The sequence below is a fragment of the Lactuca sativa genome, chromosome 6 (genome assembly GCF_002870075.4).
Source record: "Lactuca sativa cultivar Salinas chromosome 6, Lsat_Salinas_v11, whole genome shotgun sequence".
NCBI classification, from domain to species: domain Eukaryota; kingdom Viridiplantae; phylum Streptophyta; class Magnoliopsida; order Asterales; family Asteraceae; genus Lactuca; species Lactuca sativa.
The window spans coordinates 34,937,194-35,009,282 of NC_056628.2; the positions used below are offsets into that span (position 1 = coordinate 34,937,194).

The 72,089-nt window shown below is 40.3% G+C and overlaps 1 protein-coding gene and 3 long non-coding RNA genes across 4 annotated transcripts; all 4 read left to right on the top strand.

Moving 5' to 3' along the window:
• Positions 1-33,836: 33,836 nt before the first annotated feature.
• On the top strand, positions 33,837-34,629 carry LOC128126592 (uncharacterized). Its single transcript, XR_008224564.1, has 3 exons — positions 33,837-34,254; positions 34,440-34,508; positions 34,586-34,629. It is a non-coding gene; the product is annotated as an uncharacterized LOC128126592 (long non-coding RNA).
• Positions 34,630-34,768: 139 nt separating this feature from the next.
• On the top strand, positions 34,769-35,479 carry LOC128126593 (uncharacterized). Its single transcript, XR_008224565.1, has 4 exons — positions 34,769-34,858; positions 34,953-35,055; positions 35,201-35,317; positions 35,421-35,479. It is a non-coding gene; the product is annotated as an uncharacterized LOC128126593 (long non-coding RNA).
• Positions 35,480-36,246: 767 nt separating this feature from the next.
• Positions 36,247-37,333, top strand: LOC128126769 (protein DETOXIFICATION 45, chloroplastic-like). The gene is made up of 5 exons (XM_052764877.1): positions 36,247-36,323; positions 36,381-36,604; positions 36,722-36,793; positions 36,885-37,001; positions 37,169-37,333. Exons 2-5 carry the CDS (start codon positions 36,503-36,505, stop codon positions 37,331-37,333), a joined length of 456 nt encoding a protein of 151 aa, XP_052620837.1. The 5' UTR covers positions 36,247-36,323; positions 36,381-36,502.
• On the top strand, positions 37,333-37,801 carry LOC128126594 (uncharacterized). The gene is made up of 3 exons (XR_008224566.1): positions 37,333-37,381; positions 37,473-37,560; positions 37,682-37,801. It is a non-coding gene; the product is annotated as an uncharacterized LOC128126594 (long non-coding RNA).
• The last annotated feature ends 34,288 nt before the right edge of the window (positions 37,802-72,089 follow it).

Genomic DNA, 72,089 nt, shown 5'->3' on the forward strand with positions numbered 1-72,089 from the left:
GCTTAATTGCTTAATTATGTGGTTTGAATAATTAAGAATAAAAATAAGCGTCAAAATTTAAGTGTAAAATAAACTTAATATATTTGGTTAATGTTGTAGTAGTTGAAACGAGGTTTCCGAAAATATATAGAACGCCCAAATCTGACTTCGTATGAGGAAGTTATGATTTATCGAAGTTCCGGCTTAGCGATATACAGCCTGTTTTACTCGATTTGAGATCGAGCGGTTGTTAGCCGAAGCAATCTAAATGAGAATCGAAGATCTCATTGTTGGTATTGAAACGATAAAAAGTTAGGCGAGAACGGACGTCAAACGAAGAAGTTATGAATTTATAACGAAAGTTTCTGTCCCGGCCTATTAAAAATAATTAATAAAAATAAAGTCGAAATTAGCCGACGAAGTCTAAACGAAAGTCGTAGAGCATGGTCTCACCTTCGCGTGGATATAAAGAACGTCGAAAACGGAGTTCGTATGAAGAAGTTATGAATTTCCGAAGTTTATTAATCATTTTATATTTATTTTTAAATCAAAATCGGAAGCATTATCCGAAGCCGAGTCACCGGTGTGATCCGGAGTACGCCCCGCGTACGAGGTTACGCTACTGCGTACTCAGCTTAGTGTCGACACTTCGGATGACGCATGCAATGACGATTTCGGACGCGTACGCGCTGCGTACGCCTGTACGCCCCGCGTACTCCGAGGCTCCAGCCTCTATATAAAGGATCCGAAGACAACCTTCTTTGTTGTTCATTTTCTTCTCTTCTCTCTAGTCTTTTGCATCGTTTTTCGTGCCGAAGCTATCCCGAAGCCCCGGTATCATACTCTAGCCCCGAGGCAAGTCCCGAGATCCTGAAGATCCCGAGAAGTGCGGTTCCCGAGTCGAAGCTCTGCCCGCGAGAAGTTCGATTTTCGAGAAGATCTTCCAGATCTGCTGTGGATTACTACTTCTATAAGCCGTAGTGCTGTCCGATCATCTTCTGATCAAGTGAGTGTATACTAACTTTCTTAAACACAATAATAATACGAGTTTGGTTCGAGTGTATTAAGTATATTGTTGTTTATAAGTGAGTGTGTAGTTATTTCTTCTAATACAATAATACGAAGTATTTTATATAAAAATACGTGCTATGTGTATATATTTGGTTGTGTTATGTGTGAATGAGTATTCACTCTCTTCTATCTTATAGATCTGCTTATTTCTTTATGAGATATGTGTTATGTGTGTGTGTGCCTCATCTGTTATGTGATATATGTGTTGATTAAAGCATGCTATACAGGTTTTCTTTAAACTATGTATACAAATGTATATTTTTATCTACTAATATGTTGGGTAGAACATGGGTAGACAGTTGGTGTGTAATAAACAGATGAGAGGCCTCGTTGTTGTTTGATTGAGTCATCTAGCGGAGTTTAGATGACGACCACTGGCTATTCTAGACAGTCTTGTGGAAACATTAGCAGGTTCGCCACCTGTAGGTGTTAATGAACTTGGGTGTTCATTCGCTGTACTCCATCCCCCTCATGGTTGCCTTATTTGACTTATATTGCTGAGGTACCCCCGAAGCATGTGTTGTCGCCCCGATGAAATATTCTTAGACTAGGTCCCTTATGTTAGTTGTTTTAGGGACATTAAAGTGAGAATAACGGGAATGGGTAATTGGGTTATTGTTGGTTGGTGAAAATTAAATATGATATTTATTGTGGGTTGAAAACCCTATATGCTCACCAGGCTCCCAAGCCTGACCCACTCAGTTTTAATTGTATTACAGGTAGTGGCGGAAGGGCATGAGATGGATGAACCATCAAGTTGTTTTGTTTACAAGTCTGCATATGTTTATATTTGTTATATGACTTGTAATGTATTCGTTTATGCTTATTGGTCTGTATCGGAACATGACACCCCGAGTTTTGATTATAATGAAAATACATTTCTTTTATGAAATGCTTCGGTAAACAATGTTTTATCATGTTTTGTTTTTGGGAACAAATTCCGCAACTCTTTCAAATCAAAAGGATTTACTCTGAAAATATTTAAAAGCATAAATGAAAATCGGTCTTTTCTGGCCGAGATTTTGGGGATGTCACAATATGTATAGTTATATAAGAAATGTTTAAAAGACTTAGGAAGGCTATCCACCTTATTTCCTTTTCGCGCATTGAGATGTGGTCTGGTGGGATATCGGGTACTCGTCCGAAAGTCGTTTAAATATTAGTTATATATCATGTGTACATATATAGTCATAAAAGGTCCTTCCAGTTCAACATATGCCCTTGGGTAACAAGGGTATACATCCATGTCCATACGTACCTGTTAGATTACTAGTAAACTACCATATGGGTAGTTTAGGAAGATACTAGAACCATTACTAGAACGCGATATCATACAATGAGTCAGTTCATTCATGAGTCAATACTTTCTAGATAGAGAGAGAACACATGTTACAGCTAGTACATTTACATGATTACATTTACATAAGTACATTTACATGAGTACATTTACATGATTACATTTACATGATTACCTTTACATGATTACGTTTACATAGAAAATATATAACGAGTTATCGTTACATTTTATATGTATAGATATTGTTATAAAATCCTCATTCTTACCTTTACCTTGTGATATAATCACATAATCGACGAGATAGAATGGATTTAATATCCTAGTACCAAAGGATACGTTGCGGGATTGACCATTCCTAGAATCTCTGTTAGCTACAGAGGTAAAAGCACATCCACGGATGTCAACGATTGATACCATTACAGGTATACTTTAAGGGACTGACTATTCCTATACCCAGCTGTTAGCAACAGAGGTAAAAGTACATCTACGGATGTCTTAAAGTTAACAATGTTAGTTACCCTAGTACCAAAGGGTAATATTCAGGTTAGTTGTATTATTACCTTTATTTTGTGACTCATTCACATAACCAATGAGGTGAATTATATTTAAGTATCCTAGTACCAAAGGATACAATTTCTTATAATGATAATAATAGTAACACAGTTAGGTCTTGTAGAAGACTACAATCAGAACAGTTAGGTCTTGGTAGAAGACTATAATCAGAACAGTTAGGTCTTGGTAGAAGACTACATTCAGAACAGTTAGGTCTTGATAGAAGATTACATTGAGAACATTCAAGTCTTGGTAGAAGACTCCTTTTGTTACTAATCGGAATCATAGGGATTTCTAGGGTTTTCAAACATTTACAGTTGTTCTACAAACATTTTCATACTTATACGAGCTTTCTTTCAAAACAATGTCAAGTCTTAAAAATTATAAGTTTTACAAATTAAGACACATTAATACTTATGATCTCACCAGCTTCAAAGCTGATACTCGCTTTCAAAATTACTTGTATCCTCAGGTCATCATAGACAGGTACCGATGCAAGGAGAAAGGAAGATGGAGCTTGTTCAAGACTTATATTTCATTTTGATTTACGCTTTAGTGTTTATCAAAATTTGACAGAACAAATTTGTATAATAATTATATTATTAATGCAATGGATGATGTTGTTGCTTGTTTACTACTTTACATTGTTGTTGATATTATACATGACGTCCTCCGCCCCAGAACGTTTCCGCCGTTCCTGGTTTTGGGGTGTGACAACCACCATCGGGGTGGTTGACCTCGTACGCAGGGCGTACTCCGAGTACGCGGGGTATAATCCCCGAAGCTTTTAAACTCATTAAGTGCTTATTGGCTTAAGCACTTACGTCCATATTTCAGATCCACGGCTAAAATACACTCAAGAGTCATAAGGTTTCCAACTTTATGACTTTACATGCCCATTAAGTGCTTAACTCAACTTCTTAATCGATTAAGACATTCTACATGATGCATGGAGCAAAACCAACCATTTGAAACCCATTTTTATAACTCAAGACCGTCCCACGGGTATGAAAGGACAACTTAATGGGTCAAGAACATTCTTTGTTCATGAAATACCATATTTGGGACAAAAAGAACCTAAAACTAACCCAAAACAAGATCTACAAGAAACTACACCAATTTTAGAACTTGATACCTCAAAATGGTGCCAAAATGTGGTGCGATCTCTGATCTAGAGAGCTTCACTCCTTCAAGGTGGTCTCTTCTTCCTTCCTTCTTCTTCAAGAGCACCAAAACACACATAAGATTAGAAATGGCTCCTCAAGAATGATACTAGGTTTGCAAGAATTTATTAGAGGGTCGGAGGCAGTTGAGGTGAAGGAAATGAGGCCATTAGAGTGCTTAAATACAGGCCAAACCCTAAAGATGAGGGTTTCCTCATCTGGAAAGTATGCCTTGCATACACTGATGTACGCCCATTTGTTGAGTATTTTAGATATTGAAACTGATTTGGGATATTTGGTTATTTAGGGAAGCCTTTTTAGGGTTTTATATTTTTGGTAGATATTTCATGTTCCTTATAAATAATCATTAGGTTAGCTTTTGATGTAAGCTTTTTCCTTATTAGGGTGTTCTTTGTACGTTCAGATCCATATTACTATATACAAAACCTTTATGCGATTACTTGCATATTATGGTGATTGATTCTTGATTGTTCTTGATATTCCGCATTCGTCATCTCAGAATTATTCTCAACAAGTGGTATCAGAGCGGGTTCTTGTAGATCTCAGCGATTACTACAAGAATCGATTAGATTTGGCAAAAAGTTTCGTGAATCCCACCTTGTTCTTCAAGTTTTGTAAGTTTTCTGACAAGAAAAAGTCAAATATCTCGTATTATTGCAAAATCTTGTTTAGTGTTATCTTCTACACATTCTTTCACTTAATTTGTTCTTGATTCGTGATTTGGAAGTGAAATAGAAGACGAATTTCATGTTTTGTCATAATATTTCTGTTCATATTTACTTTATCTCTCTAGAAATCATCTGAGATTCATTTTCTCTCTCTAGAAATTTTTTCAGATCCACTTTATCTCTCTTTAAGTTTAGTTTCTTGTTAAAGATCTAATGGATCGTTTATTGTTTGACTTCATTTTAGAACTTGGATTAATGGTTACTAAACCAATATTTAGTGATAACAATGTGACTATGTGGCATATTCTTGGTCAATCGACATTGAAGGATGTTACTGAGTTGTATAATCTTTTTGTTGATAAGAAAATATCTGAATACTCATGTATTGATATGGGTGGGTTACAAAAGAATGAGAAAATCGTAGAGCAATTTCAAATAATCCATAGACACTTAGATCAAGAAAATAAACAACAGATTTTAGAGCTGAAAAGAGCTGAAAAGAAAAAGGAAGATGTTCTTGATGTTCTTGGCATTATTGGTGAAGTTCATAATGTTCTTCATGTTTCTGAAGAAAAGGTAACTCCAGATGCTTTTGTTGAGGGGGAGTTAGATGTTCATATAAACTCTTGTAATTCAGAAGTCATTAACTCGAAATCTGGTGTTTCAAACAATGAATCACAAATCAAGTCTTCTGAAATAGTGTAAATAAAGAAGTTTTGTTCTATTAGAACTTAAACAAAAGATTTTTCTTGTTCTGATGATGTTTTTGAAGAAATGGTTCCTTACAGAAAGCCAATAATTCAAGATGTTCAGATTTATAAAACTCCAAAAGTTTGTGTACCAAAGGCTTGTGATAGTCAGATTCTAAAATGTAATGAACATGTTCATATTCGAAAACCATATTTGAAGTCTCAAAATCTAAAAAGAAAGAAAGAAAGAAGAAGAAGAAGAAGAAGAGTAAAATGAAGAAGGCTTGGATGCCCACGGTACAAGTCCCTCAAGCTTGTGAAAAAGTTCAGAAAGTTGACGTCACGCATGTTCAAAGAAACTTCAATTCTCATTTTTCTTCAGATAATGATGTTAAAAGTTGGAGAAAGAGAAAAGAGTATTTGGTTGGTTTAATGAAGTTTTTGGAAAATTTTGTTTTCCAACTAAAAAGTGGATATGGTTTTTAGAAGATGATTGCTTTTCGTCAAAGAAGTGAGTGTGTAAAAAGTCTTCATCACTCTTGAATCTTAAATGGATACCAAAGGTTTCATAAAAGTTTTGCTTTTAAAAAAAACTGACGAAAATTCAGTCAAAATGGTGAAATTTTGTTGAAGAAATCAATTTTTATTGATTTTTAAATGGTTGAAAATGACAAAAAGGTGAAAAGTTGAAAAGATAGGCTGAAAAATGATATTTTCTGCAAAAATGGGTGAAATTCTGACATGTTACAGTGAACAGTGGATGCAAGTTGTCAGATGTACTTTTAACAGGGGCTAGTTTTGGAACTTTGAAGAAATAAGGGTTGATTTCGGAATTATTGCCAAAAGGTGTTCCTTTCGGAACTTTGGGCGAAATCTGTCATTTTATTAAAATACGAGGGATGTTTACCGAAGTTTAACCAATTAATCGTGATTCATTCCTGTGAATCGGAACTTCCAAGATAATCGTCAAAGTACAACTCGGAACAATATCATTCGGAATCGGAAGAAACAAATTCGGAACTACTGTTCATTCTCCGAGCCTTCGGAAGGACTCGCAATCAATTTCTGGAATTGGTCGTCCACACTGTTCATACTCCGAGCCCTCGGAATCAATCTCTCGGAATCGGAAACTCAAATCTCTCGGAATCGGAATTTGATAAACACGTATCGGAACTGAAACCCAAATCTGAAACTGTCACATTCGGAATTCATCAAAGATCGCAATGACGTTTGGTACTCGGCTGTTAAAGTCGGAATTCAGCGTAGATGAAGTTTTGGAATTTAGAAACCAAAGTCGACACTTAAAAGTGCATTCGGAACTTGGAATTGAATCTCAATCGGAATTTTGGCAATCAAAACCGAACTCGGAATTAAATGATGATTCGGAATTGATGATTTGAACGAAGAATTTTGTTTCGATATTTAGAGGCCTGCGATCGAAAATATATTTTGACTTTTTAAGTCAAACAAAGCGTGTTCTTTAGATCAAACGAAAGAGATGGATTAAAATTTCAAGTCCAGAGCCTATACTTTACGAATTTAACTATTTCTACCCCAGCTCAAATTTCTTTATAGTTTTTGGGGTTTTACCATTTTTACCCCTTCTTTCCAAAATATTTTCATTTCTTATCCTTTTCTTTAGTCTTATTCTTTTCAAACCCGTCTAAATAATTGCTTCTTATTCTATTCTTTTTGTCTAAATTTTAAAAATCGAAACATACAAATTTTTTTTTCTGTTATTTTCCGGTTTTAATTGCGGATATTCTAAAATGATTTATTTCATCAAATCTGATGGATTTTGAAAATCTATTTTGGCAAACTCGCTCCTTATGACAGAGCAGGTTATATGACTTACTCTATGAGATAGCGAAGATTGTTGGTGATTCTTCTTAACTTTCTGAATTCTCTCCATCTTATTTGTTGAGGATTCAAGGGGGAGTTCATATTTCGAAGCTGATATTTGTTTCTCTCGCTTTGAAGACCCCATGTACTGATGAGTCTCACAATTTAGGAGGAGAAATGCTAAGAAGATCGAAAATCGTGATCTTCATTAGTTTCAACATCTAGGCGGAGATTGTTGAGTATTTGAGATATTGAAACTGATTTGACATCTTTGGTTATTTAGGGAAGCCTTTTAGGGTTTTATATTTTTGGTAAATATTTATACTCCTTATAAATATTCATTAGGTTAACTCTTGATGTAAGCTTTTTCTTGATTAGGGTTTTCTTTGTACGTTCAGATTCATATCAATATACACAAAACCTTTATCAGATTACTTGCATATTAGGGTGATTGATTCTTGATTGTTCTTGATATTCCACATTCGTCATCTTAAAATTATTCTCAACACCAACGTAGTAGGGCGCACTCTAGTACGCTCTGCATGCACATGTACGCACGGTGTACTCTCCTAAGGCGAATATTATGAAAATGCCACTACAGCCTTTTTTGCATACATTTCTTGAACTTTGGGACCAAAATGCAATATGGATGAAATAAAGGGTTAAAATTAGAAGGACCTTATATCGGGAGGTTACAATTATCTCCCACTTGATCTAGACTTCATTCTCGAAACTGGCTACAACGAATAACTCAAGATAACGCTCCTACATCTTGGTCTTCGGCTCCCAGGTCTCGGAGTCTCTCCGATGTCGCTACTGTACCTTTACCAAAAGTATCTCCTTGTTGCATAGGACCTCCCTCTTCCTTTCTAGAATAGCCACCGGTCTCTCAACATAATTCAGGTGCTCATCGACCTGAATGTCGTCCAAGGAAACCATTACCTCATCATCCAATACACACTTTCACAACTGCGAAACATGGAAAATTGTTGTGAATCTGACTGAGCTCCTCAGGTAGATCTGTCACACCCCTAAACCAGAACGGCGGAAACGTTCGGGGGCGGAGGACGTCATATTCAGTATCATAACAGTTCATAGAAAGGAAAGTACACACCACCATATATATATTAAAGTTTCCAAAATGTTTACATAATCGTATTCGTTACTTGTTCAAAAGATAAATACATAAACATCCTTCAAAAGAAGTAATTAACGTCAGCACGTTAATCCCCAAAAGTTGATTTCCAAATCTGCTTAGCGGTTCCCTGAGAATACAAGTTATTTCAAAGAAAAAGTGTCAACAATTAAGTTTAAGATGGTCAAAACAGTCCGTGAACAGGACTCAACTTTTCAGTAGAAAGCTGTCATTTAAATTTAAGTTATGTTTAGTGTTCTAACTTGTATTCCCCCCCTTAAAACTTGAATAAAACATGAAAATGTAGGGGTATGAACTCACCTTATATGAATACTTGAAGAATGGAAGGTTGAAGATGAACTTTTGGTTGTTGGTTTGATGCTCCAAAACAGCCACTCTTTTGGCTATGTTGCTGTCACGAAATTTCACAGCAAAAGAGCAAGACAAAGGGTAGTTTACTCACTGTTTTGAATCAATAATTTTGAGTATCAAAACAAGTAACTTCCAGGGGTATTTGGTGGTAAAAATATCAAGCAAAAGGAAGGTGTAGATGGGTGAAATGGTGGCTGAAACACAAAAGGGACAGCAACCCTTTAGTTCATGGTTTTGATGGCTTTGGAAGGAAGTTCTTGTGCTTGAAAATGAGATGAAGGTTGAGAGTAATTACTTGGAGTATTGGCTGGTCAAATGAGGGTAAAATGAAGAGGAAATTTCGTGGTTATGAAGGAGGAAAGGGTGGAAGAGGATAAGGGGACAAAACCTAGACTAGCTTGTGATGGGATGTGAGTTTAAGTGATGTGATCTTGTCTAGCCACTTGCTTGGGTGGTTGTTTAGAGATAGAGTTAGTTAACTAACTAACTACTAGTTATTTAGTTAGTTAGGAGTTCTAGTTAAGGAGAGGGAAGGTCTTAATCTCGAAAATTAGAAGAGGGATTAATAAGCATTCTTAGTAAAATGTCCTAAATGATTAAGCACTTATTAGTTAAGTTGGCACTTATCTCCACCAATTCTCTTATCTTAATTGATTTAGACATCATAAAACTTACATGAAATCATTTTAATTCATGACTTATAACTAGTCATTCACTAGATAATAATACATATATACAAATACATACATGTATACTTAGTATAAAATAACAATGTAGTTTTTGTGTATTTGAACTTTAATGTTTATGTTTTATTCTTTTTATTCAAAAACACTTAAATACATTTTAATTATACCTTATAATAATTCATTTTATATTTTAATTTATTTAAATATAAAATTTATTGAGCAATGTATAATTTCGTGACATTTAACCGGTTAACCATATCGTTAAACACGTTTTGTCACTTTGGTTCGTATATTTGTCAAATTTAGATCCTTCACATCTATTAAGCAAACGATTTACATAGAACCTAACTTACTTATCAACTAGAGACATGTTGATACAAAAATTAAGTTTGTTGCATTTAAATGATGTTATATGCTAATTTCACAAACCGCTGATGGTTCGATGTCATACATCATAACGAAATTTATCAATAGTTACTTGTTTTATATTTCACAATAACTTATTTAAATAAAAGAGGTTAAATTCCTTCAACCATTCTTAATAAAATATTCATATTGCTTAATAATCAAAAGATAGCATCGTACGATCGTTCCTATTTTTACCAATTGTTACATTCTCCCCCCGTTAAAAGAATTTCGCCCCGAAATTCAACTTGTAGACGAGATATCACTAAACAATTGGGGGTGTTTCTTTTTTTTTTTTTATTTATTTTTTTTATGTGATTCGTGCGTTCCCTAGTGAATTCAGGTCCTCGCTTGGCGTTCCAACGGGCCTTCACTATGGGTATGCGGCTTTGTTTCGTCCTTTTGACCTCCTGATCCATGATTTCCACCGGTTCTTCGATGAAGTTTAGACTCCCGATGATTTCAATTTCATCCAGTGGAATAACAAGAGTCTCATCAGACAAGATCTTCTTCCGATCCTGGGATGCCTTCAATCTTTCACGGGTTTGAACAATCTTCTCTGTAGTTTCTCGTATGATCTGGGGGCTAGTGAAAGTGTTGTTAGGAACTTGCATGTTAGTTATTTGTGTGTCACTTACCTCATCCCATCAAAGAGGTGATCTACACTTGCTTCTGCAGAGAGCTTCGAATGACGTGACCTTGATATTAATGTAATAGTTGATGTTGTATAAGGATTCGATGAATGGTTCTTCCTCTTTGTCTTTCAGTTTGAGGGTGATAAAAAGGACTTCTTTAACGACTATTAAAAACACGAGGCGAATCGCCTGTCCCTTATCCAAAATGATAGACAGTGGTATACTATGCAGTCTCGCAATTTTCTTTGTATATGCTCCTGTTAGCTTTTCTATTTTTCTTTGTATCCTTGGTCGGTAGAAAGTGTGTGGGTTTGGTTGATTTGTCTACGATCGCTCAAGTGGTAGCATGTCCATCCACTGTCCTGGGTATCTTGTCATGGAGTTCATGGTATGACTCATAACTGATTCATCTATCATCTCTTTGTGTTTATAAGTCGTATATAATTAAGATTGAAAAGAAAGTCGAATCGGTGATTCTATTCTAAGCCCACATCCAAACAAGGAAAAGAATTTAAAGCGGAATTACCAACCCTAAGTCCGTAGAATCTTAATTATATAGGGCTCCAATATATACACTTAGTAATCATAGATTCACTAGTATGGGTCCATAGTCTCTACTTGAGTGGGGTGATTAACTTGGGTGAGATGGCATTTACCACAATCCTTTTCCGCAGCTACCACACTTAGGTTGATTTTTGAACTCGGGTTACCGTATGGATGGTATTCCAGGAGATCTTCTCGGAATATATCGAGAAGGTTACGGGCTTTTTCAACATCCATGATGTCTTTCTCTTCTTGTTTCTTATCTACAGCACAGGCTAGGACGGCGTGGTGCCTCCTGTGTAGGTACTTCTGAGTCTTGTTGCAAAAGGTGAGTCGGGGGATTGTGTCTGGTTTGTCGTTATAGACAACGAGGGTTCTATTACTCGATGGGTTTAGGCGAATGGACTTTTCGTAATATATGATATCGGTATGGTGAGGAAACTAACTAATACGTTGTTAAAATGAAAATGTCGTAAATTTTTATTGTGACCGGTTTTAGGATGATTTGAATGAATTTGTTGATTTAGTGTTAGAGTGCACCCTATGTACACGTCTCTAGTGCTTTTGATTATTCCAATTCTACTATAAATATTTCGTTTAAGTTTTTGAGGTTTTTGGTTGAGAAATTGATTAAATCTACGACTCACAATACTCCTCTCCGCGTTGCTATTATATAGTATCCATGCATATGTGCTATCGGGAATGAACGTACCGGAATCTCAGCGGGGTCTATTACTGCTTTCCCACGCTCTGTTGCTAAAACACTTCTGATGCTCTCGACATCTTTGTTTTTAGTCTCCGGGAACTCCTTTATGAAATGCCCTACTTCTCCACATCTGTAGCAAGTCCGACACATCCCAGCTTTTGTGTTCTGGTTGGTCTGTTGAGCCGGCACCCTACAGAACTTTGTGGTATGCCCCTTTTTCATTATAGTTCTCGCAATGCATTTCCCTGCACTTTCCTTTGTGATGAAAGCTACACTTGGTGCATTTTGGCAGGTTTCCAACGTATGGTCATGTTGGCACTGAGGTAGTAGGGATGGTGGTGGTATGGAATGTCACTGTTTGTTGTACAAGTTGAGGTATCATGGATTGGTGAATAATAAAATCCAACCACTGAAAGAGACTTGGAAATGTCTCCGTATCTAACTTGCTATGGTCCAATGACTTAACTAAAGCAGGTTTCAGTTAGACTCCAATGAGAGTATGATAAGAGTACTTAAATGATGGAAATGACACAAAAGTTAGCCGGCGGTCAATATCTTGGATATTTACGGCGTAAAGGTTCAGGAAAATGGCCTTGTAAAGGTCTTACATCATATACACAGGAGATAGTTCCTGACAGTATAAAGACCTAACTAAAGTACTTACGGTACAAGATAATTTCATAGAAAATGCCACATCAGTCATAGACAGAAGAATACGATTCCTCTTTTTGTAAGGGAAATAAAGTAAAGCGTCTACTACTGGTGACGGTAATTCCTCTGGTGAATTCTTAGTTCAACCAATTGACGTTCCATGTCAAGTAGGTGTCTCTATTACACCCTCTGGCGTACTTGGAGCTCTATGACTTTGGCTCGGGTTTTCAGCTAGTGTTTGCAACAGGTTCTCATGGTTTGTTTCTGATCTCTTGTGAGCATCTTCTAGATGAGTGGAGTGGAGGGTATTCATTCTTGCATCGGTGACAACTTCGGCAATCTGATGTTGGGCTGTCCTGCCTTGAATCTCATTTTGGGCCACTCTACGGATCATGATTGGCAAGATTCTACCTGCTGAGCCCCCATTGCTCAGGTCGTAAAAGTTTTGGTCGCCAATAAATGGCATGGGCTGATCTTGTTCTTGGCTTCATGTTCCCAAGCATTCCACCGAATCAGGCATCGGGCCATGAAGAGCTAGACGAGGGTTAGGAATTGGAATGGGAGTTGCTCGAGGTAGGTTCTCAACCCCTAGTTCAGAATTAGCATCGGCTGAAAGGTTTTCATCATGATGATCATTCAAAGGGATAGGATGATCATTCTCTGGTTCTTCTCCAAACCAACCAGCTATGACTTCATTCGGAAGATACTGGTTGTCAAGGGGATGGAGTCCAACTATGATTTCTATGCGAGAATTTAGGGTAAGTGGATAATTATTAGACGAACTATCTAGATAATTATTTAGAAAAACCCTTATTATTTACATCGCTATTTGTGAAGTGCATACCAGCTATGTGTAATCTAAACAGGATAGACCTTCGAATAAGTGACCTTATTTCCAAATTCACACAGAATAGAGGTAAGGCAAAATTATCACTGATTCTAAGTCTATAACATCCTAATTACATGTAGCCATAGTGTATCCACTTAGCAACTATCAACTTAGTAATGAGGATCCTGTTTTAAACTCTCAAGTATAAAGTACTTATAGTAACACCAAATACTCCTATAGCATTTTAATTTTATTGTTATGTTCTATTGTTCTCATTGTGGTAGGGTTGGTAAGATTTTAGCATTGTTGCGACTACACATTTAAACTTAGGCACATGCTAGTCAACCCTCGGATAATATAGGCGATCAGGCTATATCTTCCCAGTTTTGACCATATGTCTCTAAGCCCACTTGTGTTGCCCAACAATCGTAATTCTTTTGTACTGTCCTAGTGACACTGATTTTAGTATGAATGCAGCACGTATACTTACTTAAATATTTTATTATTTAAAGTATAAACTCTAAATCAGAGTATTTTTAATCCCATTGTATTTATAGTTAGTATATCTTTTATGGGTTGATATACTCAATTCACTATAAACAATGCTCTGATACCAATCTGTCACACCCCTAAACCAGAACGGCGGAAACGTTCGGGGGCGGAGGACGTCATATTCAGTATCATAACAGTTCATAGAAAGGAAAGTACACACCACCATATATATATTAAAGTTTCCAAAATGTTTACATAATCGTATTCGTTACTTGTTCAAAAGATAAATACATAAACATCCTTCAAAAGAAGTAATTAACGTCAGCACGTTAATCCCCAAAAGTTGATTTCCAAATCTGCTTAGCGGTTCCCTGAGAATACAAGTTATTTCAAAGAAAAAGTGTCAACAATTAAGTTTAAGATGGTCAAAACAGTCCGTGAACAGGACTCAACTTTTCAGTAGAAAGCTGTCATTTAAATTTAAGTTATGTTTAGTGTTCTAACTTGTATTCCCCCCCTTAAAACTTGAATAAAACATGAAAATGTAGGGGTATGAACTCACCTTATATGAATACTTGAAGAATGGAAGGTTGAAGATGAACTTTTGGTTGTTGGTTTGATGCTCCAAAACAGCCACTCTTTTGGCTATGTTGCTGTCACGAAATTTCACAGCAAAAGAGCAAGACAAAGGGTAGTTTACTCACTGTTTTGAATCAATAATTTTGAGTATCAAAACAAGTAACTTCCAGGGGTATTTGGTGGTAAAAATATCAAGCAAAAGGAAGGTGTAGATGGGTGAAATGGTGGCTGAAACACAAAAGGGACAGCAACCCTTTAGTTCATGGTTTTGATGGCTTTGGAAGGAAGTTCTTGTGCTTGAAAATGAGATGAAGGTTGAGAGTAATTACTTGGAGTATTGGCTGGTCAAATGAGGGTAAAATGAAGAGGAAATTTCGTGGTTATGAAGGAGGAAAGGGTGGAAGAGGATAAGGGGACAAAACCTAGACTAGCTTGTGATGGGATGTGAGTTTAAGTGATGTGATCTTGTCTAGCCACTTGCTTGGGTGGTTGTTTAGAGATAGAGTTAGTTAACTAACTAACTACTAGTTATTTAGTTAGTTAGGAGTTCTAGTTAAGGAGAGGGAAGGTCTTAATCTCGAAAATTAGAAGAGGGATTAATAAGCATTCTTAGTAAAATGTCCTAAATGATTAAGCACTTATTAGTTAAGTTGGCACTTATCTCCACCAATTCTCTTATCTTAATTGATTTAGACATCATAAAACTTACATGAAATCATTTTAATTCATGACTTATAACTAGTCATTCACTAGATAATAATACATATATACAAATACATACATGTATACTTAGTATAAAATAACAATGTAGTTTTTGTGTATTTGAACTTTAATGTTTATGTTTTATTCTTTTTATTCAAAAACACTTAAATACATTTTAATTATACCTTATAATAATTCATTTTATATTTTAATTTATTTAAATATAAAATTTATTGAGCAATGTATAATTTCGTGACATTTAACCGGTTAACCATATCGTTAAACACGTTTTGTCACTTTGGTTCGTATATTTGTCAAATTTAGATCCTTCACATCTATTAAGCAAACGATTTACATAGAACCTAACTTACTTATCAACTAGAGACATGTTGATACAAAAATTAAGTTTGTTGCATTTAAATGATGTTATATGCTAATTTCACAAACCGCTGATGGTTCGATGTCATACATCATAACGAAATTTATCAATAGTTACTTGTTTTATATTTCACAATAACTTATTTAAATAAAAGAGGTTAAATTCCTTCAACCATTCTTAATAAAATATTCATATTGCTTAATAATCAAAAGATAGCATCGTACGATCGTTCCTATTTTTACCAATTGTTACAAGATCCAACCTGTAAGCCACTTTGCTAACCCTGGAAATCACCCGAAAAGGTCCAATATATTGGGGACCCAATCACCCGAATGTACGCTCGTCAAAGTACTCCACCATGTCGGTCTTAATAGACCCAAACATCTATGGAAACTGTGCCCGGAAGTGAGCAACAACCTCTTCTTAAAGGATCTCCATAATATTGTCCTCGGACATAGCCGACCCATTCTTGCCACCTGTCCCTAATCCTGATCCTGATACTTCCTCGAAACGTCTCATCATCAACATATTGAAAATAAACTCGGGAGACATCATATAATATGCATAACATACTAATGGAACCAACTCCTAACAAAGCCCTAGGGGTTGTGACCTCCCTGTTACATGTATGGCTCCTGTGCTTCCAATAGCACGGGCCTATACTACCTTCCACACCTACCTATATTAGTCTTAGAGGATCATCACAACAAACCTAATACACATTAACATACACATACACTTATTCACTTCCTAGAGGAAGGTGAAACATTACGAAATTGGCCGATTGACCACGCAACACATTCATGAAACTTACACCAACCTTGCAGCACTCGTGTATGTTAATCATAAATAACATTGGATCCTATAAATAGTCGAATACCTAATTCTACCCTAAGCCCTTCATAAAAAAGAACAGGAAATATGGCCAACCCAAACATTATCAAGATATAGAATCTTCATTATATACAACTATGATGCATACACTAAGAAAATACAGTAAAGATGTCAATTTCTGTAACGCCCCGTTTCTCAAGTATTGATTTAATGTGTGAGTTTCTTGATTTCAAGGGCTACTCGACGAGTTGATTACCCAACTCGTCGATTAGCAGCGGGTTGGTCCACGTATTTTAATGAACTACTCGCCGAGTCTAGGAAGGGACTCGACGAGTAGGAGCTGGCAGATGAAACCCTAATCCTCGGGGTTTTGCACCCTATTTAAAGGATCATTGGCCTCCCGCAGCCTCCCATTTACTGCTTCTTGTCCTTCTCAAACCCTATTCGAGTGTGTGTTCCATTTGTGTATTTTGAGCTTGGAAGAGGATTTTATGGAGAAAGGAGCTTGGAGAGCAAGTATTCAAAAGCAAGGAGCTTGTGGGATCTGAAATCTACCTTAATGGGCATCTTCTGGAAGGTATAAATCGTACCGTGACCTCATTTCATTTTAGATCCCCTCTTTGGACAAATCCAAGGGTTTTCATGGTATGGTTGGAAGCTTTTCTTGTGTGCTAGTTAAGATCTGAAGTTATAACTTTAGAATTGAGCTCCCTTGGGCTTCTTAGTGCATAAATTTTCCATCTTGTGCAAGGATGAGACACTCCCAAGGTGTAAAGCTCCATTGGAAGCTTAGATTGGTCATTTAGGGCCTTTAGAGCCTTGCATGTGCATAAAGTTTGCAACTTTATGTGATAAACGTGCCTTAGAAGCTTAGATCTGTAATCTGGAACCTTGCCATGGCTTAAAAAGTGTCTGCATGGAAAAAGGTTTTCATGAACTCGACGAGTTGATGAACAACTCGGTGAGTCTGTTGAAGATGGTCATGAACTCGACGAGCTGATGAACAACTCGGCGAGTCCATTGAAGATTGCCTTGAACTCGACGAGTCATTTGAAGACTCGGCGAGTCGGCTAGGGTTTCTCCCAATTCATGGACATGTATGAACTCGGCGAGTTAAAGGGGAACTCGGCAAGCCAATCAAGGATTTCACGACTTCTCGAGTTCATGAATGACTCGACGAGTCGGTGAACTACACTCGACGAGTCAAGTCAACATGGACTGTTGACTTTGACTTGGAACAAGGGTTGACCACTTGACTTCTGCGGGTATTCTAGTAATTCAGAGATTTATGAAAAAGGGTTTTACGGTAACTATAGGTGGTGGAGTTCGCGTTAGCGATCCGGGAGTTAAGCTTTCTAGTTTCAGACGTCAGTTGCAAGGTGAGTTATCCTCACCATATCAACAAGGTCTAAGGCACCAAGGCCGGAACTTATGGATTTGTATTTTGATTATTATATAATATGTGCATTGTTTCACATCCTGTTAGTTAGGATGGTGATATGCTTATGCTTAGTGATCGGGCTCGGTCGATATCCTAGTTATAGGATTATGCTATGATATGACCTGGGTAGGTCGGTGTCCTAGTTTAGGACGTTGTTATGCTATTTGATCTGTTAGATCGGTTTGTCTGTTATTATGATAGCCTATGAATGTGTGTGTGTACATGTTGTTTGATTTAAGTGTTGGGTTGAGGCGGTCCTACTTTGTGCTGAAGGCCAACATACCTAGGGCGGTCCGGATAGACTACAAAACCCAAGAGGGTTTGTTAGTCAGACTGAAGGCTCGATAAGCGGTCCGAATAGGCTGAAGGCCCCGCGAGGCGGTCCAGTTGTGCCAAAGGCTCGGAGAGCGGTCCAGATAGACTGAAGGCCTGCGAGGCGGACCAGTCAGGCTGAAGGCTCATCATGCTTGATGTTTGGTTATATATTTATATGGCATGGTTTTGTGGTTGGTAGTTTGGGGGATAGCTCACTAAGCTTCAAGCTTACTGTTTCAGTTGTTGTTTCAGGTACCTTTGGTGATCGCGGGAAGGCGAAGGCTTGATCGTACTGCTCCTGTCGTTGTTACGACTTTTATGATTTGATACTGGGATACTCTAATAACTGTGTTTTGAAAAAAACTATGTAATGAACTAATGGATTAAAATGTTTTAAAAGTTTAAATTGGCTTGAATTTTTTGGTGTCACAAGTTGGTATCAAAGCCTTGGTTTTAGTGAACTGGAGGAACATGCGTGTGAATCCAGTCTCAAATCATGGAAAGGTTTTCAAAATGATTTCTAAACGATTTTCAAAGTAAACGAAAGAGGATGCAGAATGTACGATCAACCGGAGCCAGCAAGTATCCCCAAAAAACGATACAGTTATTTGATTATGTGATATGTTAAAACATCATGATAGGATTAGGCTAGCGATCTTCAGGAATTGCATGATAGAATTGCCTGATTACATGATGCCTACTAGCCTAGGGTTATCTTTATATGGGATTGACATCATTACTGTAGTTGCTTAGTGTATGCATCACGGCTATACATAACCAAGATCTTATAGCCTGAGAATGTTTGAGTTGGCCTTATGTTCTGTTCTCTTTTGATTGGGAGCTGTAACGCCCGTGTTTTTAGGCTAGGCATTAATATTGACATAATGGTCTAGGTTAACCTTTGTAACTCATTTAGAAGAAATGAAAAGGAATTATGTGAATATGTGTTTCTATGCTTAATTACTAGGATTTAATTAATTAAGAATAAAAATGAGCATCAAAAATAAATATTAGATAAAGTTGATATCTTTACATAAAGTTGTAGTGGTTGAAACAGGGATTTCGGGGATATAAAGAATACCAAAATCCGAGTTATAACGAAGAAGTTTTGACCTGTTGAAGTTTCACGATAAACTGGCACGATGCCAAATGTTGTAAAAAGTGAGTTTTTGATAAACTACTTTTTAGCCTTAGTAATCTAAACGAAAGTCGTAGTATTTGTTAAACCGAGAAGTTTGATAAAAAGAACGCCCAAATCTGACTTCGTATGAGGAAGTCATGATTTTTCGAAGTTTCAGCTTAGCAGTAGACAACTAAAAACTTGAATTTTAGATCGAGCGATTTTTAGCCGACACAACCTAAACGATAATCGAAGGTCTCGTCATTAGTAGCACAATGGGAAAAAGTCTAACGAAAATGGACGTCGGATGAAGAAGTTATGAATTTTTAACGGATTTCCTGTCCCGGTCTGTTAAAAATAATAATATAAAAATTAAATTCAAAATTAGCCGACGGAGTCTAAACGGAAGTTGTAGAGCGTAATTTTAGCTATGCGTGCATATAAAGAACGTCAAAAACAGAGCTCGTATGCGAAAGTTATGGATTTAAGAAGTTTTTGAACAAAAATCAAGAAAATTCGCATAGTCACGCTTTTGCCACGTGTCCTTGCCTCGCATGTGCCACATGTCCGAAATTCTGATGAGTCACCTCGCATGCGAGACTGCCCCGTGTCCTCTTCTGATTCAACCGAAGGGAGGCCTAATCCGAAGCTCAGAGCTGGACCGAGCCTCGCACCGCCTAGCCTCCGAACCTCGCATGTGGACCACTAGACCGCGGTCCAATCAGAAGCCTCCAGCGAGGCCCTCGCACGCGCAGCCCATGTGCGAGCACCTGCGCACCCTCGCCTGCGGACCCCACCTCCCTAGCCGACCTTCGGACCCTATAAATAGAAGGGGTATGTGAGCCTTCTCGGGTAGTTTTGGAGTTTTGCCACTTTTAACCCATTTTCCATATTTTCTTCATCTTAACATTCCCCAAAGCCCCGGTATCGATAATAAGCCTCGGAATACTCCACTGTGACAACTCGAAATTTATTCCGTCATTTTTAACCCCTTCTTCCGTTAATAAGCCTCGTTTTATTTAACTATGTGTTAACTTTTGGAGTGGTTAATTTATTTGGGACTTTTTGAATGACTTCATGAAGGTTGAAATAAATTAGAAACACCCCAAATTTTTCCATTGAAAATTTTTAGTTTCAACCAAGTCAAAATACGACCACTAAATCGGGTGCGACCAAAAGCCCCGTTTAACAGCAGTATCAGGTAGATTTCCACTAAGCCCCAACTCAATCCCCTATATAAGGGAGAGTAAACTCCATTTCCACTCTTTCCACTCTCTCTACACTCTCTCTCTACAACTTATTTTTCGAGCCAAAAACACCCGTTTCGAGCCCCAAACGAGTAAGCAATCTACCCTAACTTGTTGTATAGCTTAGCTAGCATGCAAATTCATGTTTAAAACATCAAATAGGGGTGAATTCATGTGTTTATGGCCCAAGAACACTCTTGGACCGTGAACACCCCTAAATGGGGTTTTTAAGCCCCAAAACCCCTCCAAATTGCCCCTAAGGCTTAGATATGACTTGTGGACTTACACATTTGGACTTAGAACACCTTGAACTTAACTTTTGGGGAGTAAGCTTGAGTTTACTGCCCAAGAACATGCTTGGGCCGCAAACTCCTCTTCAAGGGGAGTAAACTCAAGTTCAAGTGTTAGAAATGCCCTCAAACATCTCCTATGGCCTTGGAAACATGTCTAGATCCAATCCCATGGATGTAAATGCTCTAAACATTAAAGAAACCAAGGAAATAGGAGTTTACAGCTGTAAACCCCCTAGGAAAAGTCCATGGGCCGTAAACTCCTAAAAGGTGCCCAAATGATTCCCAAAACTCCCCATTTGACTTGGAAAAATGCTTAGGATTTTATTCTCTATCATTTAAGCCCTTAAGACACCAAAAGAATATGCACATAGGACCTTACAGCCGTAAACTCCTTGTTTAGGGCCGTAAACTCCTTAATTGGTCCATTTGATGCCTTAAATCCATTCATACACTTTACATTTGGACCTAGCAAAATTCCACAAGTGATATAAGACATTTTGGCATCCTAGAACACCCTCACCATGAGTTTACGGCCGTAAACTCATGGGGAGTTAGTCCCAGAGCCATGAACTCTATAAAGAGTTTACTCTTGAAGAGTAAACTCCCTATCTAAGCCATACACACCCTTAAATGTTACCCAGGACACTCCAAGCACTTAACCAAAGTGTTTTCCGCACTTTAGGATGCGTATACGTGATTAATTAGTATTATATTTACTAATTGTATGTAAACATATATTATAATATGTTAATAGGTCACTAAGTGTGTTGAAGTCTTTACTTGACACCGAGCACCCAACCGACACCTTCGTCGGATCCACTTACATCAGGTGAGTTCATACCCCTAAATTAACCTTTTAAATGTTTTTACATGCTTTTATAGGGGGGGGGGGGGGAATACAAGTTAAACATGCCAGTTATCATATCAATCACATGTGATTGATAACCCACATGCACAAGGATTAATTACACTGTCAACGGTTTTACCAAGTATGACACTGTAAATGGCTTTCTAAAACGTCCTTACTTGTTCACAGCTTTTCTCAAATTGTCTCTCGCGCTGTATGTTTTACTTCAAACTCAGTTACAACAACAATTTAAACAAAGGTTTTCTTTACTTATATTGTTTTATCAAAGTTATAATCAAAACTTGTTTATGAATGATTTTCAAGAGTTTCTAAAGGTTTTCAAACTTATTTTACAAAAGAATACCAGGTCATGATTTCTTAAAAGTAAATGTTTTCCAAAGTTTTCATCAAAGTTTTCTTCCATGTTTTTATACTTCTACTTCGTTAGATACTACTACTTCGTTATGCCTCTATTTCGTTAAATGCTCCTACTTAGTTAAACGCTTATACTTTGTTAACGCTTCTACTTCGTTAAATGTTTCTACTTAGTTAAATGTATGCCTGTGCTTGTATAGTTATATAAATAATGTTTAAAGGACTTAGGAATGCTAGTTCGCCCTATTTCCTTTTCCTCGTTTGGATGTGGTTTGGTGGGATTAGATATCCGTCCGAAGGTCGTTTAATCATTAATTATATATTATGTATACATGTATAGACATAAAGGTTTACATCGAACAATTCATTTCCCTTGGGTAGCAAGGGCATCCTCCCACTCGTCATTCATAGATCAGAGACACTAGTAACTATTATAGGAATAGTTAGGAGACTCTATCTCTCACTCTCTCTCTCTCTCTCTCTATATATATATATATATATATATATATATATATATATATATATATATCTTACTTTAGAATGTGACACACTATTTCCCACTATGGCGCTTCATTGCGGCAACGACGTGTAACCAGAGTCTCCGAGAAGGAGAGCGAACATCATGTGTATAGATCTATATGTGACTGACACTCCCACTCCCTGACTACTAGCTACAGTCTGCGCCGGTAAGGCCCATGGGTGACATGAAGCCACTACTACTACTGCCACTACTACTGCCACTACCTCTACGTGTGACCTGTAGGGTCATCGGATACTCTATTGTCGATCAGCATGGTTACATACGAGTTCACGTTCACTCTTTGTTTTAGACCTTGCTAAACGTATCATTCAGTTGATACTGTTTGGGGTCTGTGTTCACTGTTTTTAGGCCTTGCTAGACGTATCTTTCATTTGATACCATCTGGGGTCTGTGTCTCCTTTTGTTAGACTGAGCCAGGCGTGTCGTTCACTCGATACTCTCCTGGAGTCTATGATTTCTTTGACTTAGCAAGCAGTATCTTCTGCTGAGGCATATACTATTTTCCCTTTTATTTTACTAGTGATATTCTTCTACTTCCTTTAAACTCAAATACCGTATTTTGGTAATGATAATATTTCAGGGAAATTCTCTTTAAAACGTAACACTTTCGGGTCTTGGTAGAAGACTACTTTTATTTAAGAAAATATAGGATTTTCTGGAAAGGACTCTAATACACTCTTGATTCTTAACTACTACTACTTATATAAAGTTATTTGGATAAAATGACACTAAATACTTATGAACTCACCAACATTTGTAAAAATGCTGATACTCACTTTCAAATAACTTATATTCTCAAGTCAGCAATAGACAGGTACATTCTAGGAGCTTTTGATGAAGACAGTTTAGTACCAAGCTGCATCTATATTACCACTTGTATTACTTTGATGTTTCTATGTAATGTAAACCCTATAAAACTATTACTATTAATGCAATGGTTGTTGTACTTTGATTACTATACTGCATATGTTGTGATACTTGACATGACGTCATCCACCCCAGAACGTTTCCGCCGTTCCGGTTTTGGGGTGTGACGGATTGGTATCAGAGCATTGTTTATAGTGAGCTAAGTATATCAATTCATAAAAGATATACAACCTATAAATACATAGGGATAAAACACTCTGACCAAGAATTATACTTTAAAATATAACCATATTTTACCAAAGTATAAGAACATCCAAAATCTAAACACTCGAACACAAGTATCACAAGAAGAACAAGAATAAAAGTCTTCAGATGTTGAGCATTACTGTCAAACCTGGGCAGTTATGTAATCGTAAGCTGGAATAAATGTAACCTGATCAACTACATGTATTCGAGATGCGATGAACGTGTGCTTGGGAGTGATAGTGGTGTTGCAACAGGTTTGAAACTTACCAACTAGGAATGCCAGAGCCAAACATAAAGTTTAAAATACTATAGAAGTATTTTGGAATACTAAAAGACTCACACTAATCCTAGAATCATATTCAGAAGATAAGAAACAAACAAGAAATTAAAATACTATAGGGGTATATTAGGATTCATAGACAACCTTGTGTGAAGAACTAAAAAGATCCTTATTGATATACCTACTATTACAGAGAGTATACTCCCAAGGTTATATATAATAAGGATCCCATAGGCTAAGAATGTGTGGTTTCGCTCTACTTCCTTTTCCTTGTTTGGATGTGGATATCGAGTAGTATCACATATTCGAAGGCCTATCGGATCTAAGCTATATATGATTTGTGTACCCTATGTAATTGTAGCAGGACTCGATATGGATCACCCAGTGAAATGTTAATAATCTCTTAGGATTCTTTAGACATTTCCATTCTCACACGAACCCTGTAGAAAACCCTATCCACTTTAGTACTCAGCAGAAGAGTTGAATTAAGACCCCGAAGAGGTTCATTGAGAAGATTTTCAGTCGGAAATAAATGAACTGGGCCTAGACTATTGAAATCACCAAGTGCCTATATCTTTTTAGGGACATCGGTGAGAAAATTCGCCTAAACTTCCGAGATTTCCAGTCATCCATCTTGAAGCAATGACACTTAGAGTCAGAATCAGAAGGAAGGCGGAGTAGAGATTCAATATGTCCATACGAGGAGAGAACCCTAGGTAACTACCTGAAGGAAACCAACGCCGGTCCCTGTCAATGATACGAGGTAGACAGAGGGAGCCAGTACATGGAACCCGAGAAGTGTCTTTTCCTCGTGTTCGTCACGCCAATACACCCATAAAATAATACAATTTAGTGAGTTAGTGGTTACACTACTCACACTATATGTTAGGTAAATCGCCATTTCCCGATGCCAGTAACACGATTAGAGCGGATCCCAACACCTCTATTGAGGACATTTAGCCATAAGTCTTCATGAGCTTTTCTTCCTGTGGACTTCGTTCCGAACTGTTCCCAAATCTCTCCAGGCCGGAGAGTGAAACCTTTCCCAGTATAAAGGTAACTTAGTAGGAACGACTCCCATCTTATGGCTTTTTCCGACACTCATACTCTTACCTTGAATACCAGGACTACATCATAGGGATGTAGGTCGACACTCAGACAGCCAATATCCGAGGCATGGGAAAAATTTATGCCTAATACAGTAAGGACAAATATGTCCAGGGTTAACCACCTTCTCTCATCCGCTTGAGTTTCTTTCCGTATAGGGAAAACCATGCCTCCAAGCAAGCGTAACCAATCCACTAGCAAGAAACCTACTCTCCTACTCGATGAAGCTACCTTCCAGACTGTAGTCTCGGCAGCCGTTGCAGCTTCCATGGCTCAACTGAATGCTAACAACGCCAATGTTAGCAAGAGCTCTATCAGGAATTCCGATCCTAGTGGTGGACAGCAACAACCAACCCCTGTGTACGCAGCTACCCAAGAACCTCAGCCAACTCCACTAAAGAGAAAACTCAAGATCGAGGAGGGAAGTACTTGGCTCAAGGACCTTCCGAAGGGCAACGAGCTGAGACAGTCAATACCCATGCCAGCCCTCCCATCCTGACCTCCAGAAGACCATACCTAGGAAACCTTCCCCACTACAGCAAGTGCAGTGACCACCATCATGATAGTTGTCGAGAACTCTTTTGTGCTAGGTGCAATATGAAGGGCCATGCTGCTCTCGTCTACAGAATCCTGGTTGAGTTTATTACATCAACCACCAATGTGGCAGACAACCCAGTTTGCCGCCTATATGGTAAGAATGGACACTTCAAGAAGAACTATCCAAACTGAAGGAAACAACAATGACTCAGGAGGAGTCTGACCTTAATGCTTAGGGAGAAGCATCAAGGAACCTGGTAGATTTTTGGTACGCCTCTCAATCTCAGATAGTTAACCGGAAACATTAAAAGGCTAATTCTAAATGTAATTACTTCCCCATTAAGGCGAAAGTCGCAGCACTGTTATAAAATTCAAAAATTCATCAGGTGAAACTATAATGGCTAAACATATATGCTACGGCCATGTATAATTGAGATGGATAGACCTAGAGTGAGTGAATGCCGCCTCATTTCCTGTTCCTCATTTGGTTGTGGATTTAGGGTGGAGTCACTCAGTCAATAGTCCTCCCCACCTTAATTATACATGACTAGTATATGTTAGGCGATTATAGGAATGCCTCATGAGAATCCATTCATGAAAAGGTACTTTAGTCAGAAACACTCAGGACCCTCTATAGTTCCGCGTCGACTCTATCGGTCCAAGTATCTGCGACAGTGATTCACGGGACGAAGCCCGAGATGCCTAGAACTTGTGTGCCCGTTCGGCACATGACTCTATCGACCCTCATTCGATGTCATGTCGAAGTATGCCAACTTCGACGCCTCTATCGATCATGGTTCGACTTCATGCAACCATGTGTAAATCCTTAGTGCTGTGTAAAAAGAACTTTCTCCATAGCCATTTGGTAAATAAAGGTTCTTCCGAACCTGAACAAAATTAAAATAATAAAGACTAATACGTTCCGTCAGTCGTCATCCATGTTTCAAACTTTCCAAAGTACCCAGGAGAAGGGTACCGCGCGCCGTTAACCAACCCTTCTTAGTTAGATAGAAACCGAAGCAAAAGACACTACAGGCATCCCAGAAGACGATAACCACCCGAAGCATACTCTGTAGATTCCCCAGAAAGACCCTTCGCACTTTGCAATCAGGTTCGTGAATCAAGAGGATAGAATTCATGAGAACGGCCACTATAACTGAGTATATGCATAAGAGTGGTATATAATTGAGATAAAAAAGATTTAAGATGTGTGCTTCCTCCCTACTCCCTGTTCCTCGTTGGGTTGTGGGTCTGGGGTGGAGTAGCACAACTGAACATCCTGCCGACCTTAATTATATAAGGCTTGCATACACCAAGTATTAGTGGTTAAGCCAAGTATGAGCTCTACCACGAACCTCATAGTAAAACCCTTCATCCTATTCCATAGAATAGGAGCTAGAATCAAGAGAAATCTGAGTCATAAGAGTCAAGGAAATTGACTACGACCATCCACTCACGCTTAATCCCACGAATTAAGCATCTCAACGGATATCCCAGAAATCCGAAAGCTGCGATGATGTTAAACTCTGAGAAGAATGGATGAGGAGATTAAAGTTCCGAGTAATGGAACCCAATACTCACTAGATTTGACCTAGATCGAGGCAACTCAGAACCTTCGGAAGAGTAGTTGCAGAAGATGTTCGCACTACTCAGGCACTTCGTCCACCCCGTTACCAACGAGTAGTGCCTAGGACCCTCCGCCCTCCCGCATGGAGGAAATCGCCGTCGCCCTGTAGACGATAGACTTCATTCTCCGAAGTGAACACTAGGATACCAAGAACCACAGGATAACCTTTGCAGCCAAGAATACTTGATCAAAATGCGAAAGTAGTTGTGTTAAGCCTTATAACCCAGATCCCGAAGAGATTATAGACTTGACACCAGTCTAGGTGTTAGTCGATGGGTTATACAAGAGCAACCGCTTTCCACACTGAAATAAACCAACGTCTTAGAGATTCATTGGACTACTAGGTGTTCCAAGAATACTATCTCGCGCAGAAATAGTAGAACCACCTCCCGGGATAGTCCAACACTCGTCTGGTGAAACCCTATCTCCCCGACCCTGAGGGTTTCCGTTGGAAATATCTCAAGAATCAGAAGTGCAGGTTCATTTTGCACAAGATTGAGATAGACACTTTGCAACAAAGAAGTACCCATAGACACGCAATCCATCCGATGATCTAGAAAGTCTCTAAAAGCCAATTGACGGGAAACGTGAATCCAAGGACAACCCGAGCTCCCTAAGAACCAACCTGAAGGACTACACTTCCAGTATGAGAGAGAACGTTAGGAACTTCGGAATGGCAATCACGCTAGTGATGATCTTGCCATAGATGTACACAGTGTTCTAAGTACTGAAAATCTCTACCCTTCTGAGAGCTTTGGACCATCCGAGATCCTTTACGGAGATTGGTCCAACCCTCATCAGACCACTACTACTTTCAGAAATTCCACAAGTTTCACCACGGATCATTCCACTCCTTAGACTTGATAAGTGTTTGCCCGAAGTCACCGTTCGTATTCCACTCATCTTGATAGAAACCATTGAGAACCCTAGCTTCGTAGACATACCTATGGGAAATCGCTAACTGCACGAGACGGAATCCGCACCCCATAGGTGAAGGTTTGTTGGAATGACAGACATAGGCCAAAGATCACTTGGGAGTGCAAGGCAAATCGAATAGGAAGTACCCTCCTGCCTTTCCTCGGTCATTCATACCTCCTTCCTTGCCTAAAACTGAATTTCGGGACGAAATTCCCTATAACGGGGGGATGATGTGACAACCTGAAATTTATTCTGTCATTTTTAACCCCTTCTTCCGTTAATAAGCCTCGTTTTATTTAAATGTCCGTTAACTTTTGGACTGGTTAATTTATTTGGGACTTTTTGAATAAATTCATGAAGGTTGAAATAAATTAGAAACACCCCAAAATTTTCCCTTGAAAAATTTTAGTTTCAACCAAGTCAAAATACGACCACTAAATTGGGTGCGACCAAAAGCCCCGTTTCACAGCAGTATCGGGTAGATTTCAACTGAGCCCCAACTCAAGCCCCTATATAAGGGAGAGTAAACTCCATTTCCACTCTTTCCACTCACTCTCTACACTCTCTCTCTACAACTTATTTTTCGAGCCAAAAACGCCCGTTTCGAGCCCCAAACAAGTAAGAAATCTATCCTAACTTGTTGTATAGCTTAGCTAACATGCAAATTCGTGTTTAAAACATCAAATAGGGGTGAATTCATGTGTTTACAGCCCAAGAACACTCTTGGACTGTGAACACCCCTAAATGGGATTTTTAAGCCGCAAAACCCCTCCAAATTGCCCCTAAGGCTTAGATATGACTTGTGGACTTACACATTCGGACTTAGAACACCTTGAACTTAACTTTTGGGGAGTCAACTTGAGTTTACTACCCAAGAACATGCTTGGGCCGTAAACTCCTCTTCATAGGGAGTAAACTCAAGTTCAAGTGTTAGAAATGCCCTCAAACATCTCCTAAGGCCTTGGAAAAATGTCAAGAAGCAATCCCATGGATGTAAATGCTCTAAACATTAAAGAAACCAAGGAAATAGGAGTTTACGGCCGTAAACCCCCTAGGAAAAGTCCATGGGCCGTAAACTCCTAAAAGGTGCCCAAATGATTCCCAAAACTCCCCATTTGACTTGGAAAAATGCTTAGGATTTTATTCTCTATCATTTAAGCCCTTAAAACACTAAAAGAATATGCACATAGGAGCTTACAGCCGTAAACTCCTTGTTTAGGGTCGTAAACTCCTTAATTGGTCCATTTGATGCCTTAAATCCATTCATACACTTTATATTTGGACCTAGCAAAATTTCACAAGTGATATAAGACATTTTGGCTTCCTAGAACAACCTTCGCCATGAGTTTACGGCCGTAAACTCATGGGGAGTTAGTCCCAGGGCCGTGAACTCTATAAAGAGTTTACTCTTGAAGAGTAAACTCCCTATCTAAGCCATACACACCCTTAAATGTTACCCGGGATACTCCAAGCACTTAACCAAAGTGTTTTCCGCTCTTTAGGATGCGTATATGTGATTAATTAGTATTATATTTACTAATTGTATGTAAACATATATTATCATATGTTAATAGATCACTAAGTGTGTACAAGTCTTTACTTGACACCGAGCACCCAACCGTCACCTTCGTCGGATCCACTTACATCAGGATAGTTCATACCCCTGAATTAACCTTTTAAATGTTTTCACATGCTTTTATTGGGGGGGGGGGGGGGGGGGAGGAATACAAGTTAAACATGCCAGTTATCATATCAATCACATGTGATTGATAACCCACATGCACAAGGACTTATTACACTGTCAACGGTTTTACCAAGTATGATACTGTCAATGGTTTTCTAAAACGTCCTTACTTGTTCACAACTTTTCTCAAATTGTCTCTCACGCTGTATGTTTTACTTCAAACTCAGTTATAGCAGCAATTTAAACAAAGGTTTTCTTTACTTATATTGTTTTATCAAACTTATAATCAAAACTTGTTTATGAATGATTTTCAGGAGTTTCTAAAGGTTTTCAAACTTATTTTACAAAAGAATACCAGGTCATGATTTCTTAAAAGTAAATTTTTTCCAAAGTTTTCATCAAAGTTTTCTTCCATGTTTTTATACTTCTACTTCGTTAGATACTACTACTTCGTTATGCCTCTATTTCGTTAAATGCTCCTACTTAGTTAAACGCTTATACTTTGTTAACGCTTCTACTTCGTTAAATGTTTCTACTTAGTTAAATGTATGCCTGTGCTTGTATAGTTATATAAATAATGTTTAAAGGACTTAGGAAGGCTAGTTCGCCCTATTTCCTTTTCCTCGTTTGGATGTGGTCTGGTGGGATCGGATATCCGTCCGAAGGTCGTTTAATCATTAACTATATATTATGTATACATGTATAGACATAAAGGTTTACATCGAACAGTTCATTTCCCTTGGGTAGCAAGGGCATCCTCCCACTCGTCATTCATAGATCAGAGACACTAGTAACTATTATAGGAATACTTAGGAGACTCTATCTCTCACTCTCTCTCTCTCTCTCTCTCTCTGTATCTCTCTCTTACTTTAGAATGTGACACACTATTTCCCACTACGGTGCTTCATTGCGCCAACGCCGTGTAACCAGAGTCTCCGGGAAGGAGAGCGAACATCATGTGTATAGATTTATACGGGACTGACACTCCCACACCTTGACTACTAGCTACAGTCTGCGCCGGTAAGGCCCATGGGTGACATGAAGCCACTATTACTACCACTACTACTGCCACTACCTCTATGCGTGACCTGGAGGGTCATCAGATACTCTATTGTCGATCAGCATGGTTACATACGAGTTCACATTCACTCTTTGTTTTAGACCTTGCTAGACATATCATTCAGTTGATACTGTTTGGGGTCTGTGTTCACTGTTTTTAGGCCTTGCTAGACGTATCTTTCATTTGATACCGTCTAGGGTCTGTGTCTCCTTTTGTTAGACTGAGCCTGGCGTGTCGTTTACTCGATACTCTCCTGGAGTCTATGATTTCTTTGCCTTAGCAAGCAGTATCTTCTGCTGAGGCATATGCTATTTTCCCTTGTATTTTACTGGTGATATTCTTCTACTTCCTTTAAACTCAAATACCGTATTTTGGTAATGATAATATTTCAGGGAAATTCTCTTTAAAACATAACACTGTCGGGTCTTGGTAGAAGACTACTTTTATATAAGAAAATATAGGATTTTCTGGAAAGGACTCTAATACACTCTTGATTCTAAACTACTACTACTTTTATAAAGTTATTTGGATAAAATGACACTAAATACTTATGAACTCACCAGCATTTGTAAAAATGTTGATACTCGCTTTCAAATAACTTGTATTCTCAGGTCAGCAATAGACAGTTACATTCTAGGAGCTTTTGATGAAGACATTTTAGTACCAAGTTGAACCTATATTACCACTTGTATTACTTTGATGTTTCTATGTAATGTAAACCTTGTAAAACTATTACTATTAATGCAATGGTTATTGTACTTTGATTACTATACTGCATATGTTGTGATACTTGACATGACGTCATCCACCCCAGAACGTTTCCGCCGTTCCGATTTTGGGGTGTGACATCCACGAAGTGCTCGAGAAGTCCGGAAAATTTATCTTTTCGGTTTCGAAGCTCGACCCTAGCAGAGCCCGATTTCTCAATAAAACTCCCGGTTTTATTAGAAACGATCGTTTTAGGAAACAAATTGCTGCCCGGTTTTCATTAAATCAAGTGAGTGTGTAGTTACTTTCACCTTACACATAGATATGAAGTATTTTACATAAAATATGTGTTGTGTGAATATATATTGTTCGTTTATTTGAGATGGGTATTGAAGGAATGATTTATACATGTTTTGTTTTTATAATTTAAACTATATATGTATTTTTATCTACGAAAAATGTTGGGTAAAACATGGGTAGATGAAATAGTGGGTATGATGAAAGGTGAGTTGGATAAAGGAGATGATAAATAATATTGATCATGAGTTGAGGGTGAGTGGTGAAATTTGAGAGAATCACTTACCCAAATTGTTGGCCCCCGTCATTCAGCAGAGTATGGATGACAACCATGGACTATTCTAGACAGTCTATGGAACACTAGCAGGCCCGCAAACTGTAGGTGTAATGAACTAAATGTTCATTTGCTGTACTCTAAAAACCCATTGACATGTATTGTAGGAGAGAATACCTGTAAATAATACTGTCGATAAATGAGAGCTATGGACTTAGCACATATTGAATAAACCTTGGCAGCTATGGAATTAGTGCCCGTTGTATAAACCCCGGTCACGAGGTAACTTTGTGTCTATTCCTTAGGATGAATCCTTAGGAAGGAGTGATAGTTGATTCTTAGGGTAAACCCTTAAGAAATAAATAAAATAATGGGGTTTGGGGTAATTCGTTTGAGTGATTGATGTTTAAACATAATAAATTTATGTATTGTGGGTTGAAAACCCTATATGCTCACAACGCTTCCAAGCCTGACCCACTCAGCTATTTATATTACAGGTAGAGGATCCCAAGCATAGTCGGATGATGATGATGAGTGATTTTGGATTATAGGCCAGTAGTTACAAATAACTGTTGTAAGGCTTATAAGGTCTTGTTTATGCTTTTGATCTGTATCGAAACATGACATCCCGAGGTTTTGATATAAAATGAAATGATATATTTCTTAAAGAAAACTTTTGACAAACTTTTATCATATTTTGTTTTAGGGACCAATTCCGCAACATCTTTTATAAAGATTTCTCTGATTTGATTTTAAAAAGCATAAATTAAATCGGTCTTTTCTAGCCGAGAAATTAGGGGATGTCACAGGAGATTAGGGTAGGATTGGATATTCAAAAGTCTATAGGGTCCAGCATTATGTATGACTAGCATACACTAGTGCCGCAAGGTTGGTGGAAGTTCCATGGATGGGTGGGTTGTGTGAGGCCGGGAGGCTAGTTATGAGATATTTAGCATACAACTTCTCCTTCTTCAAAACTTCTAACACTTCTTGCAAGTGTCTGCCATGCTCTTCTTGGCTTTTTGAGTAAATCAGAACATCATCTATGAACACGATCAGAGATTTATCTAGGAACGGATTACAAACCTTGTTCATTAAATCCATGAACGCTGCTGGAGCATTGGTCAGTCCAAACGACATAACACTACTAGAAAAAAGACCTTTTACGACGCGCAAAACACGACGCTCTTTGATTTATGTTACGCATTAGAGAGCGACATTAAAAAAGTGTCATCTCTTCAAAAATTTTAAGGATTTAGGTCGTGCATTACTGAGTGCCCTTAAATTAGTGTCTGATGTAAAAATATTAAAAACACGGAGGGCACCTATAATAAAAAGGGCGTCCTCTACAAATGTCGCTTTATAATTTTAATAAACACGCGTTTCTGGGACTCAGGGGGGAAACTAAATCCCCCAAAATTTTGAACACCCGCTTCCTCTTCCTCTCTACTCTCTACACCCGCCAAATCAACTTCATTCTCTCCCTTCTTTCTCTCTGCAAACCCCTTCTTCTCCGATCGACTTTCACTTCCTTCTATGTGCAAACCCTAATCAAACATAACACATTTGAAATAGTAATATCTTCTTTCATTTTCTCCCCTACTACTCTCTGTAAAACCTAGCAGCCGCCACCACTAGAAACATGGAAAATCCCCCAAAATTTTGAAGTACCCCGCTCACTCCTCTCAATATCTCTTGCGCTTATAGCCAGAGTTGGAGAGCGAAAAGAAGAAAGAAGAAAGAAGAAAGAAGAAAGAAATGATGTGCGTATTCTTCCTCTTTTCTTCCTCTAGCTCGATCACAACCCTTCTTCTCCCTTCTTATTATTTCTTTTTTTATTTGCAGGTGAGGGTGTGAGGTGGCGTTCAAAGGTTGTCAAGGGGTTGTGAGGAGCTATAGGGCTCAAGTTCGAGGTTGAAGATTAGAAACCGAAGGTTGAAGATCAGATTTGGGATTAGATTAGTCGCTGGTACAACTGACGTCGTCGTGGTGTAGGTCAGATGAGTCGCTGGAGTCCAGGCCAAGTAACAGTGTTGCTGGAGTTTCGGGAAGCTAACGATGTCATCAATTCGAGTGCAGGTGATGTGCCGATTATTGATTTTGGATCAATTACTAACTGTTTGCCATTTTCTTTCTAGAAAATCAATGTAGTGTCTGCTTCTTAATCTTGTTCTCTATGAGTACCATTGTTACCGTCTCTGGTAAAAACATCTAACCATATGCCAGATTCGTTGATTCAGGTTCTCCTCTTCTCCTTTACGTCCCTAAACTTCTTTTCAATCAACACAATTAAGTTTTTACTGCCCACTAAGTGTTTGATTATTTGCTTCACTAAGTATTGCAATATTTGATTATCAAATCAAGGCCCCTGTCTCATCTTGTGTAATCCATTTTTGATACTAGTATTGTTGTTGTATGTTAAAAGGCTACAAAAGTACCTGTTAAAGAGTATGAGTTTGATGAAAAGAAGATGGCAAATGTGCAGTCTCATCTGGTGCGTATCAATAAGGGCATTATTGTACTTTTTAAATTTATTATTATTTTTTAATTTTTAATAATTGGGTTATGCAGGAAAAATTGGTTGCCAATAACTATTACTAGAACAGGTCTCCAAAAGATGCGTACAGATAAATATATTATTCATGAAGTGAAGGCAAGAATAGTTGAATGGTATATGATTATGAACAGGGGCAAATGCGTAAAACAAATTATGATTCTTTTTATTATGGATGGTGCACAGGACAAGGGCAGGTTGGTCAAGACTGGAAGCTTTACACATTCATATCCATTTTGTTGAAGATCTGATACCCCTCTTATCTACAGAGCAGTTCCCATGATGAGCAGGTAATAAACAATAATAATATTAGTAATGACCTTCTTTCTTTTTAGCATACCCTTTTTAATATGTTTTAATTTTTATTCTGGATCCATAATACAGTTGCTTGAAGCAGCTTGGTGTCTTACAAACATAGCTGCTGGAAAACCTAAAGAAACAAGAGCTTAATTGCCTGCATTACCTTTACTCATTGCTCAAATTGGAGGTTAGTGTTAAGTACTTAGTTTTTAATATTTCTTGATTTTTTCATATCACTTCAATGGCGTAATTCTAATTTTGTAATTGTTATCCAAAAAAGAGTTCAGTGCCTGTTGCAGAGCAGTGTGCATAAGCATTAGGAAATGTTGCAGGAGAAGGTGAAGAACCGAGACAAATTCTGATTTCTCAAGGGGCATTACTTCCTCTTGCAAAAATGATGTTGCCAAATAAAGTTTCAGTTAACGGGTGAACCAAGTTTCTCTGAAATGGTTAGTTTTTGTAAATTTTTTATACAAAATCCAATTCTGTTCTTCAATATTATAAAGATCAACGGTAAATTGGTAATTTTTGCTTTTGTTTTCCAATTTTCAGGCGACAGCATTGTCAGGGCCTCCTTATATCTTTGTTTCTACTCCAGCTTGTGTCCAAAGATGCCTTTCATCAGGTGTTCTTCAAGCAAAATCCGTTCATGATTATCTTTCAATTATTATTCTTGATAAGGTATGGATTCTTTTCTTTCTGTAACATTTATAATACTCTTTATTAAAGTACTGATTCATGTTAGTAAATCAGGCAGATCTTCTTTTTACATATGGATATGAAAAGAATCTCAAAGATCTCAAAACTCACATTCCTAAAAGATGTCAATGCCTTCTCATGGCTGCTACCTCAAGGTTTGTTTGTGTCATTATCACTTCTTATAAGATGGTATTTCCATTTCTACCCCTACAATTTCTTCATTCAATTAATTCTGATGAAATTTTTGCAGTGATGATGTTGAAAGCTTGAAGAATCTTTATCTACACAATCCCTATATTCTTACTTTAGCAGAAGTTGGTGATGGAAAGGACGAAATTGTCCCCAAAAATGTTCAGCAATTTTGGGTAAGAGCTTAAGAGCTAAAATCTTGTATACTTATTTAACAAACTTATTTTAGGGCATTTCTTTAATACATTTTATAGTTTCTTGAATCTTTATTTATTTCTTTTACTTTTATATTTAGATACAATGTAGTTATCGAGATAAGCTTCTTTACATTCTTGCAATTTTGAAGTTGGATCTTGTTCAAAAGAAAGTCTTTATATTTACAAATACAATTGACACAAGTTTTAGACTAAAACTTTGAGCAAGTATTATTTTTCCCATTAAATTAATCTTTTTTTTACCTATTATAGATTTTAATAAAACTTTTTATATATTTTTTGACAGTGTGGTATAAAATCTGCTGTGTTAAATGCTGAATTGCCTGTGAATTGACGTCTACATATTCTTGAGGTATTATTCCCTTTGACTTTTCTTGAAGTTTTTATAATTCTATATAATGTTTTTTAGGGTTTTGGTTCTTAAATGAATAAAGAAAACAAATTTCCTGGGCGGGAAAGAAGCAGACATACTTGCTGGTAAGATGAGTATGGTACAGTTGCAAGGGCGGGACCAGTTGCTGACAGCACAAAATGAAATGCTCAAGGTACTCTACTCTACTGCTTCATCATATATGTCTGCAAGTTTGGTTGGCAGTTTCCCTTATTACAGATGCATTGGCTGCATCTGGTCAGGTATAAATTCACCAAATGTTGACTTTGACTTGACTTGACATATAGTTTAAGGAAAATGTTTGACTATTTGTCAGTTAGTTGACTTCTTAACCATTTTTTTGTTTTGTTTTGTTTTAGGCGTTGATTGCTAGTTCGGTTTCAAAAGGGAATTATAGATCTGTGAAGGATATCACATACTTCGTGTTGACTGTAATGTTAATTAATAATTATTTTGTTTATATAATATATAAAGATGTTTTTATTTTATAAAAGTTAATTAATGTTTTATTATTTTCTTTAGATTGGTTTTGTGATGGGTGTTACTTTGGCTGCAATATTGGGAGTTTCATTTGGTTCCATAGTCACACTGTTCACTAAGGACATTGGAGTATTGGCGATTGCTAGAACCGGGGTTTTGGTAAACTCCCTATAATACCCTTGTTGTTAATATATATATATATATATATATATATATATATATATATATATACATATATATATATATATATATATATATATATATATATATATATATATATATATATATATATATATTTCTGATGCGTTTTGATTTTGTGAAAAAAGTTTGTGAGTGCTAGTCAGCCTTTGAATGCTTTTGCTTTTATTGTTGATGGTTTGCATTATGGAGTTTCAGACTTCCCGTATGCTGCTTATTCCATGGTATGCTTTTTTTTAGACATGAACATAAAATTACATATTTGCCCTTGGATTAATATGTTTTCACTGTAGATGCTTGTTGGGATTTTATCGTCTGTAATTGCAACTTGTTATGAGATGGTATTACCACATTTTTCATACTAATACTAATTACTAAGGCAGATTTCATTTGAAGTGTCTCTTGGATTAATAATAGCACAATGTTTATCAGGCCAAAACCATTGCATTTTGCAATAGTTGATGAACTTGATTATGTCCTAATTGATGAGGGAAGAAACCCATTGCTGATAAGGGGTGAGGTATGTCTTCTTACTTTGAGTGTTGTACGGATAAATGATGTTTAAAAAATATTTGGGAAAGTAAACAAAAGGAACTAGTTACTTAACAACTTTGATATTTTGATATGCATCTCATTCTCAGGCTAGCAAGGATGCTGCACGTAACACAGTTGCTGCTAAAGTAGCTGAGCTTCTCATGCGTGGCCTCGTATTTTACTTTTTTGCCCTTCTTTTTCCTTTTTGATGTCTTGTTATCCATCTCCGTTGTATGCGTATCTCATTGTTTGTTCCACTACACATCATGTAAATTTATATATTGTAACAAATAGAATTGTAAGACATTAAATTTTATGAAATGGATTATATTTTTTGTATATGATATTTTATTTTATATTGTGAGGCATTAAATGCAAATTTAATTTGAAAATTAGTAAATCTATAAATTTTTTTTTTAACATTTAAAATTATGATACGCAAACATGCGTGTCATCTTCATTTATGACATGGCCTTTCTTGACAGAGGCTTTCTTGATACGCATTGCGTGTCATTAACACGCGCGTCGTAAGGTTACGACACGTGAATGCGTATCGTCTTCCTTTATGACAGGGCCTTCCTTGATACGCATTGCGTGTCGTAACCGCGCGTCGTAAATGCGCGTCATAAATGCGCGTCGTAAATGCACGTCGTCTATAGACGACGCGCAAAAGCGCGTCGTCTCTCTTTATGACAGGGCCTTCCTTGACACGCATTTGCGCGTCGTCTGAGCGTTTTACGACGCGCAATGAGCGTCGTAAAAGGCCTTTTTTCTAGTAGTGTAACCAAGAACTCATAGTGTCCATATCGCGTTCTGAATGCAGTCTTCTCTATATCCTGCTCTCTTACTTTCAACTGGTGATATCCTGACCTAAGATCGATCTTCGAGAAATAACTCGAACCTTGAAATTGATCAAACAGGTCATCAATCCTCGGCAACGAATATCTATTCTTTATTGTTGCCTTGTTCAGCTTTCTATAATCAATGCACATTCTCATACTTCCATCTTTCTTCTTCACAAATAACACCGGAGCTCCCCAAGGTGATGAACTAGGTCTAATGAAATCTTTGTCCAATAACTCCTGAAGTTGCATCATTAGCTCCTTCATCTCCGTCGGTGCTAATCGATAAGGTGCTTTTGCTATCGGCGTTGTCCCTGGAAACAAGTCAATACGGAATTCCACTTGTCGATCAGGCGGCAATCCGGGAAGATCTTCGGGAAATACTTCCGGATAATCACACACAATTGGAATATTCTGCATCTCCTTATTTTCCTTCTTAGCATCGATCACGCATGCTAAATATGATGTACACCCCTTGGTCAAACATTTTCTGGCTTTCATCAATGAAATGATTCTAGAATTCACTCTGCGTTTGTCTCCATACACCATAAACGATTATTTTCCAGGCGGGTTTACTTTGACTATTTTCTTCTTGCATAATATTTCAGCGTCATTGGCGCTAAGCCAATCCATTCCCAATACGATATCGAAACCATTAAGTTCGATAGGCAATAATTCCTCATGGAACTTATTCCCATTCAGATCAATTAAGATGTTTTTCATACGATGGCTAACAGGTACAAACTTGCCACTAGCAACTTCGACTAATAAGGCATTATCTAGTCTAACAACAGGCAAAGCTAGCTTTCTACCAAATTCATGCGATATAAAGAAGTAGTTGGCTCCAGAATCAAATAAAATTTGGGCAGGCAAATTGTTAACGAGAAAGGTACCTGAGTCGACATCAGCTTCATCTTTAGCAGCTTCCAGTGTCATCTGGAATGCTCTCGCCTTTGGCTTTGGCGGAATGTTGGGTCTAGCTGCCTCCTTCTTCTTCGGGCAGTCCCTCGACATGTGTCCCTCCTCACCACAACCATAACAAACTTTCTTAGTGAGGGTACATTCATTGGTATAGTGCCCTGGCTTTCCACATTTGTAGCACGTAGCCGCTACCTCACATTTTCCATGATGCTTCTTCTTACATTTGTCGCACCACTTGGCTTCACCTCCACCTCCCCTCGAACCAGACTTCGAGAACTTGTTTTTCTTGTTGGACCCTGAAGTTCCATCGAACTTCCTCTTTTCTCCAACATCTATCCTTTCCAGACCCTTTTCCTTCTGCTGGGCCTCCACATTCTTAGCTGCACGAACAGCTGTTTTCAGAGTAGTTGCCATCTTGACTGTCGGACCAAAGTCGGCAGGCTGTCCATTAGCAAACCTCTCAATTTTGGAGAGTTCCGTTGGCACTAGGTACAGAAATAACTTCATTTTCTCAGTGAATGCAGTAGCATAATCATCTATGCTCATTTTCCCCTTCTTCAAGTTTTGGAACTCATTGTTCAGATCAATCAGATCTATCTCTGAACAATACTGCACCCTTAGTTGTTCCAAGAACTCCTCCCATGACATTTTCAGGGCTTCTCCTCGTGGCAAAGTATCAACCAACAACTTCCACCAAATCAAGACTCCAGTCTTCAGTTGTCTAACCACAAAGACGGTCTTCTGTTTGTTGCTACAGTCGCAACTTTCAAATACCATCTCCATTTCGGAGATCCAATCTATTATCTCAACGGGCTTCGAGCTTCCAGAAAGACTTGGCGGCTTGGCGCCCAAGAAGTTCTTGTACATTCGCCCATCCCTGTTGTTTCTCCTTTCCGGATTGTTCCTTCGTTCCCCTTGAGTCCCAACTTGACTCATCATGCGACTATTGTTCCCTTCCTCCGATTGCTCGGGAATCAATTCGGGTTCCTCAACAGGTATGATAGGTTCATCCCTATTATCCAACATCCGTCGCATCTCATCCCTTTGTTCGGCTAACATAGCCCGAATCATGGCTTGCACCGCATCCATTGTTATTGGTTCTGGTGCTGCTGCTACAACAGGTATTTGCTCAATCACTGGCAGTTGATTCCTGTTTTCATCCGCGTTTCCAACGCCACTCCTTGTTCTCACCATTTTTGATCTACACACCGAATAAGGTGAAATTAGATCCTCATTCACGATAGATATTCGAATCATCCTTATTACTCCGAAACGTTTACATGCTAGTTCTAATAACGTAGGCATACGCTTAGAATCCTACACACATAAGGTTTCCAGACCCGGTCGGCAACAGACCGTAGATCCGAACAAATAATATCATATATGGCAACATATAACATTTAGCACATAAAAGCATTTTAGGCAACTTTCCTAAAATAAACTAGTGCTCGTGTCTAAAATCCAACAGACACACATCTCAAAATTCCACTTAGCATTCTAAGTTTAAGTCTAGAAATCCTACAAATTCCTAGTTCGCTTAAACTAATGCTCTGATACCAACTGTGACATCCCCAAAATCATGGCCAGAAAAGACCGATTTTCATTTATGCTTTTAAAATAATTTCAGAGTAAATCCTTTTGATTTGAAAGAGTTGCGGAATTTGTTCCCAAAAACAAAACATGATAAAACAATAATTATCAAAGCATTTCATCAAGAGATGCATTTTCATTATAATCAAAACTCGGGATGTCATGTTCCGATACAGATCATAAAGCATAAACGATAAACATTACAAGTCATTCAACAAATATATACATATACAGACTTGTAAACAAAACAACAAGATGATCCATCCATCTTACGCCCTTGCGCCACTTCCTGTAATACAATTAAAACTGAGTGGGTCAGGCTTGGGAGCCTGGTGAGCATATAGGGTTTTCAACCCACAATAAATAAATTATATTTAATTTCACCAACCAACACTATCCCGATTACCCGTTCCCGTTATCCTCACTTTACGTCCCTAAAACAACATCTATCTCAAGGGACCTAATCTAGGATTTTCATCAGGACGAACATCACTGCTAAGGGGTTTCCTCAACAATGGATATCCTAAAGGCAACCATGAGGGGGATAGAGTACATCGGTGAACACATCGTTCACAACACCTACAGGTTATGAACCTGCTAGCGTTCCATAGGACTGTCTAGAAAGAGTCTGTGGTCGTTATCCATACTCCGCTAAATAACTAGATCAACAACAACAACATCGAGGCCTCTCATATGTTTATTACACACCAACTATCTACCCATGTTCTACCCAACATATTAGTAGATAAAAATATATATATTTTCATACATAGTTTAAAACCTGTATAGCATTCTCATTCAATATATATTCCACATAACAGATGAGGCATACCCACATAACACGTATTTCATAGAAACAAATCAGATCTATGAGATAGGATAAAGTGAATATACATTCACTCATATAACAACAAAATATACACATAACAAGTATATCGTATACAATACTTCATAGTTATGCTATAGAAGAAAGTAACTACACACTCACACATATAAACCACAATTTACTTAATACACTCAAACCATACTTGTATTATTATCGTGTTTATGAAAGGTAGTATACACTCACTTGATCAGAAGATGATTGGACAACACTACGACTTGCAGAAGTAGTAATCCTCAGCAGATCTAGAAGATCTCCACAAAAATCGAACTTCTCGCGGGCAGAGCTTCGACTCGGGAACCACACTTCTCGGGATCTTTGGGATCTCGGGACTTGCCTCGGGGCTCGAGAATAATACTGGGGCTTCGCCTGCCCTCGCATCCTATTTATAAGATGATGGAGCCTCGGAGTACGCGGGGCGTACAGGCCTCCGAAATCGTCACTGCATGCGTCATCCGAAGTGTCGACACTCTTCGGAGTATGCGGGGCGTACTTCAGATCGGACTGCTGACTCCCCTTCGGATAATGCCGGATTTAAAGATTTAATTTAAATACAAAATAATTAATAAACTTCGGAAATTCATATCTTATTCATACGAACTCCGTTTTCGACGTTCTTTATATCCACGCGTAGGCGAGACTACGCTCTACGACTTTCGTTTAGACTCCGTCGGCTAATTTTGACTTTATTTTTATTATTTATTTTTAATAGGCCGCGACATAAAAACTTCGTTATAAATTCATAACTTTTTCGTTTGACGTCCGTTCTCGCCTAACTTTTTATCGCTTCGATACCAACAACGAGACCTTCGATCCTTGTTTAGATTGCTTCGGCTAAAAACCGCTCGATCTCAAATCGAGTATTTCAGGCTGCATACCGCTAAGTCGAAACTTCGATAAATCATAACTTCCTCATACGAAGTCAGATTTGGGCGTTCTATATATATTCGGAAACCTCGTTTCAACTACTACAACATTATTCAAAGATATCAAGTTTATCTTACACTTGAATTTTGACGCTTATTTTTATTCTTAATTAATCAAACCACATAATTAAGCAATTAAGCACAAAACACATAATACTCAAATAATACACTTCTATTATTTCAAAACGGGTTACAAAGGTTAACCTAGACTATTACATTGCTAAAAATGGCAAGCCCGGAAACACAGGCGTTACATACACATGGGTAAGGATAAGTTGGATGCCAGGATTCAAGAGATCCTACAGGATGAGGTTGCTGCTGCCTTCCGGGCACAGTTACCAGAGATGTTTGGGTCGATTAAAACTGCCATGGTGGAGTACTTTGATGAGTGTTATGCAACCCTTGCTGAGACAGCCACCGCAACAGCTGCATCTGCTGTATCAGCGGCAGGGGGATGAGTCAGTAGGGGTTTCCAGTACCAGGACTTCGATAACACGAAGCCCCGACATTCGACGGTACACAGGACCCTATCTGAGCCATGAGGTGGTTATCCGATGTGGAGGGTTGTTTCTTCACGTGTTCATGTCCTACTAACCAGAAGGTCAGGTGCGCCCTGAACATGCTGAGGCTTGGGGCCAAGGACTGGTGGAGACTGACGATAGGGTCATACACGTATGAGCAGAGAGCTGCGGTTACTTGGGAGCAGTTCCGAGGCATGTTCCGCACCTGTTACATTCCATGGGTCGAGCGGTAACATTTGGCACGAGAATTTTTGAGTCTGAGACAGGATGGGGAGATGGTGACGGAGATCACCCGCATGTTCACTGAGAGGGCGATGTTCTGCCCTGAGTTCACGTCTGAGCAGGCCTAGATGACACGTTATTTGAGCATGCTCAAGACTGATATTCGCCAGTTTGTTGCCACACAGCGATGTGATACTCTATTGGAGTTACAGGAGGCCGCTAGGCGGCGTTAGTTGGAGATCGAGCTGCAGTTGAGGGAGCAGCGGCCGCCCTGGTACAGTCGCAGCCCGTGTCGAAGCGGTCTAAGACCGCTGATTCTAGGACCGGGAGTCAGCAGGGTCACACTTGTGGAAAGTGCGACAAGGGTCATACTGGAGCTTGTCGATCTAGTAGCGGGTGCCACAGGTGTGGCAAGGAGGGGCATTTTGCTAGGGATTGCCGCCAGTCTACCCCTGCCTCGGATATGAGGATATGCTATCATTGTCATCAAGTTGGTCACGTGAAGAAGCAGCTGGTGGCCAAGCCAGTGCAGGCTCCAGCGCCAACTACACTGAGGATTACCTATTGGAGGCCGGTTAGGGTAGAGCCCCCGAAGGCTTAGGGGCGCGCCTTTCAGCTTACGACCGAGGAGGCCAAGGCAGCTCCGGACGTGGTTGGTGGTATGTTTCTGTCCTTTTTCTCATTTACCATATCTTCTGTATTCTTATCTGTTGTACCTATGATTAGGTACTTTTTAGTGAACTCTTTGCCTACTTTGGTCTTATTTGACTCAGGGGTGAGTCGATCCTTCGTATCTCAGTCATTTAGTAGGGAGTTCAGTGCGCCAATGGGCGAGTTAAGCTGTCCATTGCGAGTGTCTATCGGCAATGAACACGGGGTTTTTGCTTCTTCAGTTTATCGAGGGTGTAACTTGGAGATTTTCGGGGTGTCCTTTCCGATAGATTTGATTCCGATCCCCATGGGGGAGGTATGCGTGATTGTAGGAATGGATTGGCTTAGTCGGTTCGGTGCTTGTAATGCCCCATTTCTAGTATGTTGCTTCCGTGGCATTTATTTTGAAGTTTTCGAGAGGGACTCGGCGAGTCTATGGCCCGACTCGGCGAGTAGGGACGAGATTTCGAGCACGTGTTACTCGGTGAATCGGCGAGTCCATATTCCGGACTCGGCGAGTCTGCCTGCCAGGTAGAAACCCTAAATCCCCGGGTTTGCACCCTATTTAAACCACTTTATGAGCCCCAAACTCGTCCCCTTCACCCTCAGAGCATCCTTTAGCAAACCCTAATCATTTCTTTGAGTTATTGAGCATTTCTTGTGTGAATCTTGAAGTTTTGAAGAGAAGAAGGAGGCTAGATCCAAAGGAGAAGAAGAAGATCCAAGGTCTTGCACCCATTTCAGAGTTTACTGAGGTATTAACCGATTTCCTTCTGTTTCTATGATTGATTTCTCTTTAACAAGCATATTTAGCCTCTTTTATCCATTTCTTAGCTTGTTCTTAGTAGAGAGATCACATTAGATTGATTAGCCTTCAGATCTAGCCATGTTTCAGTTCCAAAATCGTAGATCTATCACCTTTATAGAGCCATTTTGCATGATAGCCCTAGATCTACTCTTCTAAGTGCCTCTTTAGCCTTTATATCCCTTTTCATGCGTATGTACACGTAAAGTTGGAAACTTTACGTGGTGGATCAGCCTTAGAACCTAAGATCTATAAATTGTACGTGGTGGTTTTGAGCATAATCGAGTTTTTAGAATCTGCATGCATGTGACTCGGCAAGTCGTTCTTTGGACTCGGCGAGTCAGGTCGCGGGTCCCCGATCTTTACCCTTTGAGTGATTCCGAGTGGAGGGCAGCGAGCAATAGGGTGGACTCAATGAGTCGGAGGTTAGACTCAGTAATGGAGAGACTCGACGAGTTGTTCATATAACTCGGCGAGTCCAAGACAATCTTCTTAGATCGAAGAACAACTCGTCGAGTTGTTCATATGACTCGGCGAGACGGATGCAGATTGCCCGAGCTTTTGAATCAAGAGGGTACTTGTCGAGTCGATGTCATACTCGACGAGTAGCCACGAGTAGGGATGAAAAGTGAGACTAGGGACTCGGCGAGTTGGCGGCCCAACTCGGCGAGTCAGGTCAACTGTAGGTGGACTTTGACTGGGAGAGTTGACCTTGACTAGGGGTAAAAGAGTCATTTTACCCAGTGCAGTGATTAGCATCTGATTGGGTGTGTTTATAGATTTGTAGGCGGGGAGATACCGGAGCTGCAACTGTTAGTTTCCAGAGCCATACACACACAGCAGCCAGTTCACGAGGTGAGTTTCCTTCCAGTAGGAACGGGTCAAAGGCCACAATGACCGGCCCGTTCAGTTAGCAGTAGTTTCTGGACTTCGGTCCAATGCAGTAGTTAGTATGTTTGACGCCTTCGTGGCTCAGACATGATTTATGTGTTTATGCTAGTTGATATGTTATGCTATGCTGTGTTCAGTTAGTCCGGACTTCGGTCCGATGCAGGGGACGGGGTCCCAGTCAGTTTTGGACTTCGGTCCGATGTAGGGGATGGGGTCCCAGTCAGTTTCAGACTTTGGTCCGATGCAGGGGACGGGGTCCCAGTCAGTTTCGGACTTCGGTCCGATGTAGGGGACTGGGTCCCAGTCAGTTAGTCCGGACTCCGGTCCGATGCAGGGGACGGGGTCCCAGCCAGTGGGCAAGGCCCAGTATGTGCTTATTATGTATTGTATGATATGTGGTAATTTGGGGGAGCTCACTAAGCTTCGTGCTTACGGTTTCAGTTTTGGTTTCAGGTACTTCCGCAAGCAAAGGGAAGAGCTCGGGATGATGGCATTGCACACACCACAGCTTCAGTTTTTGTCCTGGGAGTTGATTCAGTTCTTGATATGTTTGGATACAGTTGTGATACAGTTTTTCTCACAATATTTTATTATGTTTTGAAACACGCAACGTATGGTTTATTTATGTGATACTCAGTTTCATGGTTCCTGTTATAATAAAAATTGAAATCTTTGGGTCGTATTTTTGGGTCGTTTCAGTGCTATAATTGATTCCGAGGGCCAGCGAGTGGTATTTCGAACCCCAAGAGGGGGAGAACTGATTGTATATGGTGTGGGCACCAGAGTGGGATCAGGGATTTGTTCAGCTGCCAGGGTTTGACAGTACATTCAGCACGGGTGTGCGGGTTATCTAGCGTATGTGGTAGATACACGAGTCAGGGATCAGATTTCGGTTTCCGATGTATCGGTGGTCAGGGAGTTTGCAGATGTGTTTCGGGAGGAGCTGCCAAGGACACCTACAGAGAGGCTGGTCGAGTTCAGGATCGACCTGGTACCAGGTGCGGCCCCTATCGCTAAGGCACCGTACCGATTGGCACCACAAGAGATGAAGTTGCTGTCATCGCAGCTATAGGAACTGCTGGGCAAGCAGTTCATTCGACCTAGCAGTTCTCCATGGTGAGCGCCGATTCTTTTTCTCCGGAAGAAGGACGGTTCGCACCGGATGTGCATTGATTACCAGGAGTTGAATAAGTTAACAGTGAAGAACCGTTACCCACTCCCGAGGATAGACGACCTCTTCGATTAGTTACAAGGCGCATCTTAGTTTTCCAAGACAGACTTGAGGTCTGGGTATCATCAGGTCAGGGTCAGAGAGGTGGACGTGGAGAAGACCGCGTTCCGAACTTGTTATGGACATTACGAGTTTGTGGTGATGCCGTTTGGGCTTACCAACGCGCCAGCAGTGTTCATAGTCCCGATGAACCGGGTCTGCAGACCGATGCTTGATCATTCAGTTATAGTGTTTATAGATGATATCTTGGTGTATTCCAAGACCTGAGAGCAGCATGAGGAGCATCTGCGAGAGCTATTGGGAGTTCTGAGACGTGAACGGTTGTACGCCAAGTTCTCGAAGTGTGAGTTTTGGTTACGACAGGTCCAGTTCGTTGGACATATCGTTAACTAGGAGGGGATTTTGGTCGATCCTGCTAAAATCGAGGCGGTTATGTAGTGGGAGATTCCGAAATCTCCCTCATATATTAGGAGCTTTCTGGGATTGACAGGGTACTACCGGAGGTTCATACAAGATTTCTCCAAGATTTCAGTACCCCTCACTCGTCTGACGAGGAAGGAGGTGGATTTCCGGTGGGTCCCCAAGCAGCAGAGGGCGTTTGAGACCCTTCGTCAACATTTGTGTGAGGCACCAGTCTTGACACTCCCAGATGTAGTTGAGGATTTCATGGTGTTCTATGATGCATCCATCACAGTTTTAGGGGCGGTCCTCATGCAGAGAGGATGAGTGATAGCCTACGCATCACGGCAGCTGAAGGCGCATGAGATGAGATACCCTACACATGAATTGGAGCTGGGGGCGGTGGTGTTCGCCCACAAGATATGGAGACATTATCTCTAGCGGGTCCACTGTACCATTTACACGGATCACAAGAGCTTGAGACATATCATGGATCAGCCAAACCTGAACATGAGGCAGCGCGGGTGGCTGGATGTAGTCAAGAACTACGATTGCGAGATCCTTTACCATCCTGGTAAAGCGAATGTAGTTGCGGATGCTTTGAGCCGCAAGTCAGTTGGGTCTTCCACCCCCTCGGTATGTATGAGGATAACGATGGATTCTCCGCTTGTGAGTTTGATCAGGGATGCCCAGGTAGAGGGCATACGGCCGGAAAATTGGAAGCTAGAGAGGATCAAGGGTGAGAATACCCGGTTCGTGCAGGATAGTCAGGGACTATTGACCCTATGCGGTCGGGTTTGGGTTCCAATGTCGGGTGGGGTTAGGCAGACGGTTATGGAGGAGGGTCATACGTCTCATTTCTCTATTCACCCGGGGCCACCAAGATGTATCGGGATTTAAATTTGAGCTATTGGTGGCTGTGTATGAAGCGAGAAATCGCTTGGTACGTCGAGAGGTGCTTGAACTGTAGGATGGTCAAGGCCGAGCATCAGAAGCCGCATGGCAAGCTATAGCCCCTGGAGATACCCATGTGGAAATGGGAACATATCACGATGGATTTTATTACCAAGTTACCGAGGACGGCGAAGGGGTTTGATGCTATATGGGTCATCGTGGATTGATTGACCAAGAGTGCCCATTTCTTGGCCATACGGGAGAGCTCATCGGCTGAGAAATTGGCCGAAGTGTACGTTTGTGAGATCGTATATCGTCATGGGGTTCACGTTTCCATTGTCTCTGATTGGGATGTCAGGTTTACCTCTCGCTTCTGTCAAAAGTTTCATGAGGAGCTGGGCACGCGGTTGCACTTCAGCACAACATTACACCCGCACACAGACGGCCAGAGCGAGTGGACTATTCAGACCCTCGAGGACATGTTGAGGGAGTGTGTCATTGATTTTGGTGGGAGTTGGGATTCTCACCTACCGCTTGTGGAGTTCGCCTACAAAATCAGCAATCATTCAAGCCTTGGAGCCCCACCATTCGATCTGTTGTACGGGTGGAGGTGTAACGCCCGTAGATTAGTGCTAGTCAATTTAGAGACGATAAGCATCAAAAATGAATTTTTATATAAGATTATTTAGAATGAATAATCTTAACTAAGTTGTTGTATATGTCACAAGGTTTCCATGCATATAAAGAACGCCGAAATCCGAGTTATAACGAAGAAGTTATGACCTGTCGAAGTTTCGCGACAAAACCGGCACGACGCTGAATGATGTAAAATGTGAATTTATGTTAGAGATATATCTATCCTTATTGATCTAAATGAATGTTGTAGAGTTCCTTAAACCGAGAGCGTGCATAAAAAGAACGTCCAAATCTGACTTTGTATGAGGAAGTTATGATTTTTCTAAGTTTCAGCTTAGAAGTGTGTAGTCCGAAGTTCGATTAAGAGATCGAGTGAATTCTAGCCGAAGCAATCTAAACGAGAATCGAAGATGTCATTATTAGTAGTGCAATGGTGAAAAGACAGACGAAAACGGACGTCGGAGGAAGAAGTTATGAATTTTTAACGGATATTTCCTGTCCCGGCCTGTTAAAAATATAATAATAAAAATAAACTCAAAATTAGCCGACGGAGTGTAAATGAAACTTGTAGAGCTTAGTCTCACCTACGCGTGGATATAAATAACGTCAAAAACGGAGCTCATATGCAAAAGTTACGCAAGTTTGAAGTCTGCTTAATCGAGTACGCCCAGCGTACTCGGAACCACCTCAGCTACGCATGCAATGATGTCACTCGAGTGCATACGCATGTAATGATGTCGCGTACGCCCAACGTAAGGCTTAGTATGCCCAGCATACTGAGTACGCCCATCGTACCAAGATTTACGCCCAACGTAATCCCAGATTCAGCACCCTATAAAAAGAATGCGAGGGCAGTCGATTCCTTTGCTCATTTTCTCTTCTCCCTCTCCTGTTTGCCTCGATTTTCATGCAATAAATATTCCGAATCCCCGAAGCAAGTCCCGAAGCCCTGAAGATCCCGAGAAGTGAAATTTCCAAGCCGAAGCTCTGCCTGCGAGAAGCCCGATTTTTTTGAAGATCTTCCAGATGTACCCAAGAATACTACTTCTACAAGCTGTAGTGTTGTCCGATCATCTTCTGATCAAGTGAGTGTATAGTTACTTTCTTCTAACACATAAATATAAAGTATTAGCTATGAAATACGTGCTATGTGTTATATATTATTTGTCTATTTGAGATGGGCTAGGAATTGATGTTTTTATACGGGTGTTAAATGATTTAAACTGTGTTTGTATTTATATCTACAAAAATATTGGGTAGAACATGGGTAGATGGAATAGTTGGTGACACTGTGACTTCGTGCCTATTGAGTAAGCTTTGGTGATGATGTAACTTCGTGCCTATTGAGTAAAGCCTTGGTAACGATGTGACTTCGTGCCTATTGAGTAAGCTTTGGTGACGATGCGACTTCGTGCCCATTTGATAAACCCTGGTGACGATGTGACTTCGTGCCTGTTGAGTAAACCTTGGTGACTGTGGAGTTAGCACCGGATAGATATGAATTTAGTATCTGATGGATAAATTTTTGGCAGCAATGGACTTCGTGCCAATTCCTTAGGTAAATCCTTAGGAACGAATGAATAAAGGATAATTAGTTCTTAGGGTAAAACCTTAAGAAATAAAGGAGATATTGGGGATGGGTATTTGGGTTGATTGTTTGATGATTGAATATAATAAATGATTTATTGTGGGTTGAAAACCCTATATGCTCACCAGGCTCCCATGCCTGACCCACTCAGTTTTCTTTGTATCATATGTATCAATACGAAGACATAATTCACTGAGAGATTAAAGGAGATGTAAATCATTAGTGTAAATAAATGTAAGTTCTGTTTATGCTTATGTGTCTGTATCGGAACATGACATCCCGAGATTTTGTTATATAATGAAAATACTTTTCTTTAAGAAATGCTTTGATAAATTCTTATCATATTTCCGCAACAATTTTCTTTAAATGATCACTCTGATTTTAAAAACAAAGCATAAACAAATCGGTCTTTTCTGGCCGTGAAATTAGGGATGTCACAGGAGGTGTCGCACCCCGGTTTGTTGGGGTGAGGTTGGTCACAGGGTGATAGGTCGGACGGAGGTGGTGTTGTAGATTACCGAGAAGATTCAGCAGATCAGGCAGCGACTGCAGACCGCTCAAAGTCGGCAGAAGAGTTATGTCGACCGGCACCACTCCAAGTTAGAGTTTCAGGTCCGTGACATGGTACTCCTGAAGGTCCTGCCTTGGAAGGGTGTGATCCGCTTCAGGAACAGGGGAAAATGGGGTCCCCGTTATATTGGGCCGTTCAGGATCATTACCAGGGTTGGCAAGGTAGCTTACTGTAACGCCTGTGTTTCGGGCTTGCCATTTGTAGCAATGTAATAGTCTAGGTTAACCTCTGTAACCCGTTTTGAAATAATAAGATTGTATTATTTGAGTATTGTGTGTTTTGTGCTTAATTGCTTAATTATGTGGTTTGATTAATTAAGAATAAAAATAAGCGTCAAAATTTAAGTGTAAAATAAACTTAATATATTTGGTTAATGTTGTAGTAGTTGAAACGAGGTTTCCGAAAATATATAGAACGCCCAAATCTGACTTCGTATGAGGAAGTTATGATTTATCGAAGTTCCGGCTTAGCGATATACAGCCTGTTTTACTCGATTTGAGATCGAGCGGTTGTTAGCCGAAGCAATCTAAATGAGAATCGAAGATCTCATTGTTGGTATTGAAACGATAAAAAGTTAGGCGAGAACGGACGTCAAACGAAGAAGTTATGAATTTATAACGAAAGTTTCTGTCCCGGCCTATTAAAAATAATTAATAAAAATAAAGTCGAAATTAGCCGACGGAGTCTAAACGAAAGTTGTAGAGCGTAGTCTCACCTTCGCGTGGATATAAAGAACGTCGAAAACGGAGTTCGTATGAAGAAGTTATGAATTTCCGAAGTTTATTAATCATTTTGTATTTATATTTAAATCAAAATTCGGAAGCATTATCCGAAGGAGTCATTGATCTGATCCGAGGTACGCGCCGCGTACTCGAGTACGCCCCGCGTACTCCGAGGGTGTCGACATCGCAGCAAGTGGCTTCGGATGACGCATGCGCTTACGAACTTGAAGCAGTACGCGCTGCGTACTGCTGTACGCCCCGCGTAATTGAGGCTTCCAGCCTCTATATAAAGGATCCGAAGACAGCCTTCTTTGTTGTTCATTTTCTTCTCTTCTCTCTAGTCTTTTGCATCGTTTTTCGTGCCGAAGCTATCCCGAGGTCCCGGTATCATACTCTAGCCCCGAGGCAAGTCCCGAGATCCTGAAGATCCCGAAAAGTGCGGTTCCCGAGTCGAAGCTCTGCCCGCGAGAAGTTCGATTTTCGAGAAGATCTTCCAGATCTGCTGTGGATTACTACTTCTATAAGCCGTAGTGCTGTCCGATCATCTTCTGATCAAGTGAGTGTATACTAACTTTCTTAAACACAATAATAATACGAGTTTGGTTCGAGTGTATTAAGTATATTGTTGTTTATAAGTGAGTGTGTAGTTATTTCTTCTAATACAATAATACGAAGTATTTTATATAAAAATACGTGCTATGTGTATATATTTGGTTGTGTTATGTGTGAATGAGTATTCACTCTCTTCTATCTTATAGATCTGCTTACTTCTTTATGAGATATGTGTTATGTGTGTGTGTGCCTCATCTGTTATGTGATATATGTGTTGATTAAAGCATGCTATACAGGTTTTCTTTAAACTATGTATACAAATGTATATTTTTATCTACTAATATGTTGGGTAGAACATGGGTAGACAGTTGGTGTGTAATAAACAGATGAGAGGCCTCGTTGTTGTTTGATTGAGTCATCTAGCGGAGTTTAGATGACGACCACTGGCTATTCTAGACAGTCTTGTGGAAACATTAGCAGGTTCGCCACCTGTAGGTGTTAATGAACTTGGGTGTTCATTCGCTGTACTCCATCCCCCTCATGGTTGCCTTATTTGACTTATATTGCTGAGGTACCCCCGAAGCATGTGTTGTCGCCTCGATGAAATATTCTTAGACTAGGTCCCTTATGTTAGTTGTTTTAGGGACATTAAAGTGAGAATAACGGGAATGGGTAATTGGGTTATTGTTGGTTGGTGAAAATTAAATATGATATTTATTGTGGGTTGAAAACCCTATATGCTCACCAGGCTCCCAAGCCTGACCCACTCAGTTTTAATTGTATTACAGGTAGTGGCGGAAGGGCATGAGATGGATGAACCATCAAGTTGTTTTGTTTACAAGTCTGCATATGTTTATATTTGTTATATGACTTGTAATGTATTCGTTTATGCTTATTGGTCTGTATCGGAACATGACACCCCGAGTTTTGATTATAATGAAAATACATTTCTTTTATGAAATGCTTCGGTAAACAATGTTTTATCATGTTTTGTTTTTGGGAACAAATTCCGCAACTCTTTCAAATCAAAAGGATTTACTCTGAAAATATTTAAAAGCATAAATGAAAATCGGTCTTTTCTGGCCGAGATTTTGGGGATGTCACAGTTGGTATCAGAGCATTAGTTTAAGCGAACTAGGAATTTGTAGGATTTCTAGACTTAAACTTAGAATGCTAAGTGAAGTTTTGAGATGTGTGTCTGTTGTGATTTAGACACGAGCACTAGTTTATTTTAGGAAAGTTGCCTAAAATGATTTATGTGCTAAATGTTATATGTTGCCATATATGATATTATTTGTTCGGATCTATGGTCTGTTGCCGACCGGATCTAGAAACCTTATGTGTGTAGGATTCTAAGCGTACGTCTACGATATTGGAACTAGCATGTAAACGTTTCGGAGTGATAAGGATGATTTGAATATCTATCATGATTGAGGATCTAATTTCACCTTATTCGGTGTAGATCAAAATGGTGAGAACAAGAAGTGGAGTTGGAAATGCTGACGAAAACAGGAATCAACCACCAGTGATTGAGCCAATACCTGTCGTAGCAGCAGCACCTGAGCCAATAACCATGGCTGGTGTGCAATTGATGATTCAGACGATGTTGGATCGTCAGATGGATGAAACTAGACGGTTGCTTCAACAAAATCGTGAAGAACTGTCGATTCGTGTGGAAGAGCCTGAACTGAATGAAGGGCACTCGGAAGGTGGAAACTTCAGTGGGTCTGTTGGTCCAGCCAACCCACCGATAGTTAGGCAAGATAACCATGATGGAAGGAATGATGGAATGGGATGCAAGTACAAGGACTTTTTGACTTGTAAACCATCGACCTTCAATGGAAAGGAGGATCCGATTGGGGTTATGGATTGGATCTCCGAAATGGAGTTAGCCTTTATGACATGTGGCTGTAGAGGCAAGTTGCAGACTATCTATGCCGTGCGACAATTCCGAGGTGGAGCCGTTCGTTGGTGGAACACTCTAGGGAAGACCTTAAGCCCTAGCGAGCCACTGCAATTGTCATGGGCAGAGTTCTTGGTGCAGTTTAAGCGCAAGTTCTGCTCGGCTCAAAATCTGTTGGAGTTGGAGAACAAGTTTCTGACATTGACGAAGGGTAGCATGTCAGTAGATGAATACACCAATAACTTCACCGATAAGATGGAGTTTGCCTTGCGTATCGTTCCAGACGAGTTGACAAAGGTGGATCGGTATGCGAAGGGACTTCCATGGGAGTACGAGGTGCCGGTACGTCAGGCACTTACTCTAGAGGCAGCTATCTGGGCTGCCAAGTCTGTGGAGAACATGATCAAGGGGAGAACCACCGTCAAGGTTGAGGTTGGTGAGAAAAGGAAGTTTGAAGGAACATCTGGTTCCAGTAAGAAGAGTAAATTTTCGAAATTTGATTCGAAAAAGTTTGGAGGAAAAGGAGGCGAAGCGAAGTGGTGTGATAAGTGTAGGAAAAAGCACTTTGGGAAATGTAGCGAGGATGTAACCTGCTACAAGTGTGGAAAGGTTGGACATTTTGCCAATGAATGTCCGAACAACAAAAGGATGTGTTTTGGGTGTAATGAAGAGGGGCATATTTTGAAAGACTGTCCGAAGAAGAAGGAGGCAGCTAGGCCCAACATTCCACCAAAGCCAAAGGCGAGAGCATTCCAGATGACACTTGAGGCTGCGAAAGATGAAGCTGATGTCGCTTCAGGTACCTTTCTCGTAAGCGAATTACCTGCTCATATATTGTTTGATTCTGGAGCCAACTACTCCTTTATTTCGCATGAGTTTGGTAGAAAGCTAGCTTTGCCTGTTGATAGACTAAATAATGCTTTATTAGTCGAAGTAGCTAGTGGCAAGTTTGTACCTGTTAGCCATCGTATGAAAAACGTCTTGATCGACCTTAATGGGAATAAGTTTCTCGAGGAATTATTGCCTATCGAACTAAATGGTTTCGACATCGTCTTGGGAATGGATTGGCTTAGCGCCAATGATGCCGAAATTTTGTGCAAGAAGAAGATAGTTAAGGTAAACCCGCCTGGGAAAGATTCGTTTATGGTATATGGGGACAAACGCAGAGTAAATTCTGGAATCATTTCTCTAATGAAAGCCAGAAAGTGTTTGACCAAGGGATGTACATCATATTTAGCATTCGTGATTGATGCTAAGAAAGAAAAGAAGGTGATGCAGAGTATTCCAGTGGTGTGTGATTATCCGGAAGTATTTCCCGAGGATCTTCCTGGATTACCACCTGATAGACAAGTGGAGTTCAGAATAGACTTGTTACCAGGAACCACGCCAATAGCAAAAGCACCTTATCGATTAGCACCGACGGAGATGAAGGAGCTGATGATGCAACTTCAGGAGTTATTGGACAAAGGTTTCATTAGACCTAGTTTATCGCCCTGGGGAGCTCCGGTGTTATTTGTAAAGAAGAAAGATGGAAGTATGAGAATGTGCATCGATTACAGAGAGCTGAACAAGGCAACAATAAAGAATAGATATCCGTTGCCGAGGATTGATGACCTGTTTGATCAATTGCAAGGTTCGAGCTATTTCTCGAAGATCGATCTTAGGTCAGGATATCATCAGCTAAAAGTAAGAGAGCAAGATATCGAGAAGACTGCATTCAGAACTAGATATGGACACTACGAGTTCTTGGTTATGTCGTTTGGACTAACTAATGCTCCAGCAGCGTTCATGGATTTGATGAATAGGGTTTGTAACCCGTTCCTTGATAAATCCGTGATAGTGTTCATAGACGACATTCTGATTTACTCGAAAAGCCAGGAGGAGCATGGCAGGCACTTGCGAGAAGTGTTAGAAGTTTTGAAGAAGGAGAAGCTTTATGCGAAGTTCTCCAAATGTGGTTTTTGGATTCGTGAAGTCCAATTCTTGGGTCACGTGGTCAACCAAGAAGGGATAATGGTTGATCCAGCGAAGATTGAAGCTGTGACGAAGTGGGAACAACCGAAAAGTCCCACGGAGATTCGAAGCTTTTTAGGATTAGCCGGATATTACCGAAGGTTTATCCAAGGCTTTTCTTCGATTGCTACTCCATTAACAGCTTTAACCCACAAAGGAGCTACTTATGCTTGGAGTGAGAAGCATAAAGAAGCATTCGAGAAGTTAAAGAAGAAGCTATGCGAGGCACCGATACTTTCTCTACCCGATGGAGTCGAAGACTTCGCTGTTTATAGCGATGCGTCTGGTGTTGGATTGGGTTGTGTTTTGACCCAAAGAGAAAAGGTGATAGCATATGCGTCTCGACAGTTGAAAGAGCATGAAAAGAATTACCCGACTCATGATTTGGAGTTGGCAGCGGTAGTTTTCGCTCTGAAAATATGGAGGCATTACCTCTATGGCACGAAGTGCAAACTTTTCACTGATCATAAGAGTCTCCAATACCTCTTTAATCAGAAAGAATTGAATATGAGGCAACGACGCTGGCTAGAATTACTTAAAGACTACGACTGCGAGATACTTTACCACCCCGGTAAAGCTAATGTTGTTGCTGATGCTCTCAGTCGGAAAGTCAATCTTGAAAGGAAGAGGCCAAGAGCGTTGAAAATTGAAGTTGTCTCGACCATTGTGGAAAGTATAAAGAAAGCTCAAGAGGAAGCTTCTGAGAAAAATGACCGAAAGGAGGAACGTTTGGGTAAAACGTTGGTGTTTGGTACTAACGGTCATGGACTGAAGGTATTCCAAGATCGTATTTGGGTACCTAAGTCAGGAGGAATTAGGGATCTTCTGATGGAAGAAGCTCACAAGACCATGTACTCGATTCATCCGGGTAGCACTAAAATGTATAGGGACCTGAAACCCTACTACTGGTGGCCGACGATGAAGCTTGATGTTGCAAAGTATGTGGCCGAGTGTGTGACTTGTGCGAGAGTCAAGACACAACATCAGAAACCTTACGGGAGTTTAGAACCATTGCCTGTGCCTATGGGTAAGTGGGAAGACATTGCTATGGATTTTGTCACTAAACTGCCCAGAACAAAGAATGGTCACGACATGATTTGGGTGGTCGTTGATCGATTCACTAAGAGTGCACATTTCATAGCGGCCAGGGAGAAATGGTCTATGGAGAAGCTTGCAAATTCTTATGTGAAGGAAATTGTGAGGCTTCACGGTGTTCCGTTAACGATTGTATCGGATCGTGATAGCCGTTTCACCTCAAGGTTTTGGAAAAGTCTACAAGAGGAAATGGGTACCAAGTTATGTTTAAGCACAGCTTACCATCCGCAGACTGATGGTCAGAGTGAAAGAACGATACAAACACTTGAAGATATGCTGAGAGCATGTACCTTGGAATTCCTAGGTAATTGGGATGAACATTTACCGTTGGTAGAATTTTCCTATAATAATAGTTTTCACTCGAGCATTAAGATGGCACCTTATCAAGCTTTGTATGGACAGAAGTGTCGTACGCCGTCTTGTTGGCTTGAGGCTGGGGAAAAGCAGTTTATGGGACCGGAGTTGGTTCATCAAACTGCTGAAAAGTTGAAAATAATTAGGGAAAGAATGTTAGCAGCTCAAGATCGTCAAAAGAGCTATGCTGACAAGAAGCGAAGACCGATGACTTTTGAGGTTGGAGATTCGGTTTTGCTTAAAGTCTCGCCGTGGAAGGGACTTATAAGATTTGGTAAAAGGGGAAAGTTGAGTCCAAGGTTTATTGGACCATTTAGAGTCCTTCAGAGGATTGGGAATCAAGCTTACAAGCTCGAATTAGTTCTTAGGGTAAAACCTTAGGTAAATCCTTAGGTAAATCCTTAGGAACGAATGAATAAAGGATAATTAGTTCTTAGGGTAAAACCTTAAGAAATAAAGGAGATATTGGGGATGGGTATTTGGGTTGATTGTTTGATGATTGAATATAATAAATGATTTATTGTGGGTTGAAAACCCTATATGCTCACCAGGCTCCCATGCCTGACCCACTCAGTTTTCTTTGTATCATATGTATCAATACGAAGACATAATTCACTGAGAGATTAAAGGAGATGTAAATCATTAGTGTAAATAAATGTAAGTTCTGTTTATGCTTATGTGTCTGTATCGGAACATGACATCCCGAGATTTTGTTATATAATGAAAATACTTTTCTTTAAGAAATGCTTTGATAAATTCTTATCATATTTCCGCAACAATTTTCTTTAAATGATCACTCTGATTTTAAAAACAAAGCATAAACAAATCGGTCTTTTCTGGCCGTGAAATTAGGGATGTCACAGGAGGTGTCGCACCCCGGTTTGTTGGGGTGAGGTTGGTCACAGGGTGATAGGTCGGACGGAGGTGGTGTTGTAGATTACCGAGAAGATTCAGCAGATCAGGCAGCGACTGCAGACCGCTCAAAGTCGGCAGAAGAGTTATGTCGACCGGCACCACTCCAAGTTAGAGTTTCAGGTCCGTGACATGGTACTCCTGAAGGTCCTGCCTTGGAAGGGTGTGATCCGCTTCAGGAACAGGGGAAAATGGGGTCCCCGTTATATTGGGCCGTTCAGGATCATTACCAGGGTTGGCAAGGTAGCTTACTGTAACGCCTGTGTTTCGGGCTTGCCATTTGTAGCAATGTAATAGTCTAGGTTAACCTCTGTAACCCGTTTTGAAATAATAAGATTGTATTATTTGAGTATTGTGTGTTTTGTGCTTAATTGCTTAATTATGTGGTTTGATTAATTAAGAATAAAAATAAGCGTCAAAATTTAAGTGTAAAATAAACTTAATATATTTGGTTAATGTTGTAGTAGTTGAAACGAGGTTTCCGAAAATATATAGAACGCCCAAATCTGACTTCGTATGAGGAAGTTATGATTTATCGAAGTTCCGGCTTAGCGATATACAGCCTGTTTTACTCGATTTGAGATCGAGCGGTTGTTAGCCGAAGCAATCTAAATGAGAATCGAAGATCTCATTGTTGGTATTGAAACGATAAAAAGTTAGGCGAGAACGGACGTCAAACGAAGAAGTTATGAATTTATAACGAAAGTTTCTGTCCCGGCCTATTAAAAATAATTAATAAAAATAAAGTCGAAATTAGCCGACGGAGTCTAAACGAAAGTTGTAGAGCGTAGTCTCACCTTCGCGTGGATATAAAGAACGTCGAAAACGGAGTTCGTATGAAGAAGTTATGAATTTCCGAAGTTTATTAATCATTTTGTATTTATATTTAAATCAAAATTCGGAAGCATTATCCGAAGGAGTCATTGATCTGATCCGAGGTACGCGCTGCGTACTCGAGTACGCCCCGCGTACTCCGAGGGTGTCGACATCGCAGCAAGTGGCTTCGGATGACGCATGCGCTTACGAACTTGAAGCAGTACGCGCTGCGTACTGCTGTACGCCCCGCGTAATTGAGGCTTCCAGCCTCTATATAAAGGATCCGAAGACAGCCTTCTTTGTTGTTCATTTTCTTCTCTTCTCTCTAGTCTTTTGCATCGTTTTTCGTGCCGAAGCTATCCCGAGGTCCCGGTATCATACTCTAGCCCCGAGGCAAGTCCCGAGATCCTGAAGATCCCGAAAAGTGCGGTTCCCGAGTCGAAGCTCTGCCCGCGAGAAGTTCGATTTTCGAGAAGATCTTCCAGATCTGCTGTGGATTACTACTTCTATAAGCCGTAGTGCTGTCCGATCATCTTCTGATCAAGTGAGTGTATACTAACTTTCTTAAACACAATAATAATACGAGTTTGGTTCGAGTGTATTAAGTATATTGTTGTTTATAAGTGAGTGTGTAGTTATTTCTTCTAATACAATAATACGAAGTATTTTATATAAAAATACGTGCTATGTGTATATATTTGGTTGTGTTATGTGTGAATGAGTATTCACTCTCTTCTATCTTATAGATCTGCTTACTTCTTTATGAGATATGTGTTATGTGTGTGTGTGCCTCATCTGTTATGTGATATATGTGTTGATTAAAGCATGCTATACAGGTTTTCTTTAAACTATGTATACAAATGTATATTTTTATCTACTAATATGTTGGGTAGAACATGGGTAGACAGTTGGTGTGTAATAAACAGATGAGAGGCCTCGTTGTTGTTTGATTGAGTCATCTAGCGGAGTTTAGATGACGACCACTGGCTATTCTAGACAGTCTTGTGGAAACATTAGCAGGTTCGCCACCTGTAGGTGTTAATGAACTTGGGTGTTCATTCGCTGTACTCCATCCTCCTCATGGTTGCCTTATTTGACTTATATTGCTGAGGTACCCCCGAAGCATGTGTTGTCGCCCCGATGAAATATTCTTAGACTAGGTCCCTTATGTTAGTTGTTTTAGGGACATTAAAGTGAGAATAACGGGAATGGGTAATTGGGTTATTGTTGGTTGGTGAAAATTAAATATGATATTTATTGTGGGTTGAAAACCCTATATGCTCACCAGGCTCCCAAGCCTGACCCACTCAGTTTTAATTGTATTACAGGTAGTGGCGGAAGGGCATGAGATGGATGAACCATCAAGTTGTTTTGTTTACAAGTCTGCATATGTTTATATTTGTTATATGACTTGTAATGTATTCGTTTATGCTTATTGGTCTGTATCGGAACATGACACCCCGAGTTTTGATTATAATGAAAATACATTTCTTTTATGAAATGCTTCGGTAAACAATGTTTTATCATGTTTTGTTTTTGGGAACAAATTCCGCAACTCTTTCAAATCAAAAGGATTTACTCTGAAAATATTTAAAAGCATAAATGAAAATCGGTCTTTTCTGGCCGAGATTTTGGGGATGTCACACTTACAGGCTAGAGCTGCCAGAGGAGCTTAGTCGGATACACAACACCTTCTACGTTTCGCAGTTGCGAAAGTGCATTATGGATCAAGAGGAGGTGGTGCCGCTGGATGATATTCAGGTTGATGAATGCCTGAATTACGTAGAGAGGCCTGTGGCCATACTGGAGAAAAAGATGAAGATTCTGATAAATAAGGAGATACCTTTGGTGAAGGTACAGTAGGAGCATCGGAGGGGGTCCGAGTGGATGTGGGAGCCGGAGGCTGAAATGCGGGAGCATTACCCGGAGTTATTCGCTATAGCAGACTTCGAGGACGAAGTCTAGTTCAAGTGGGGGAGAATTGTAACGCCCCGTTTCTCAGGTATTGATTTAATGTGTGAGTTTCTTGATTTCAAAGGCTACTCGGCGAGTTGATAAATCGTACCGTGACCTCATTTCATTCTAGATCCCCTCTTTGGACAAATCCAAGGGTTTTCATGGTATGGTTGGAAGCTTTTCTTGTGTGCTAGTTAAGATCTGAAGTTATAACTTTAGAATTGAGCTCCTTTGGGCTTCTTAGTGCATAAATTTCCATCTTGTGTAAGGATGAGACTCTCCCAAGGTGTAAAGCTCCATTGGAAACTTAGATTGGTCATTTAGGGCCTTTAGAGCCTTGCATGTGCGTAAAGTTTGCAACTTTGCGTGATAAATGTGCCTTAGAAGCTTGGATCTGTAATTTGGAACCTTGCCATGGCTTAAAAAGCATCTACATGGAAAAAGGTCTGCATGAACTCGACGAGTTCATTGAAGATGGTCATGAAATCGATGAGTTGATGAACAACTCGGAGAGTCCGTTGAAGATTGCCTTGAACTTGGCGAGTCGTTCGAAGACTCGACGAGTCAGCTAGGGTTTCTCCTAATTCTTGGACACGTATGAACGCGGTGAGTTAAAGGGGAACTCAGCGATCCAATCAAGGATTTCACGACTTCTCGAGTTCATGAATGACTCGACGAGTCGGTGAACTGTACTTGACGAGTCGAGTCAACATGGACTGTTGACTTTGACTTGGACCAAGGGTTGACCACTTGACTTTTGCGGGTATTCTAGTAATTCAGATATTTATGAAAAAGGGTTTTACAGTAACTATACGTGGTGGAGTTCGCATTGGCGATCCGGGAGTTGAGCTTTCTAGTTTCAGACGTCAATTGCAAGGTGAGTTATCCTCACCATATCAACAGGGTCTAAGGCACCAAGGCCGACCCTTATGGATTTGTATTTTGATTATTATATAATATATGCATTGTTTCGCATCTTGTTATTTAGGATGGTGATATGCTTATGCTTAGTAACCGGGTTCGGTCGATATCCTAGTTATAGGATTATGCTATGATATCACCTAGGTAGGTCGGTGTCCTGGTTTAGGACGTTGTTATGCTATTTGATCTGTTAGATTGGTTTTTCTATTATTATGATAACCTATGAATGTGTGCGCACATGTTGTTTGATTTGGGTGTTGGGTTGAGGCGGTCATGCTTTATGCTGAAGGCCAACATACCCAGGGCAGTCCGGATAGACTACAAAACCCAAGAGGGTATGTTAGTCAGACCGAAGGCCCGACGAGTGGTACGGATAGACTGAAGGCCCCACGAGGCGGTCCAGATGTGCCGAAGGCTCGGAGAGAGGTCCAGATAGATTGAAGGCCTGCGAGGCGAACCAGTCAGGCTGAAGGCTCATTATGCTTGCTGTTTTGTTATATATTTATATAGCATGGTTTTGTTGGTTGTATTTTGGGGGATAGCTCACTAAGCTTCAAGCTTACTGTTTCAGGTGTTGTTTTAGGTACCTCTGGTGATCGCGGGAAGGCGAAGGCTTGATCGTACTGCTCCTCTCGCTGTTACGACTTTTATGATTTGATACTGGGATACTCTGATAAATGTGTTTTGAAAACAAACTACGTAATGACCTAATGGATTAAAATGTTTTAAAAGTTTAAATTGGCTTGAATTTTTGGGTGTCATAATTTCATATAAGGAAAAACCCTAGGCTACCAGGCATCATATAATTAGGCAACTCTATAATGAAATTCCTGAGGATCCCTAGCTTATCACTTGCATGTTGTTCTAACATATCACAAGATCAAATAACAGTGTGGTAATTTGGGGTCTACTTACAAATCGCATCCTCTTGGATTATTTTGAAAAAAATTTGGAAATTATTTAAAAAAATATTTTTCCTTAGTTTGAGATTGGATTCACACGAGTGTTTCTCCAATTCACTCAAACCAAGGCTCTAATACCAACTTGTAACACCCATAAAAATCTTGACAACTTTAAACTTTTTAAATACAACCCAAATCCATAAAAGTGTTTACAAAAATATTTTTCAAACATTTCCGACATTAGAGTTTTCCCAAAATCATAAATCATAACAAGAGGATGTGTACAGTGAAACCTTCGCCTTCTCGCGGTTATCCGAACCTAAAACATAACCCAAAATTGTACGCCAATGCTTAGTGAGTTCTCCCAAAGTACCAACACAAAACCAAATAACATATAAAAAACAACATGTAATGGGTCTACACCTAAAAGACTGGATTACCCCTGGGCCTACAACATAATTATGACATGCCTCAGGCCCAAAGCTTATGTCTGGCTTGCTCCCCGATGAGATTAATCATCAGACTGAAATAATATCAAGCCCTCAGTATGAGTCTGGCATACCGCCCAGTCCCCACCTCGTATCTAGAATGCTCATGAGTCCTCAGTATGAGTCTAGCATGCCCTACCCGACCCTCAACTTATATCTAGAATACTCCTAGGTTTTTTGGCTACAACACGGAGCAGTACAACCTCAACCCAACCCAACCTATCGACATATAACAGATAATAACATATACAGATAATCATGCAGTCAGAATCACAGGTAGTCCAATAGATCTACTAGACTAGCATATCAAGAACTAGCATAAACATGCATATTTATTCCTTACTCAACATATTAATGAATATCATGATATCAAACTAATGGGCCGACCTTGGTGCCTTCGACCCATAAGTATAGTGAGGAAAACTCATCTCACAAACTGAACAGTAGTTGATGAGGTCTCGACTCTGAATCTCAGCTCAAACTGTCACCTATCCACCCAAATGACCATTCATAATCAAAATCCCAAAATATCCAAAATACCCTTAAGGTCAAACTTGGTCAAAGTCAAAGTCAAATGGCCAAACCAACTAAGTCAAACTAGCCGATTCAACCCAACCGAGTCAACTCAACTGAATTGACCCAGTGCGAGTATGCGGGGCATACTCCGAAGGTACGCTGGGCGTACTCCCTTGCATGTTGACCACCATCGGGGTGTTTGACCTCGTACGTAGGGCGTACTCCAAGTACGCGAGGCATACTCCCAGAAGCTTCAAAACTCATTAAGTGCTTATTGGCTTAAGTACTTACATCCATATTTCAAGATCCATGGATAAAATACACTTAGGAGTCATAAAGTTTCAAACTTTATTACTTTGCATGCTCATTAAGTGCTTATCTCAACTTCTTAATTTGGTAGTATTTTCCAGATTGAGGTAGACCATCGTTGGGGTGGTGGTTGGTATGAAGGAGGATCAGCTTGTGCCGCGGGCAAGGTGGACAATATTTTTGGAGAATATATCCTTATTATAGGACGAGGACCATTGGGGTCCAAGGCAAGGTTAGGCCTGAGTAGTTCTTGGTTGGAAGAGAACCATGGGCGTGGCCCGTTCGTTGGTATAGACTGGGGGAGACCCGTTGGCGAGGCCCATATGGTTATGGCAGTGCGGGTGAGACCCGATAGGGACCAATTGGGTCAAGGTATTGGATCATGGTTAAAGTGGGACAGTTCTGTGGTCAGTGAGTGGAATAAGAGTGATGCATAGTCTAGGATAGCCTTATCAGTTGGACACTCAAAAACCTGGTGGCTGGTCCAGGTGTGAGACTGGCAGTCTCTGCAGAGGATTGGGAATTTTTATCTCCCAGTTTAGTGAAAGGTTGCTGTGAATAAGAAGATGTCAGGTGAAATGCAAGTGTAAATCCTTGGATCCCAGGTTATGAGTCATGTATCAGGTTGGCTTTTGGTTGAGACTCTCATTGGGAGTCGTTAGAACATATATGCAAGCTTTTTAATCTATATGCCAAAGGTATCAGTTGGAGGGTTCAGGGTCAAAAGGATGTTTTCAGTTCTGATGGTAGGAAGAGGCCGTGGTGATGCTGTTTCAGAATGGTTCTACTTGTGTGGAGGTCAGGCTAGTTATGGGGCTTTAAAGTTATAGTAGTAATGTATTGGTTTGACAGTTAAAGGATTAGTGACTTGTTCAACATTAGGAGGTGTTACTCGGAGCTTTGTTTTCCAAGATGGTGGTAAAGAGTGATTTCGAGGATGAAATCTAATTTAAGTGGGGGAGAGTTGTAACACCTTGTTCCGAATTGTTTCCTAATTCGGGGATGTGACCCAAAGATCAGTTAACATAAGGCTTAAGGCCTGTAGGAAAAAGAGATTTAGACCTATTTGGGTGTGGGTAATGTAAGTTAGATGACCCGGGAGTCCGGTTTGTGATTTGAAGCTCAAGGGTATAATCATAAATTAGTAGTTCAGACCTTTTTACAAACATTGGATTTTATTTCGGGAAGTTTTAAGGCAACTATGAGTTGATAAAAGTGTATAGGTTCTCGTTACCTTTCCGTGGATATAAGGATCGTTGAAAACAAACTTAGAACGAAAAAGTTATGGCCACTGGAAGTTTGACAGTTTTAGGGTTGAGCCTAGTACACGGGGTGTACATGGAAGTACGTTGGGCGTACTAGGCAGGGAAGTTGCGAGTGCTCCTTGGAATACGCTGGGCGTACCAAAGTTACACATGGCGTAATCCAGTTAGACCCAAACCCTAATTTAGGGTCTTGGATCCCATTTAAGCTCCTTAACTCAACACCAAAACCCTATTATCTTCAGCCTCTATCCCTTTAAACCATAGAAATGAAACCTAGCCTCCATTTTTGTGGTTCCTAAGCTTTTGGAGTGTTTTCATGCATTTTGGTGCTCATTGAAGAAGAAGGAGTTACTTGGAGAAGTGTGGGATTGTTGAAGCTTTTGGATCCAGGCTTTGTGCATCTTGATCTACCTTCTTGAGGTATAAAGATTCTAACTAGATGACTCTAGGTGTTAGATCTAGTTTAAGGAATGTTTTGGGTTCATTTTGGTTCCTAGAGTCATCCATGTTAGTATGAGCTACTCCAAGAGCTTAGAATGTTGGATCTTGATATTTTGGAGGTCTCGTGTTCATAAAAATGTCATCTAGATGAGTTATTTTAGGCAATGCATGAGTTTGGGTGATTATTATGGATTTTATTAAGCCTTGCACAGGAATAAAGTTTCCAACTTTAGGTGTAAGGACATCTCCTTAGGGTCATATCTAAGTTTTGAGGTTGTTGTCTTAACCATTACGAGCTTGTAACACCCAGAATCAGAAATACCAATAAAAGAAAGGAAATAGCTCTAAGTCATGAGTCAACTCGTCGAGTCCAGGGAGGAACTCAACGAGTCAGAGCGGGATCTGGGGTATAGAGCAAGTGGCCGACTTAGCGAGTCGGCTAGTGGACTCGGCGAGTCTGGTCTGGACGACAAAAACCCTAATTCCGGGGGTTGTGCCCTATCTAAAGAACATTACATCCCTTCCCTAGCCTCTTTACTCCCCTTTTGAGATCCAGAAACCCTAAATCATGAGTGAGAGCCCTTGGAAGCAAATTGGGACCTAGATAAGGGGTTTTTGTGAAGAGATATTGAAGATCAAGAAGCTTGGAGGAAGGGGCTTTGTAGAGATTTGGATTATTCTTCAGTGGGAGGTCATCCTTGAGGTAATAAGTTGTTGCTTTGGATTTATTGCAATTAGATCTATCTTATGTTTGAGATTTGGGGCACTTTGGGCATGATTGAGATCTATGTCGAGTTAGAGGCCTAGATTTGAGGTTGCTACCTCAGATCTAGACCTGTGATGGTCCAGAAGGTCATAAAGATTATGTCAATAAGTTGTTGGTGAAGCCCCTTTGTCATAAACCCTAGCCCTAGAGTGTTTTGGGCCTATAGCTCCTTGGTTTCACGTAAATTTTGTCACTTTACGTGAAGGATAGACTGTAGAAGAGTGGATCTATGGATTGGAGCCCCTGCATGGCTCGAAAAGCCACTATATGGATTGAGAGCTGAAGAGACTCGGTGAGTCACATGGGTGTACTCGGCGAGTTTTATGAACTTGAGCATGGACTCGGCGAGTTGGAAGAACTACTCGGCGAGTTTGTTGAAGATTGCCTTGGACTCAGCGAGTCTGGTCGCAGAACCTCAACCTTTTCTGGTTAAGACGCAGATTAGTGAGTTGGACAGGATGGGACTATAGATCGTTGAACTCGACGAGTCTTGGGGTGGCTCGGTGATTTGGGTCGAATTTTGAGAGTTTCTGAGTTTAAGAACTCGACGAGTCTATGAGTTGACTTGGCGAGTCGAGTCAACTGGAAGGTTGACTTTGACCAGGACTTTGACTTTGACTAGAGTTGAATTTGTTTGACTTCTAGAGTTCAGTTTGGAGGTAAGTGTTATATTGATATTAGTAGCTCGGGGAGCTAGTGGAGTAGTGGTTCGGAGAGCTGTCGGACAGCAGCTAGAGGGTTATCAGCAAATTCAGCAGTGCAGGTGAGTTTCCCTTTGTGTGAACGGGTCTATGGACACAATGCCGACCCATGAAGTTATGAGTAGGAAGACCCGGGGGTTATCCCTAGGCACACTATGCTAGTATGACATTCGGGATTAAGGTCTAATGATAGCGGGCGGGTGCCCAAGGAATGGTTTATATGATAGTTTATACTTGTTGTCTGTGTGATACATGTATGTGCCTGGTAGGGAGGTGAGTGTGGGCGAGGTCCCGTATCTCACCAATAGCAGATAATAGACGGTGTTCCATATCTCATTAGAAGCAGAGCAGGGGTGAGGCCCAAGTTAGGAAATGAGTGAGTGTGGGCTGGGACCGTATCTCACTATCAGAAGGAGTGTGGACGGGGTTCCATGATTCATCAGTAGTAGGAAAGGGGTGAGACCCATGATATGCGAGGCCTTAGTACAGTAATCTAGTAGAGTATGTTAGTTGTGTGTTGTGATATGATTGTATGCTAGTATATGTTAGCGGGCGGGGCCCAGAGACAGGCAGGGCCTAAGGAAAACAGATCTGTATGCCGAGCGGGGCTCGAAGCCAAGCGGGGCCTGCTGGTGGACGGGGTCCGATATCGGGCTAGATCCAATGCAGCGGGCAGGAGTCCAGTATGTGGTTATGTGTTCAATATTATGTATGGCATGTATGGATCAGTAGATATGTATGGTATGCGGTAGGTTGGGGAACTCAGTAAGCTTCATGCTTATGGTTTTCAGTTTTGGTTTCAGGTATTCAGTTTTTAAAAGAGGAGACTGGGAGGGTTGCAGTGCACACACCATGGCAAGTTAGCCTGGGATGTTTACTCTGATAATTAAACACGTGTTTTGGAAATGAAACTATGATTTTTCATATAAATCCTTTTTGTATGTTTGAATGACTTAACGCTAATAATTAGTAATGTTTTTTTAAAAGAAATTTTTGGGCTTGAAATTTAGGATGTCACAAGTTGGTATCAGAGCCTTGGTTTGAGGGATTCGGGCACACTCTTGGGTGTGTCTGAACTCAAACTAAGGAAGTGGTATAAATTTTCCAAAGAAAAACCATATTTATAAAAGGATTTTGAGGAAAGAAAAGGGTTTTAGAAAAAGCAAAAGGAACTTTGAAAAGAGAAAAGGGTGTGGTGCATGCAATCAGCCGAGCTCAAGTAAGTTCTCCCAAATTACCCATACAAGTTATGTTATGATATGATTATGTGATCAGAATGCTAGAATAGGACTAAGGATCTAGGTGGATGCCTTATGTGCCTGCTATATGTGTTTCAGCTTCATGAGAATTGCTTGCTAGTATTGAGTAGATAGTAGTAGGATAGCCTGTTTAGCATTGTATGCTAGTACAATTTCTCGTTCTCAGAATAGATTTGCTTGAGTAGTTTCCTGTGTCTGAATTCTTCTTGCTTTGTGCTTTGTGGGATTCTGAGTGATAGGAGTTAGCTATTAAATGAATACGTTAAGTCACATGTGATCAGGGCTGAATAATCTCAGAGTTCTGGATTTGACTCTACTGCGCAGCTCTCGTTTGAGTCTAACTGTTGTAGGGACGAGTCCTTTACTTGAAGGATTATCTGAGCCTCATAACATGTGACGGTATTCAGGTAATGGCTGATTGGCATTACGAGGAAACCTTCAGCAGCTGAGGACTGGTTGGGTCGGATGTTTCCCTAGGATAGGCCTAGGATGAGTTTAGTGGTGGGAGCAGTGGTAGTCGTGCAAGGGACTTGGTGGAGTCGAGGGAACTCTTGAGGAAAGTACGAATAGATGTGGAAGGTAGTATAAGCTTGTACTACTGAAAGCAGAGGATCCGTACTCGATTCAAGTGGGGTCAAGACAAAACCAGGGAACCTGCAGTGTGTGTGAGGTCCCTCAACAATGATGTGTATTTTGATGATTGTTATGGCATGATTTCAGTATGACGACATCGCAAGATGGACCAGTGGATGGATCAGGTGTCAGAGAGGGGTCAGGCTCGGGTTCAGGGATCGAGCAGCTTGAGGAGGGGATGAGTGAGTTTGTATCAGCTGAGATTACGTGCGATATTCTTGACCAGACTCCTGTGATCTTTAGCACGATCAATGAGGGCATCCTGGAGATTTTGGATGAGAGGCTTGGAGCCTTTCACACAGAGCTGATGGATATGTTGGGAGCGCGTACTTTGACTTTCCGGGAGTTCAGGGCTTGTGAAGCTCCATATTATCATGGGGCTAGGGACCCCATTGCTAGTGGCATGGTTAGGTGATGTCGCCAATGCTTTTCGTTCTAGCCGGTGTCCCGAGGGGGACAAGGTTCAACTCGCTTCCTATCTTCTAAAGGACAGAGCATGGGATTGGTGGGAGGAGGTTGGTCATGCTATCGGGGATGATGTCGTGTTGGATGCGATGACGTGTATTGATTTCTCGGCTAGGTTCAAGGCTGAGTTTGTACCGATTATTTAGGTGCAATAGTTAGCCCGGGAGTTCCTGGATCTATAGCAGACGACCGAGACGGTGGCAGAGATCACCGCCAAGTTCAGGGAGAGGGATCTTCTTGTTCCGCTGTATGTCGCGGATGAGGAGATGAAGAAGGATCGATATCACGATATGCTGAGAGACGACATCAGAGAGTTTATGAGTTGGTCCAGCTGCAAGACGCTGGAGGATATGATTGCTTGGGCCAGGGAAAGGGAAATCGATATGGAGCACCTTGGGAAGAGGAAGCCGGAGGAGGTTCAGGTATCTATGGGATCGGGCAAGAGGCCAAAGACATCAGACTCTAGATTGAGAGGTCCTTAGGACCGGGGCCGCTGTGGCAAGTGCGGCAGGACGCACGAGGGTGTGTGTAGGTGGGGGAGCGGTGGTGATTCTGGTTGCTTCAAGTGCGACCAGATTGGTCATTTAAGCAGAGATTGTACTGCTACCACCACCCAGGGATCAGACCTGTTATGTTTCCACTACAGTCAGAGGGGCCACAAGAAGGCCCAATTTCCGAGTTTACATTCAGCAGGACAGGTGATACCACCTGCCCCTGCAACCATGAGGACCACCGACGACCATGAGGGCCAGGCAGAGATGCCTGCAACGAGGAGCAAGGCGTATCAGTTGGTTTCAGATGAGGTGTGAGCAGCCCGATGTGTTAGGTACATATGTTCTTTCATTTCTCTATCAGTTGTTGTTATGGTTCTGCATCGGTATTGATAATGATACTTTGGAATTTTGCGGCATGCTGGTGATTGATTTATATGCCATCTGCATAGCTTGGATGTTAGAATGATAGTTGGAGGTCTTCTCCTTTAGAGTGGGTTACTTAGGATGCATTATCTATAGCATGCATGTGAGGGGCCTGGTAGTGCCTCGCTAGTTCGGGAAGGTGCCAATTGGAAATGGATCGGTTAAATCCCCAGTTGTGGTAAGTTGGGTTTTCAGCAAAGTGACCAGGGGATGGTAGGAAGGATTGGAAATTCTTCTGAGCTGTGAGATGTGAGGAGCTAGTCAAGTCGAATTGGGGGAGAGCCATCCGTGTGGCCAAGGATAGAAGTAAGTACAAGACTGGGGTGGTTTCATAGTCTTGGTAAGGAAGGAAACAGCTCAAGTGGCTGTTTGGATGGAGGATCAGGTTAGTTGGGAGTTGGAGAAACTTTCCAAACTTGAGTTTGTGTATTCATATCTAGCGGGTGACTAGTTCGGGAAAACCAGGTCGCAGAGCCTTCGCCAGGTGCGAGTTTAGGCGGGATATAAGAATGTGGGGTAGCCGTAGCATTTCCCAGCAGCAAGTCGTGAGGAAAGTGTCGTAAGACTGCAGGTAAGCTGTAGCATTCATTAGCAGTTTAGTTCGCGGAGTGTGGGTGGAGGCACGTATCTTCTTGTTCGCGGAGTGTGGGTAGAGGTCGTATCTCCTAGCCAACACGATGGGGATCAGGAAAGGCTAAGTCGTTGAGGTTTTTTTATGGAGTTGGCCTGCATAGCCCTTGTTCGGTGAGGCCACTCCAGTATGCAGTTGGGTGAGACCCGTGGGTGAGGCCTGTATGTTAGAAACAGTATAGGTGAGACCTGGGAGCAGGATTGCTCAGTAGTATGGGTTGGGTGAGACCTGTGGGCGAGGCTCGTGCAATAGTAGCTAGGAAGGTGAGACTAGAGGGGAGGACTGCTCTAGGATATAGTCGGGTGAGACCCGTGGGCAAGGCCCGTGTGATTATAACAGCGCAAGATAGTAGGGACCTAGTAGGGACCTTAGAGTCAAGATAGGGGATCGAGGATCCCAAGACTTGT

Coding starts and splice junctions, on each gene's coding strand:
- LOC128126769 (XM_052764877.1), top strand. CDS start 36,503: ATGAAATGCTCAAGGTACTCTACTCTACTGCTTCATCATATATGTCTG. Junction 36,794..36,884: donor TCACATACTTCGTGTTGACT/GTAATGTTAATT, acceptor TATTTTCTTTAG/ATTGGTTTTGTGATGGGTGT. Junction 37,002..37,168: donor TTGCTAGAACCGGGGTTTTG/GTAAACTCCCTA, acceptor TTGTGAAAAAAG/TTTGTGAGTGCTAGTCAGCC.